Source organism: Meleagris gallopavo, chromosome 5 (genome assembly GCF_000146605.3).
Source record: "Meleagris gallopavo isolate NT-WF06-2002-E0010 breed Aviagen turkey brand Nicholas breeding stock chromosome 5, Turkey_5.1, whole genome shotgun sequence".
Classification (NCBI taxonomy): domain Eukaryota; kingdom Metazoa; phylum Chordata; class Aves; order Galliformes; family Phasianidae; genus Meleagris; species Meleagris gallopavo.
This window is the reverse complement of record NC_015015.2, coordinates 14,209,744-14,280,618: the sequence shown is the minus strand read 5'-3', so window position 1 is coordinate 14,280,618 and position 70,875 is coordinate 14,209,744. Positions and strand designations below refer to the sequence as shown.

At 39.6% G+C, this 70,875-nt stretch overlaps 3 protein-coding genes across 6 annotated transcripts in view; 1 reads left to right on the top strand and 2 right to left on the bottom strand.

Moving 5' to 3' along the window:
* Window positions 1-12,830: 12,830 nt before the first annotated feature.
* AP2A2 (adaptor related protein complex 2 subunit alpha 2) lies at window positions 12,831-43,034 on the top strand. Of its 4 annotated transcripts, none has more exons than XM_019615421.2 (23): window positions 12,831-12,909; window positions 13,026-13,094; window positions 21,314-21,456; window positions 22,251-22,444; window positions 24,288-24,417; window positions 25,357-25,458; window positions 26,921-27,029; window positions 27,526-27,673; window positions 28,092-28,260; window positions 29,169-29,306; window positions 30,210-30,392; window positions 30,713-30,810; window positions 30,983-31,214; window positions 32,195-32,368; window positions 33,572-33,735; window positions 35,489-35,566; window positions 36,519-36,601; window positions 37,349-37,438; window positions 38,223-38,346; window positions 39,121-39,237; window positions 39,428-39,497; window positions 40,117-40,251; window positions 41,044-43,034. In XM_019615421.2, the coding sequence occupies exons 1-23, from the start codon at window positions 12,846-12,848 to the stop codon at window positions 41,119-41,121; spliced, it is 2,892 nt and encodes a 963-aa protein (XP_019470966.1). In that variant the 5' UTR covers window positions 12,831-12,845; the 3' UTR covers window positions 41,122-43,034. The 4 variants fall into 4 exon arrangements, with proteins under 4 accessions (XP_019470966.1, XP_010709438.2, XP_010709440.2 ...); XM_010711136.3 differs by having other exon boundaries at window positions 27,523-27,673; XM_010711138.3 differs by lacking the exon at window positions 35,489-35,566.
* A 920-nt stretch (window positions 43,035-43,954) lies between these two features.
* LOC116216655 (mucin-5AC-like) lies at window positions 43,955-50,568 on the bottom strand. Its single transcript, XM_031553461.1, has 6 exons — window positions 49,913-50,568; window positions 48,917-49,339; window positions 48,072-48,494; window positions 46,960-47,565; window positions 46,033-46,135; window positions 43,955-45,478 (listed from the first exon to the last, which is right to left on the bottom strand). Exons 1-6 carry the CDS (start codon window positions 50,298-50,300, stop codon window positions 45,301-45,303), a joined length of 2,121 nt encoding a protein of 706 aa, XP_031409321.1. The 5' UTR covers window positions 50,301-50,568; the 3' UTR covers window positions 43,955-45,300.
* A 5,776-nt stretch (window positions 50,569-56,344) lies between these two features.
* The window catches only part of MUC6 (mucin 6, oligomeric mucus/gel-forming), a 79,250-nt gene continuing 64,719 nt past the window's right edge, over window positions 56,345-70,875 (bottom strand). Inside the window, 16 exon segments of the mRNA XM_031553375.1 lie at window positions 56,345-56,385; window positions 57,848-58,090; window positions 59,178-59,363; window positions 60,876-60,938; window positions 61,441-61,581; window positions 62,328-62,484; window positions 63,700-63,939; window positions 64,386-64,571; window positions 65,812-65,922; window positions 66,578-66,719; window positions 67,488-67,639; window positions 68,386-68,447; window positions 68,450-68,494; window positions 68,593-68,645; window positions 69,716-69,965; window positions 70,460-70,592. Of these exon segments, the coding sequence (XP_031409235.1) occupies window positions 56,345-56,385; window positions 57,848-58,090; window positions 59,178-59,363; window positions 60,876-60,938; window positions 61,441-61,581; window positions 62,328-62,484; window positions 63,700-63,939; window positions 64,386-64,571; window positions 65,812-65,922; window positions 66,578-66,719; window positions 67,488-67,639; window positions 68,386-68,447; window positions 68,450-68,494; window positions 68,593-68,645; window positions 69,716-69,965; window positions 70,460-70,592 (2,205 nt within the window).

Genomic DNA, 70,875 nt, shown 5'->3' with positions numbered 1-70,875 from the left:
CCCCGTTTGTCGGGGGAGAACGGGAGGGGGGGCCGATGCCCATCGTTGGAGCGAGGCCGGGGTGGGTGGGCTCGTGGCGGGCCGTGGGGGGCAGCGCGGGTCTGCCGGAGCTGCCAGCGGCTGCCGATGCTCGTTGCAGGAAAAGCGACAGGCATCTCCGAGGCCGCGCCGGGCCGGGCCTTCGCTGGCTGTGTTTACGCTTGGCTTAAGCCGCCTTTAAAATCCTGATTTGACGGGGAAGGCGGCTCTTGGGATCTGCTCAATGAATAAAAGGGATGAAAAAGTCTGCCTCCTAAGGGATGGGGATGCGATGTCCTTGCGTAGGGCTCTCTGTAGGGAGAGGAGGAGGAGGCTGCTGCTCTTGAAAGGGGCGTGTGAAAGCTGGGGGCTACCTGGCACCCTCCCCTGCCGTGGGAATGGCAGGTGAGAGCAGGTTAATATTAATCTGAGCTAGAGATCTAAGTGTGCAATGTGGCAAGAATTGCCTGGGGAAGGGCTAAGGTCGCTGTGGTTGGCGTGATGAAACGGCTATATGTTTTGTCCACCTGCGCGTCTCTGGGCTACTCGAGGCTATTCTAAAAGGATTGGCACCAGGTGGCCTCTTTAAAAGATGAAAGTGGATTTGGAGACTGCTGAGTGCAAGTTATGGTGCTCTGACTGGGCTTGTATTGGGGTAACCACAAACTGGATTGGAGAAGGCTCCAGCTTCAGAGGGCTTTGTGTTGATGACTTTGGAATTATTCCAGGAGTAACAGAAAAGGCTGCAGAGCAAATTCAACCAATCACATGTCTCCTCCTAAATGTGCAGTTTCATTCGACTGAATTCAGGTGATTTGGACTTACAGTCAGTCATGTAAACAGGAACCTTGTATGTAAAATTCAAGGGCCTGGATCTTCTTAACATCAGAGGTTTTGTCGACATTTTTTTCTGAACTGAGTTGCAAGTCCTTCGATATCTTCTATAAGCTGCCTTCTGCACATACAGAACATGTTCATCAGGTCAAAACGATCTTAGTGCTCTTGAGCTTTGGCTGGTTGACCCAGATGTTTCCTGAAGATCTACAAGTACACTAATATTGTATGCCAGCTGCATGCGTAACATAGTTTCGCCTTGTCATAGAGTTTATGACTGTCACCCTTGTAACTGTTGTTTTGGGATGACTTCTTTAATCTCTTTAGCTAGAAGTACTACGATTTTTATTCTTCAAGTATCTCTTATGTCTTGCAATTGCTTAACACTTTTCTCTTGTATTCCCTTCTTCTGAATTTCTCTGAAAATAAGACAACAGTCAAGCTCTGGGGTACCTACCCTATGTTTAAGGACTTGGAATAACAAGATTGGAGCTAGAAGGATAGAACAAATTAATTGCTGATTTCCCCACAGACTTTCCATTTTGTAGGAGCACAGGATGAATGGAACAACCATCTCTGTTCAGTTTGGATAATAAACCATGCTCACAGTGTATGCAAGAGTAGCAAAGACGTAACTAATTTGTGGAACAAATAAGGCGTTAACCCTCTATCTATTTAAACATACAAAGATAGTTCTGGATTGTTTCGTCTCTGTCCAGACAGCTATTTGTAGACTGTAATTAGCTTTGTGTCTTTCTCATTTTAATAATGAAGAAGGTAACACATCTTTTAAATCTAAATAGTTGTGAAAGAGCTGATAGATCCCACAAGTAGGTGATCTGTGGTAGCTGTTCAGTGGCACCTGAATCTTTACTGTTAAGGGTTGCCAGTTAACCATGGGCTGTTGTATCTAAGATTCCCAGATAAATTTAAGAGCGCTGTCTGAAAACTTTGTGCTTTGCAAGCACTGGTATTGGCTTGAGTTCCATCTTTCCCATTTCAGAGTAGATATTTGTCAAGAACAAAAAGAAACAGCTACTCAGTTAAACAAGATCTTCTGACATATGAATTAAGAAAATGTTCCTGTTCTGGGTAGGAGGGAAGCTAGATACCAAGTGCAGCTGATAGTTGTGAAAAATAGCTGCTGGCAGTGTCAATTTTGGTCTTAATTTTCATAGAGTCAAAGAATCACCTAGGTTGGAAAAGACCCACAGGATCACCCAGTCCATCCATCCACCAATCACCAATAATTCTCACTAAACCATGTCCCTCAACACAAAATCCAAATGTTCCTTGAACACTTCCAGGGTCGGTGACTCCATCACCTCCCTGGGCAGCCCATTCCACTGCCTGACCACTCTTCTAGAGAAGTGGTATTTCCTAACACCCAGCCTGAATCTCTTCTGGTCCAGCTTGAAGCCATTCCCTCCAGTCCTGTCACTAGATACACGAGAGAAGAGGCCGACCCCCGCTCACTACAACCTCCCTTCAGGTAGTTATAGAGAGCAATAAGGTCTCCCCTGAGCCTCCTCTTCTCCAGACTGAACAATCCCAGCTCTTTCAGCCACTCCTCATAAGACTTGTGTTCCAGACCCCTCACCAGCTTTGTTGCCCTTCTTTGAACAATTTTGGCTTTGTTTGACTCATTTATCTCTTTTGTAATACTGCCATATATGACTGAAGTTTTAATATGTCTACAGCCCCTTCAGATTACAATGTAAGACTTTTTCAGAAATACTTTACATGGATAGGGAATTTGCATCATATTTGTTAGAATATCGAAAATGTAGATATATGTGCTAACTGTGCTTAGGTGGATGCAGAGCCATGTTTCCAAGGTAACAACATATCTTTTAAGGAATAGTTACATAAATTTAGAGCTTTTCTCTTTAGAAATGCTTAATCATACATCAACTTTATTTTTGGGGCATTTGTACCTACAGTGTCTGCGGCTCTAAACAACAAATCATTCTCTTACAAGTATATTGAATTACTGATCTGGGAGTAATGCCTATCCATTTTTACAAGTCCATTACAGTGCTTCAAAAATGATCTTTGACAGCAATTTTTGGTTCTTACGACTGTAGCTGAGTGCAAGTGAATAACAGCTAATGTTGCCTGTCTGTATTTAACAGATAAAAGTTGTCACTCTGTCAGCTAAGTGTGTTTTTGGCACCTGAGTTATCTGCTTATCTGATAAATTCTTAATCTCTATGTTAAATGCTTGTATGACACATGTAACTTTGAATTAAAAATTACTTTTTTATGTGATTTTTTTAAAAAAGTCTGCTTAAACTAGGCTGGTTTCTCAAGTCTGTAGTGCTACTTTTTGTTTGTTTGAATATGTGTGTTGACTTTTTCAAAATGATACTAGTGTAAGATACATGAAGAAAAAACATTTCAAGTGATTTTTTAAAACCCAAGTTTGAGAAAATGATTTCTGCTAGCTCACCAGGGTGTGTGTTTGTTTTTTTTTTTCAGGGCACTTTCTTGTTTTAGGCTGTGTATTTGGCCTACAGAGATCCTGGTGGAGAAAACTGACCTTTTAAGAAAAGTGAAAATAACCTGACAACTTGCTGGTAGATATATGAGCCTTTTCTAGAAGCTTTATTCCGGTGGATTGCTTTGTAACATATAGGAAATAGTTACAGTAAAAAGGCTGTGCTTGTCTTATAGAGCCGCTGAAGAAGAGACAAGAAACTAAGACTGAAAGCTCAACTAAGCACTTAGCTAAGATAATGCAGGTAGTTAGCTCTTATTTAATGTGGTTTGCTGAGAAAATAGCAAGACATGGCTGTACTGTAAAATAGACTGTGATGGTTGTGGAGATCAGAAGCTCTGAATTGTGGTTTAGTGGAGTGCCATCCAGACTTAAAAGTTCCAGTTTGGAGAAGCTCTCATCGCTGCCATGATAAAGTGCCTAATGAGCTAAAGACCATACAAGATCTCCATGTAATGTGGATACAAGCATATGAAATGCTTATTTTTAGCTGAATTATGTTTATTTTTTTCTTGTGCATATACTAGAAAGTTGCTAAAGTCATCTTGCTGTGGAGGATGGTGTTTTATGAGCTCTCTTGGCTGTCTTTGCTAATGTAGCAGTTAGACTCATCATCCCAAGTCTGTTTTTCTTGTGAGAATGGCTCTGTGTTTGGTGATAAAGTTTTGTGTCATCTGTCACTCAAGCAGTTCAGTTGCAACAGCAGCATTATCTGCTGTTCACTCTTAAAACTAGAACTCACTTCTTTGTGTGGGTTTTTTCTTTTTTCTTTTTTTTTAAATTTTTCTGGGGATATTGGTGTAGAAATATATTTCATAGTATAATAGAAACTACTACTGGAAACCTCATGCTCCACTGTAGTATCAGGAAGCTGTCTTTTCTTGGGCTGATGAAATGCACCTGTGTAGAGATAAAAGCTTATTTTGCCACAGATCTGTAGAACAAAAGTTTTTTATTTCCCTTGCTGTTCTCAGTAACTATCTTACCTTTTCAGTGTCGCCTTGGAAGTTGAAACAGAGGGAAGAAGGATTCCTTTTGTTCTTCTATACCAAGATACTGTCCCTTTCCCTTTGGGCTGTATTTTTTTTCCTTAGTTAAAACTTACTTGATATGTTAAACAAGGTTCTATCTCTTCACATAGAAGTTATTTCATTAATTCTTGTTCTTACTGGATGGTAAGAGAGAGAAAAGAGAAAAGTAGATGAAGATGGTAATTAATAGATGAGAGCTAGGATCTTTCATATAACATCCAACTTCTCCATTAGAGTCACTGGAATAGTATACCATCTGCTGAACTTGAAATCCTTTGGATAAAGGCTGCCCATCAGGACTAGTAAGAGGAAGCTTAAGGCTGCTGCAGAGAATATTGCATTGGTCGCATCAGTTAATGAGCACATATAGCATTGTTTTGCTAAGGTTGGTGGAATAGTCCATTTTAGATGTGATGGTTAAACTGGGAGACTTTGAATAAGCCTCACACTGTTCTTCTGTTTGAATAAGCCTCACACTGTTCTTCTGTTTTTTTGAACGTGAGTTAAGGTGGAAAAGAGTCCACAGTGACTTGTATTACCTCAGTGCAAATACTGCCTTATCCTGCTGAAGGGAGTGTAACTATACTATATAAAAATGTTGTTTAAGAAAATGGTTACTTAAATACTAATCAGTCGAAGGAGGAGGAAGAGCTGCTTTCCATAACAGCCTTATGTTGTTCTGCTTTTGCATGTTGTCTTGGCTTGAAGCTTTCTTTTGATTGAAGTCAATGTTGTCTTGCCAACTAAGCTGCCAAATGAATGTTGCAGTTGTCATAAAGTCACTAAGATACAAGCTTCCAGTGGGCTTTCACTTGATATGGGGGAATATCTTAATGCTGGGTAAAAGCCTCAATGCTTGACCCTACTACAGAGTGGTTTTCTTAACTTGTGATGCCTATTTAGACCAAAAAAAAAAAAAAAAGCATCCATGTTGAACACTTAAGATGATTAAACTCATACTGAATTACAGCAACTGGAGCATCTGAATTGTAATGGGATTTGGAAGCTGCTGTTTGCTCTCTTGTATCCCCTTCCCTTTCCTTACAAGGACAAGGAGTTAATAGATTACTGGATTATAGTAAAGCCTGTGATTTCCTGCTGTTTCATGAGAAGTATGTTATAGTGACAAACCAGCAACATATTGGGGGGAAAAGTAAGTTGTGTGGGTATTGTCCACTTAAAGTGCAACATATTAGGAATATGCACTACTGTGTTCTTAAATGCAATCAGTGTGTCACTGATCTCTTTGACTGTAGCAATTTATATCTAATCACAACAGGATGTCCCAAAGCACAACAAAGTTTTCATCAGTCATTGTGCCACTCTAGACTTGTTTTCCTGGAGTTTGGAGAGAAAGAAGGGAGAAGAGACAGACACTTTTTCCTCTGATTGAATGTATCTTGTGGAAGGACAGCATCTATTCGCATTTTTCTTCGTATCAGGATTTTATCACTAAATCATTGAGCAAAAAGCTTCTTGTTCTGCAGCCTCAATCAATTTTAGAAAAAGAACTGAAGCCATACTAACATCTTGCAAAGGTACAGCATTTTTCAGTAGTGTCTGTGGATTAGATGCACAGTGGGGTTGGTCTGTAAGCAGCACAACCAGCATCCTACTTCAGGTATAGTCCAGTGGACCTGTAATTTGCAGCTCTGTCATAGAACTTTTGCTAGTTTAGCCCAATGGAGGAATTTATACAGGCTAGCTCACCTAAAGCCAGGCACAGAGCAGACAGACCCCTCCACTGGATTGCTGTGTAACCTACCTCCTTTCAGCTCTCTCATCTGTTGTGCTAAATAACCAGCTGTCGCAGTAATTAAAGAGGTGGAAGATGGATTTGGTGTTTTACTTCATGATTCTAATTAATTATCTGCATGGGAAATGGCTAATCTGTACTATAGAACTGTAACATGACTGTCCTGCTGGCAGGTAAAAGTAATAATGTAATATTCTGTATATAATGAAAGTAATAATGTGCTGTGTTGTGTATGCAAGTACTTAGAAGCTCTTTCACAAATGCAAGACTGTGTGCTGGTTAGTGTTATGTGATTTTCTTTTGTGTATTTGCAAGATTTTTGCTGTAGAGGTGCTAGTGTTTGTCTTTATTTTGATCCCCCTCTTTTAACCAGTATCTTCCTCTGTCCCCTGACAGAGTAGAGTTTTAGAATGCTATGCAGTCTTAGCATCATGCTGGTAACCATTTTTAGCAAGTGGATAATCTGATTGCTTTAAGCTGTCTGAAGTGTGCTTGGACGATGAATGTAGTGAACTTGCTCTCTGCTTGGTCATGTATTCTGCTCTCTTCTGGTGGCGTTATCACTTATGGTAAAGCAGATTGGACTTACCACTTGGACCCTAAATAAACCAAGCTTTCTTTCAGCTGTGTTGGCTCTCTAATTCTCCTGACCTGCAGCAATGCAAGGCAGTAGCCAAAATCTGTGTCCTGGGGGAGAGCAGTGCCAAGGAACAGTCTGGAGTTGCTGTCTTTCAGGAGGAATAGCCTTGAACCAAACTGATGATTAAACTACATCAACATATTTTGCTGTGGATTCTCTACCAACTCACCAGTCACCTTAGACGTTCCAAATGGAGAGGCTAATGAAAACCTAAGATAACAAATAAATTCTGAAGTTTGCAAATAATGACAAGTTTCTAACTCCGTTAAGCTAGCTGACAACTCTGACAGAACTTCAAAATTAAGAACTTGATTTGAGTAAGAACTCTCGTGTTCTTCCTGAACAGATGTTCCTGGCCACTAGAGTTTGGAGTGGAAGAAACTGCTGCTTTTAGCCTTGGTGGCATTTGTAGTACTGCTTTCCCAGACAGAATGAGACTTGTTGTGTCTTCAAATCCTGTTTGATGATTTAATGTGCACAGAGACATGTGCTGTTGGACAAATGGTAGCGCCACAAATAGAAGCTAGCCTTACTTCTTGCCTTTAAGAAGCAGGAGAGAATGCTGTTAGACTCTTTCTTATGCTAATAAAGTCTCCTACCCAGCATGCCTTATAGCTTTTCACACTAATAATGGCACATCTATAATCACAGGATAGTCAGATGGCCAGAGGGCAGTTAAGGCTACAAGGTAACACAATGTAACAGTTCTAACCTGTGCACTAATTCGAAATAAATGAATTAGTGGGTGAACTTAATTATGCTGGCTGCTGGCCATAAACAACTTAGAGCCAGGTGAGTTCTGGAAATATTTCAACTTTTTTGAGGTAAATCTTTTGCTGTAAATGTTGTCAGTACACTTGTCTTTTAATAAAATCTTGCCTGAAGAAGTCTACTGTGTTCCGTGTTTGCGTAGACTTGTATAGAATAAGTGCTTTTCTGCTCCTTTGGGAAATAAACGTGTGGACTTGGTCAGAAATATACTAAACTCTACATGATTGTTTATTTAAAAGCTAAGAGCTTGTTACAGTTCTGCCCAATTGGGTGGGATGCATTTTGTGCATCAGACTTGACTTAAGCATTTTATAGTTAGTGCAGCAACAAGTTAATCCTGCTGGAGCAGGTCACCATTTAAATGAGCCACAAGTAGCCCACTAATTCCAGCCTTGGAGTATTTGCTTAGTCCTGCTAAATTAGGATTGTTGTGTGTCTAGAATGTTCAGGTGAACAGAAACAACAATCCCTTTCCTGTAACTTTTCTGTTTTTTCATTCTTCTATAGATTTTAATGCAAAATCCCAAGCCTAGACGCATTGATATTACTAAAGCTTTGACTACTGCCTGGATTACCAAGAGTTTAAGGGTAGTAACCTATTCCCCGAAGAGCTGGATAACTTTTGATGTTCAGTAGTCTATCTTTGTCAAACAAGATAGTAATTAAAGATAAGAGTAGAACACAGAATAAATATACCTTGCCTAATGAAAGCAGTATGCAGTACAGTGGAGTCTGAAGCATGGCAGTCTGCCAGATGTGAAGTAACTGCTTGCAGAGTGCCTTGGACCATATTGTGGCCAGGTATCTACTTAGGTACTCATCTTGGAGAAGACTGACAGCAGTCATTCTCTGTGGCTGTAAGTATGTGTCTTCTGCACAACAACTGGCCAAAATGTACTAACTTAAAGTCACCTCTTTTAATCACTTGCTGTGGCTATTTAACCAGAGGCATACTAAGCTGGAAAAAGTCAGGAAGAATGAAAGTGAGATGGATGTGGCCTGGATGTAATCTTGTATCCTACCTGTCCTGCCCATCAGTATATAAATTATGTGATCTTTACGAAGTCCCTCTGAATGGAATGGCTTGGCTACAGCATGTCATATTGGAATACAACTCTGATAGTTTCTTGAAGCTGCTTAACAGACTGGAAATGAGACACATGGAATGACTGCCTTTGAAATGCCTATAGTTCTGCATAGTTCTCTTTCAGCTGTCACCAGCAGTGGGCTTATCTTCATTTTTGACCATCCTTGAGGATGCTTATGTATTTCTAGCTATGACAAAATCAAACGTAGAAATTCTTCAGTGAGCGTTACTATAGCTGAGTAATGAGGAAAACTTGTTGGTTAAACATGTTTTCTTTAGCTGTGGGAAGGGAGATCTGACTTCCTTTTTTGTGGGAAGGAAAATCTATCTAAAACTGATGCTTTGTCGTCTGGATTGTTTTTTGTTTTTTTTTCCTTCTACATGTAACAAAGAAAAACTATCTGCCACTGTGAGATTTTATTGTGTTTTGTCAACTTTTCATGTGAACAGTAAGTTAAGTTTGGATAAGATTACTGTGCAGTGTCACTGTTGAAGGCTTCAGGAAAAGATCTTTGCCTTGCCTTGGGAATGGGCAATAGTGAAATTCATTCATTGGCTTCGAAATTTAAGCCATTTTACTTGAACTTCAACAGAGCAGGAGGAATTTTGAGGGACAAAAGCATATCTTTTAGTTGTCTTGTTTATCTAACAGCATTGTTGACATTCATAACCCTGCAGGTGATGTTTGGGATAGCTGTTAAAGCGGTAGCTTTAAAAGAAAAAGCTGTTCTGTGTCTTCTTGCCACACTCCATAATGGCTCATTCCAGACAAGCCTGCAACAGCCAGTTAAATGAAACTCCTAGGATATTAAGTAATTTCTTTATTATTTCCAGATGCTTTATGGACGAAATGTGTATAATAAGGAGACGGTTTAGGACTTAATCATCCAACTTTGGTTTCCAATATGTGGAGTTAAGTTTTTATCACCAGTTGGTTGCTATGGTAGCTATGTTTTGTCAAGTTCTCGATGAGATTATGTAGTGCATTCAAAATAGAACAGCCTGCAGGAATTACTAAAAACAGGCTGGTTTTATGTTCGTGTACTGTGCAGATTTATGACTTACAGAGAATCTAAAAATTCAGAGTTTGCTGTTTCTGCTGGGTCTTCCAGGCAGCGCACTGTTCCAGCTCAGGGGGTGGGATTTTGTTTATTCTTTTGCTGAGGCTGCAATCCATTTCTGTCAAAGGATGCTGACTTCACAGATTCCTGAAGTATTTTAGCCTAGATTCCCCTAATGCTCTGTTACTTTCTTAGGATTGAAGAACTCAATTTATAGCTGTAATCAATAAGGCATGAGTATAATGGATAAAGAAAAAGAAAAAAGCTTTAATTTCACTTTGGGTTAAGAAAAGCTGAATGAGACGTACATACTTGTCGTGTTTCTTACCTCCCTCTCCGTTTCAAACTTCAGGGATTATTGCCACACTTCCTGAGGTTAGAGAAGCAGTTAATAATATTTGAGGGTAAATATTTCAGTGCACCTGGCTTTGCCTAACCGTAGCCTAAAGATGCAGAGCAAGGACTTAGCTTCCAAACTTAATGAAACATTCTACTCAAGCTAGTGATTCCCAGACTGAAGTGTGTTCTCTGACCAGTTTATCTAGATGATATACAGTGTCCAGCCTCACTGGTGACACTTTGAAATGATATGCCCCTTTCACTTGGCAGAGGAGAAGATAAATGAATAGCTCTAGAAATTAAAACTTTATCCTCTGATTTTTGTTTTACCAGAGCAGATGAATTGCTGGAAATAAGGAATGTGTTTTCAGGTCTGATGAAGAATACTGATTGAAGATAGTGTAGGAAACTTGGAAAGTTTTAGACTTTTAAAATTTACATGAACACTTGCATCCTTTCGGCATATATTTCAGAAGACCAACTTCTGTCTAGTATTGAATTCCAAAAGCTGACAAGACTCTTTGGTGTGAACACCAGCATATCTCCTGCATGTGAACAGGACAAATAATCTACTTAATTAAGACAAATAAAAAATATGTGGCAGAAGACACTTTAGGCTTTAGATTCTATCAGTTGTTATCTTTTTATACGGAGAATGGTGCTTGTGCTTTAAAACCTGCTTGTTACAGGTTGGCCAAGTTGAATTTGAAGAAGGCTGTGTGTGTGAAATGTTGGTGAAAATGGGTTAAACTTTGTGATCCAAGCAGATGCATTCTAAGGAGTGAAGGAAGTGAGCTGTGATCTCTAGCCTTGTCAGTCTGGAAATGAATTGGAGTTTCTAGGCCAAATGAAAATCAGGGCATATCTCCAGCTTTATCTGAAAAACAAGATGCATTTAGATAGCGAATACGATTTATGATGCAGAACAAGTACTGTGAATCCTTGAGCCCTGAAAAGCTTTACCATGTTAATAACAATAGGTGGACGAGTGTGTACAGGTAAGTGGTTTTTCAGGGTTGGGTGTGGGGGAAGATGGTTTTCTTTTAGTTGGGCGCCTTGGTAGGCAGTGCACACAACACCTCAGTGACTTGAGTCTATAAAACAATGTCAGAGAATGAAAACGTTCATTTTAAGTCCATCTGTAAGCATTTTTGTTAAAATGACAAGGCAAACTTATGTAGTTGCTTTGAGTTTGGGCCTAACTTGTTTCTCTTTGTGTGCTGGTCTTTCTGCATGTCTGTACTCCTGTGGCCATTATTGTCATATGAGCATATGAGCATGTTGGTATAAACCAGTTTTCTGCATGCTATGCAAAATGCAAAAGTTGTTTTTTGTTTAGAAGTGTGGAATCTTACTGGTTGTGTTGGTTTTTGTTGTTATTGGTTTTTGTTGTGCTTTTTTACTCTAAATGAAGAGGTAACAAACTGGAATAATTTATATTTGTCTGGGATTCCCTCTTTGCTATTATTAACCTGTTCTGAGTCACTTATTTCCTCAAATTACTTGATCAGTGTTCATCTGACCCACTGCCAGATCATCTTTGGAATTGTGAAGGAGTGAGAAACAGTTATTGGGTAGCAGAGGAAGCCTGGGCATGCAAATGTTGTACAGTGTTTAAATGCCATGAGTTATGCTTATGTGGAAGAAAGCGATGAGATTGGAGATACCACAGTGTGCTGGTCCTGCTCTTCAAGCCTTGTCACATACCTTCCCTACACTGACCAGGGTGGTGTGGGGAAAGGGATGTGTGGAACTGGGGCATCTGATCTCCAGCAGATAAGGTTGGATCACTTTCCTACAGAGACAGGAAGCTTTTATTCACGGCCTTGTGGCTGAATACCTGTGACAGATGGTAAAGGAAGCTGCCTTTTCCTGCTGCCACTTGAGATGTTTTGGGAATTGCTGAAAAGTCTGATTGCATGTGGCTCTGAATCTGCATCTCAACTAGATGGGCAGTTCTGCATTCCTAGAATGGGACTCATTTCCTTCTACCAAACTTCAGCCAATAGAATCCGATGCCTGAGCTGGATAATTCATTCTTCCGCGCTCACTCAGACAGGAGATAACTGACTCAGACTGTTGTAGAATCTCAATCACCAAAAACCGAAATGCTAACAAGCAATAAACACCTTTGGTTTGGACAGTGCAAGTGTTACTTGAATAAGATTGCACTGCTAAAATTGAAACTGCAGCTTATTTCTTGGTGTGTCTAAATTGGGTTAGGTTAGCTCCTGAAAACCTAACACATATCCTTAGGGTCAGGGGTTGATACAAAACATAAATTGTTGAGAATGTTAAGGTGTTAGTCATGTGAGAAAAGTGTGTTGCAAATACCGTTTTGTCAGGTGACATCCATGGTGCATATCAGAAGTCTGGTAAACCTAAGCTTATCCCTTCTGTGTGAGGGCTATCAGTCTTTGGAGTACTCATACTACTTTCTCTACTTTCCTTTTTCAGTGTCCATTAAGGTCATGAAGATTTTCTTTTTGAAGCTGTTTGAATGACTGTTCAATAGAGAAGTAGTGAATTGACTCCTCCTGGAGCTGAGGAGTACCACAGGTTGCTTGTTTAGATGACTGTGCTCAAGATTCTTCTTTCTCAAGAGCACTGTCAACCTAGTAATCAAGTTGCTCTTTTTTTTCCCTCCTCATTTTATTCTAAGAATGCAGGAACTGAAGTATTTATGGAGATCAATAATAAAAGCATCTCAGATTAACTACGTGAGACTTTCATGCTGTCTAAAGGCTGCAAGTAAAATGTTTTGAAACATGGTTGTGTCGTTAGCTTCTTGGATTCTCATATAAAGCAATGCTTAAGTTCTGTCTATGGCGCTCGCCTTCATCCGGTCCTAATGCTGCTTTGGAAAGGGAAAGTAAGAACTCCTCCTGATGTTTGTATGTTCATGCAAAGTGATGGGGTGGAAAGAAACTTGAGGTCAGTGCAGCTGTTTGAAACACTGTATTCTGATGTCTGTTCTTTTGATTTCAGGCAAAAGCAAAGAAGCGGAGATAAAGAGAATAAATAAAGAACTGGCAAACATCCGGTCAAAATTTAAAGGTAAGTGAACTGACTGTTCTGAACTGTACTGTTCACTTTTCTCGTTACATTTTTGTGTTTTTCTTTTATATGTTTGGATTTTTTTGAGTGTCAACTGCAGACATATGCAAAATTCTGGAGTGTGGGCTGTTAAAATAACTGCTGAAAGCATTCTCTTAAGTACAGTACTTCCTGACTGTCGTATGACTCAGCCATAACAGAAGAAAATGAGCCACTGTTCACAGACTTTCTAATGCTTTGCCACCCAGCCATGTGACTGCTCAGCCTGTTTTCTTGCAAAAGGCTGGGAGTTAGTTTGAAAAAAAACATGGGTGGGTGTAATTTTTTTCAGTGAAACAGAACATATTTAAGCATCCCTCCCACCCCCATCTGCTTAGGAAAGTAACGTATTAAACTCTTCTAGAAAAATTAAGATAAAAATGTGTAGTTGATGAGGCCATATTGACCACTCCCATAAATAACAGCATCAAAGATTATTCATATGAAACCAAGTTGTATGCAATGCTTAATTCTATCCTTGTTCTGTCTTGAGAGGTGGCAGTTAACCAGTGCTTCTTAACCAGTGCTGTGACTGTATGAAATGGTTAAGTTTGTACGTGGCTTCAAATCTTAAAGATTCGGAGGGATAGTTGAAATTCTTCTGAATGAAATTTCAGCAGAAATGGCTGTGGTAAATATTCTGTTTGAAGAGATATGGGGCTGTGTGTACCTAGATAAGGCATTGCCGCTGTGAGGTCGTATGTAGAATCATAGAATGGCCTGAGTTGAAAAGGCCACAATGATGATCTAGTTTCAACCCCCCTGCTATGTGCAGGGTCACCAACCACGAGACCAGGCTGCCCAGAATATGGCTTCAGAACTTGCTGGCTTTGGATTAAACCTTTTTACCTTCCTAGTCTATCCTGACCTAGCTTAGCATGTCTATTTCAAATAGTTATTGCATTAACTACATAAGGATCTGTTGATGTTCTTTTAAGTGGTGCATCTCTTAAGGGTGTATGGCAAATTGGTAGAAAGATAAAATAGCAATAAATTTCTGTGACTGAATTATTAAACGTGCGCTAACTTCTTGAGCTGTTTTTAGCTAAGTTGAGTCCCTTTATCTGCAAGACATGCTAACTGTCTAATATAAATCTTGCTTGGAGATTAAACCACTTGGTTAAAATGCTACAGTTATGCTTACTTTTAGTGGGTAATAAGGTCAGCCTTGTTGATCATACAGTTGGAAGTAACAAAACTAAATGTGCTTGCTGCTTAGAGTGAATGAACACAATGTCTGCTGGAATCACCAGAGAATGGACACAAGTTTTATTCTTGGATTGGATAATGGAAAACTAAGCTCAGGAACAGACTGTGCAAAACCTCGTATTTATGCCAAAAATCAGACCACCATCAGTGTCAGATGGGAGCTTTGCTGTGAAGGGAAGTGAAACATTATTTGATGGCACAGGAAGATGACTAAATGTAAACTTCCTTTTTTTCTGCCTTCCCTAGAAAAGTCACAAAAGTACCTCAGTTATCCTATGATGAAGATTGCTAAATTGGATGAATTGGCCTGAGGGAATGGCGTGGAGCTGCATCAGGCAGGGTCAGGTTGGGTGTTAGGGAAAGGTTCTTTTCTGAGAGGGTGGTTGGGTATGGAACAGGCTGCCTGGATCAGTGATCATAGCCCAAAGCTGCCAGAGTTCAAGAAGCATTTGGACAACACTCTTCAGACCTAGGGTTTAGATTTTGGATGGTCCTGTGTGGAGCCAGGAGCTGGATTCAGTGATCTTCATGTGTCCCTTCTAATTCAGGAGATTCTGTGATTCTGTGGTGCCTGCTTTGTGTCACGTAGAACAGAAGTCATCTGGTTAATGAATTCTGGGAAAAGAAAGATGAAGTTCCTGTCAGCCCAATTCTCCAGCTTTTCAAGCTCCCTCTGGATGGCAGCACAACCCTTTTGGTGCCACTCCTTCCAGCTTTGTACCGTCTGTAAACTTGCTGAGGGAGCGTTTTGTCCCATCACCCAGGCCACCAATGAAGATGTTAAATGGGACTGAACTTAGTATTGACCCTTGTGGCCACTGCTAGCTTCTGGCCTCCAATTAGACTTTGTGCCACTGATCATCACCCTTGTGATGAGTCTGTAAACATCAAAACACGTTTAAAAAAAATGAAAAAAGAAAGGCACCAAATCAATTATTGAGACTCCATCTCTTTCCTGCAATTGGATTATATTTGCTCTTTGATGTTCCAGTCTTCTTGAAACGTGAGGTTCTGTTCACCTCACAGCTAAATGTGCTGTCATTGATGCAATAAGGAATTACAGAACAATTTGTAATGGTTAAAGCAATTTAAGGAGTGGGTTGCAGGGATGCTGTCCGGTTTTTACTGTTCAGCTGTGGCCGAGTCCTGTTAAATAATCTCTTCAAGCCTCAGTTAGTATCTCACTTTCTGCTTGCTAGCCCAACTCCTTAACTTTATACCTGACTTGAAAAGCTCTCATCGTATGTTCTGCTCTGTTGTCAACATGGTGCAGGGCAGAAATGATCATAAAAACTTCCAGCTATGTAGAACCATGAATCAGGTGATGATTAAAGAGTATTGCCAGTAAAGCAATGTAATAACTTCAGTTGATCTACATTATTTGTAACATCCTTTAAGCAGAGCTTAGTAGTTCTGAATAATTATCAGTATGTATTCAAGGGAGTAACTTGAATGAAATATGACTTAGCCTTCCCATTAAATGATCTACGTGTATACATTACTTTGTGGACTTCAGATGTCGTTCAAATGGAAGACAGTAACTTGGTTCTCTGAAGGAAAACAAGACAAAAATGTCAAAATTTGGGTGGGTCTGAGTCTGGACAGCTTGTCACAGTGTAACTACGTGCAGCCTTGAGGGCCTGAGGAGGTGATAGCTGTGTATCTTTCTGCTGCAGAAGTTCTATGTGGGCTTTGCAACATAGTTTTCCTTTGCGGATATTCACATAAAAACAAACTGAACTTCATAATATATTTTTGTCTTAATTCAACCAAGGTCACTCAGTTTAACCCCATTCCTTTTTATATATCACTGACTTTTTTTTTTAATGTTTGTTAAATAAGACGAATGTGTAATGGAGTCCCTTAAGATGAGATCTCTCAATTATGGTGTACATGGGGGCCCTGTGATAATTAGATGGCTGAAGATGCAGCTGTTAGGCTGGCTGTGTCCCTGTGACTAGGGAAAGGCCTGGCTGTAAGAAGGAAGCTGGTAGTTGTCACAGGCATGCCCTTGCATGAGCCCAGCATAAGAGGCCACTGTCAGTCCTTTCCTCTAGACTTCTGTGTACTGCATGTTCTGTTGCAGTGTCTAGCCCCTCATTCTCATGTAGCTAGCAAGTTATTGTGAGAATATAAGTATTAATACTCCTTGTCTGTCAAAGAAGTAGCTATTAAGTCTGTTGCTCGTGTTGTTTGGGCTAAGCTGCTATTTAAAATACCCTCCTGCTTAATGGACTTGGATAAAGTTGTATGTGTCAGGGAAAGCTGTGCTTTTCTTGAGTCGATGCAATGTATGTCTTGGTGCTGGGCTTGGATCTGGCTTCTGTGCTACTTATTCTGGATTCCTTCTGAACCTCTGTACTTAAAGTGGCTCTGTCTCTTGTTTCAGCATGAGAAAGCTGAGTTGTTAAGGTCAGTGTGTCCTTGACAGTTGCTTCAAATGCTTCTGCATTAACTGAGATAAGACACGTGCAGTATCAAGAAACTGCACCAGTGTAATAAAGCAGAAGTTGTAGGAGTTGTGTGAAGCAGAGAAAAAATATTCTGTTTGTTTTGTATTCAGATTGTAAGCTGGACTTGTTCCCAGGCTTGAGCCAAACTAGAGGCCTGACTATTAGAGTATTAGTTTGTTTGTAAAGGAGATCTGCTTTCTTGAGTGAAAAATACCCAGTTTATTGATTTGTTGCTTAATTTTGATCTCTCAAAAATTTATGTAATAGCAAAACTGTCCAAATATTGATACAGTGTTTCTGCATATGAAGGAGTTGTGTTTTCTGCTTGATTCTGATCTGACATTGGAGCTTAGGTTTTTTTTTTGTTTCTGGTTGCTTAATGAGTTTTGTGTTAGAAGAGTAGCTGTTAGATTTAAGACAATCTGATGGTATAGTAAGTGTCTTCACTGACAAAATGAGTTGTTGGAAGTAAAACCAGAGTTCAATTATCAACTGAATTGTAAGGGTGCTCTAGTGGGAGTACAGTAGCTAAATACTACTCCCTCATGGATTTGTATGGGTTGTCATCACAAATGTTCAGCCTTCTATTCAGAGGGCTGAGACTGTATCACACTCACAGAAAGACAAATCCTGTCTTTACATTAAAGTTTAGGTACATTCATAAAAAGCTTTGGTTTTTGGCCTTTAGGCTATGAGCACATTGTATGCAGAAACAGGTCACTGTGTAAAGTTACATAGCTGAAGTAATGTAGAGAGAAAGCACATTAAAAGCAGGGGAACACTTAAGGATGTTATCCACTCTGTTTTATGTAAGCCACTATTGAAGTTCTGGAAGCTAACCTGTTTATAGACTTGGAAATTGCAGTCAACTGTGAGGATGCCTGAGGGACTTGACAGAGTTTCCCTGCTCTGTCCCCCAGTGAATATCCTACAGGGCTGAACTGCTTTGCAGACCTCTCATGCTGGTTGCAGGCTCTGTAGCTGCATAGCAGGATATAAAATTGGAAAGCAGATGCTGTGTTTGAACTCATGGTCCAAATCATGGACAGAAGGGCCCTGCCTCAGAGCCAGAAGGTCTTGTTATGTATTTGTGCCTTATTTCTGCCATTTCAGATGGCTGCCTGAAAGAAATCTAGCAAACTCAACTGTTCAGAAAAAGCAAGTAGTCTTTGAAATACCCCACTGTGCTCAAAACCTGCTGACGTGTTCTGGATCCTTCCTGTTTCTGCTGACTTGATTTGTAGTACTTACAAATAAATGTACATGGAAGCATTTAAAAATGGGCTGAGTTGAAAGAAACGATTGTGTATTGCAATAAAGATAACAGAACATGCAAAACTTCCTTCTGCTTTTGTTTTTAGGATGTTTGCTTGGATCTGGGAGGGGCTGTACTATTTTAGCACGTACTTAAGCAGAGATTTGTTAGTAGTGTTTAAAAGAGTCTTTGAACTCAGAAAATGCTACTTGTCTGGGAGAGAAACGTATAGTTAACATTTCAGTAAGAATCTGAAGCAAAGTTTTCTTCAAAACACTGTTAAATTTAGATAACTGTAGTGAGAGCTTTGCAGTACTTTTTATTTTAAATGCGCAGCTAATCAGAAGGTATTTAAAACAAGGTGAGGGGGTAAAAAAAAAAAAAGAGTGGAAATAACATGTTGTTATTGCTGGGGACTAAAAGCTTTAGAGGGGTGATCCAGTGGTGATTGCTTGGCTTAATTTGAAGGTTTCCTGTTAATCAGAATCTTTAATTTGCCTGTGCTGTTGAAAACAGACAGTAAGTATTTTTTTCTTAAGGAGAAGTGTTTCAGGAACTGTTACAGTGGTGTTCCTCCTTAGAAAGAAGCTGCTTTTGCCCTGGTAGTAGGATGGTAGAGTTGTGAGGCTGGGTTGCATGGCACAGTTTCCATCGAAGATGCTTCACATACCCTAAGATGCTGCAAGGTCATTGCTAATCTGAGCTCTAATGGCATTGTTCAAGTCATGACAAATAATTTGTTGTGAAAACCAATGCAAGTCTGAGTGTATGTACTTTTATCTCCTTTGCTCTGTGCTCCCTTTTTGATCTCACAAAGTCAACAGCACTCACTGGGGAAGATGGGAAGAATGAGGTTTGTACCTGTGACTTCTGTGCATTCCTGCTCTTATAGCTGGGCAGTCTTGCAGACTCAGGTTTCTTTCACATATGGTGAAGTAGATGTGAAGCTGCATTCTGACGCCTTTTGTTGCATCTAGATCTCTGAGAGAAGCATCGTGATACTGATGCTTTTAAATGCTGTAGCAAGTCCTCGGTTATGTAGATCTCAGCCACTAGAGGAGCACAGACTAACATGAGTTCAGGGTATTTAGTATCCCTTCCTTTGAACTGTAATAAGATCTGACAATTGGATGCAACGTCAACTGTTCTTTTAATCATTTGCCTGGAAACCTTTGGCTTGTCGCTGGTTGGCAGCTTTTCCCTGATTAGCACAAAAATAGTTTCATGGTAAGGCTGCTGCTTGTTCGTAAGAGATACACTGCTGTTAAAAAAGCAAACAACTCAAATTCTGTAAGATCAAATGGTGTCTAAAGACGACAATGTAAAGGATATCACTGTCTGTATTGCAGCTCTAATCATGTGCTTACATTTGTTTTCTTTTTTGAAATACAACTAAATACATGAAAGCTAGGAGTTTCTCTTAAGGAAAAAAAATATCAGCTTGAAGACTAGAGAGTCAAAACAGAAAGCAGCCCCCAAAACACGGTCATAGTTGCAGCCTGTATGCATAACCTTGTCTTGTTGTCTGCTTCAATGTACCAGCGTGGTTTTTCTTGATTCAGTAACACTGCGTGGCTTGAAAGACTGATGGTAGCATTCATTCCATCACAAACTGTAAGGCCAGTTTATAGCAGTGTTAGGTAAGTGTGAAATCTATGGGGGCTGGAGATGCTTGCTATAGGAATTCTATGCTGGCCCTGCACCAGTGGATGAGAAGGAAGAAGGGGGAACTTCCATACTAGTAAGACTTTTAAGACATTTTTGAATTATATGTTTAGCTGCTCATTACGTAAATCTCAAGTGATTTTTGTTATTTTTGTTTTAAGAGTGGAGCTTTTTTGGTAAGGGCAACAACTTGAGCAGATCTTTTTTTAAGCTTCTCGTTATGCAGTGCTATTCTGACTGAACTTGCCCTTCATGAAGGAATGCACATTGATCTGACAGGAGTTATTCTGGGCCCAGAATGCAGAGACTAAGAAGCTTATGTAGCCTTTTGGGCAGCAGCATCTATCAAAATTTTGCTAACCTGACTAAACTTCAGCACTGCAGCTTGTGTGGTTTAGTGTATGCTCCCTGACTTCCTGATTTAGGACAGGGAGAGAGAGATTTGCAAAAAGCACTTTTTAGAAGGTATCTTCTTTTGGAAAAGCAATAGACTGCCTGATCAGCTGTGAGCTTCTGTGCTGTTTCATGTAACTGAATATGGAATAAAATGCTTTAAAAGACCATGCTAACAAGCTTCTAGAATTCAGAGGTACTGCAATATCAGTCCAGATAGAATCATTCAGGTTGGAAAAGATGAATAAAATCATCTGGTCCAACCATCAAATAAAGATGAAACCTACTTAGGATGTATTTTGTTTCTAAAAATGAAGCACTTGAGAGTGCTTTCATTTTATAAACACATTTACTAAGAAGACATTCCAGTGGCACAGCAGGAGAATTCAGAGACTAGCTGACAGCATTATTTCATGGCTGTACTTTAAGATATGGGTGATGGCAAATGGAATTAACACTGGAGTCTTCAGAGTTGGTTTTTTCTTTTCCTTTATATGAATTTCAGATTTCATTAAATATTTAAGTCTTATATGTAAATTCTTTGATTCAGTGACTGCTCAATTTATTGAGTTTCTGCATTTTTCTTCCATTAGGAAGAGAAGCAAGCTACCTGTGTTCTGTGACTGTTCTGTAATTCTCTTTTCATTTCTTTTTAAAGTCCAAATGATGTTTTACTCGAATTTTCTGACATGTTGGTGATTGTTGGACAACTTTTTCATATTTTTAGCACAAAATGATATAAAGATCAGAGTTAAGTGTATCTTACACATTTATTCCCTGTAGAGTGAATAAAAGCTCAAATAATAATTTAAATTAATTACTTACCTTTCAACTGAAACTATAAAAATATTCAGTGATTTACATCTACCTTATACTTGCACGTGAGACAGTACATCTGAGATTATAAAACTCAGCAGCCTGGGAAGTTTTCATTTATTGTTAACTGAATGCCAAGGTTAATGGTGCAAAAACTGCCATCACCTGACTAATAACTGAATGCTCAAAGGTTTTCTATTTTACATGGTAATTCATATTAAATCAAATGTCAGTCTTTATTACTAGATACAATTATGTCTTGTTACTATATTCAAGTATGGTATTAAGTATAGTACTTAAATGATACTTGTGTGGAACTCCCTGGGGAGGAAGATAGGTGATATAGAAACAGTATAGGCTTAATTGCTTTTCATTTCCCAACTTTCCAGGTGACAAGGCTCTGGATGGTTACAGTAAGAAAAAATATGTCTGCAAGCTGCTTTTCATCTTTCTCCTGGGGCATGACATTGACTTTGGTCATATGGAGGCTGTAAACCTGCTCAGTTCCAATAGATACACAGAAAAACAAATTGTGAGTACTATAGAAGAGAGGGCATTCTGTCTAATATCCTGCCTTAGCTATTTAATCTATAAGTATTTTCCCCCTCCCTCAAATGAAAGCCTTGTTTGGGATTTAGCAGTGATTCTAAAATGAAAATACCTTTTTGCACCAAAGATCTTATATCTTGTACTAGTAAGTGACTCAGGGGGTGTTGCAGTAGTGTTTTAAGAATGTTCCACAAATTATAACACCTAAAATGTGTACTCTGTGCAACAGTGCTGTTTTTGTTTTGTTCACTGTCTTGAGTCTTGCATTTAGATAGAGACAGAGACTTCTGAGAAATGTTAGCTCCTGCTAACAAACTATAATACAAGCACGAGTTTCACTTTAAGTACTGTGTAGAGGTTAACCATTTATATTTGAAACAGAATAGGCAAGTAACTTAATTTCTATAATTTCTTCAAATTTTCTTAGATAATGCCATATTTATCAAGTATCTCTTAAGTACTAGTGCCTAAACAGTAAGCCAGATTCTTCTTTTGCTTCTCATTCAAATACTATCCCACTCACTCAGAATGATCTTTTGATTACATGCTGAAACAGATTGACCTGCAGACCTTGAGCTTTCTGATAAATAAGGGAGACATCAGACTACTTCATCTGCACTTCATCTTTCTAGCTTTCACTCCAGTGTCTAATTATGTTTCTGCCCACACATTTGATATTGGAGACACCGTGCGTCTCAAAGTATTGCTTGTGGCATTAGCAAAAAACAGACCGTGCCAGCTAAAATAAATTCTCCTTATCCTTTTTCTGAAACACAGGGCTATCTCTTCATCTCCGTGCTGGTGAACTCTAACAGTGAGCTGATTCGCCTAATAAACAACGCAATCAAGAACGACCTGGCCAGCCGCAACCCCACCTTCATGGGTCTGGCTTTGCACTGCATTGCCAACGTGGGTAGCCGCGAGATGGCGGAAGCGTTTGCTGGAGAAATTCCAAAAATCCTCGTAGCTGGGTAGGTATGACATGCCTCCTTCAGATGCAATACTGATAAACCTTTTTGGTAACTCGGTTTAACAGGAGCAGCTGAATCCATGCTTTGAGCTGCATAGCCCTGTGCTTGCACTGTAAATGGTCTCCCATAGCTGCAGACATTCTGGTAAAGCCAAAGGTGGAGTTGCTTGTAGAAGAGTACTGATACTACACGAGAAATTAAGGTTCTCAACATCTTGAATAGATTTTTATAACTTTGTGTACTGATTAAGGTTTTGTTCTTTATAAATGCGTGCTGATAAACACTGAAATTTCTGTTTTACTTCCCTTGCCTCTTGATGAAAAGAAGAGAAATAAATAAAAATAAGTAGGGGCTTAAACTACAAATTTGCTTATAAAAGCTTTTTTTAATAGTCCTGACTTCATAAGGAGTGTGCTAATATTCTGTAGAGCAAATGTTCTCGCCTCATCTGATGGCCTTGTGAATAGCTGTTCCTGTAACCAACAAGTAGTCATAGCCACTCTGAATTTCATTTCTTACTGCTAAGAAATCTCTGACCAGACCTGGTAAATTTCTAAACTGTAGTTAACTAAATCTATTAGAAAGCTTGAGATTGCTAGACTTCTTCTTTTTTATTTCTTTTGGAAACTTAAAATAATGTGCAAAGTCTAAGCTGTTGACAAGAAAGATGCAATAAGTGATGTCTAGTTGTGGCAAAATTCATGTGGAACACTTCTGAACTCTTGAGTTTGTTTTTATAATACCATATTTGAACGATATTAATGTTCTACAGAGCTAAAATTTAATATGGGCCAGAAAGAGAAGAATAAGCAGCCAGCACCTGCTGCTTACTATAGGCCTAGTTTAATTGACGAAATGGGAAGAATTCTATCCTGGAACTCCACCTTCCTCGGACTTGAAATTTCTTGTTATGCATGTGTAGAGAAAGTGCATTCATCAGTCATAAGCAGAGAAGAGCACTTTCAGTTGAGACTTGTTTGAACACTGAGCTTTTCATGCCCTAAGTCTTCAAGGCTTGAAGGATGTATGGGATGGTGTCATGGAAAATTGGTAACTTCTTAGATAATAAGGAGACTGAACTTCTGTTGGGGGTGTGGACATTTCTGAACATTTAACCAAGATTTCACAGTGTAAACTGCCTCTTAAAACTTTCATTGCTAATGCTCCATACTTATTTTTTAGCTCTTGTGACACATGCAATGTGCTTAAAAACAAAAAAACACCAATTCACTATTCCATGAGAGGAAGCTCACTGAACTAGAATAGTACAATGCACCTAAAATAGTCAGTTCCCCTGCCAGCATTGTGGATGCCAAGGTGAATAGACTTGTGGGTTGCACGTGTGGTGCCAGCCAGTCAATTTGCATGCTGCCTGTTGGTAATGAAGCTGTTGAGTGTTGAGTAGGTAATGATTCATCTCTGATATGAAGTACCTGTCAGGAGATCCAGCTTAGTTCACATGTGTAATGTAATGGACCTGAACTGTTTGAATCTGTTTGGAAGAAGCTTCTGTTCTTGACATTTAGTGAGATCTTGACTCAATGAGGAGTTCTGATGATGGATCTTCAGCTCTGATGAAAAGTTGTGAGATGTCTCTTTAAGTAACAGAATCATTATAGGAGGTACTAGATGTGTAATGGATGAGCACTTGATCAGTTAAACTTATAGGATGAATTTCAGAACAAATACTGTTACTCAGGAAGAACTGACTTAGCAAACTTCGGTTGAAAATATGCTCTCTCTCAGAGACTGCTGAGCCTGTATAAAGTTTAGCATACTTGTAGCCCATGGGTATTGCTGTGACTTTACTGTGGGTTTAAAATATTGTGTTTCTGTCTTGCAGAGATACCATGGATAGTGTGAAGCAGAGTGCTGCCTTATGCCTGCTGCGTTTGTATAGAACTTCTCCTGACCTTGTCCCCATGGGAGACTGGACATCCAGAGTGGTACATCTCCTCAATGACCAGCACTTGGTAAATCAGCTTAGTTATTCTTCTTTGGCCTACTCTGTGTATGAATTTATTTCTCTAGAGTTTTTCCACCAGATGGGTTGCTGTTTTAAGACAAGGGTAAAGAAATGGAAGAAAAAGTTCTTTCACAAATTGCTGTATGTTTTAATTTTTATTAAAACTGTACTTGCCTTAAATATTCTTGGCACGTAAAAGGAATGGTATGCATAAGTTCTTTGTTTGCTCTGACTGTAAATTGTGAGCCTTATGATCCTGAGTCTGATGTATAGATGTAATGCTAATTTTCTTAGGGTTAAACACACGCTAAAAATGCGAGGCCTGATGTAACAGTGCCTGGACTTCACTATCCTGTGCTATCCATGTTGTCATTCTTATCCTGCTGGTTCAAAAAGAAAAACCTGTTATTCTAGAGAGCAGACTATTTTTTTTCTGATTACTTTAGAAAAAAAGTCTATTTAGACCTTTGCTTTGATTGTAATGGGAACACTTTAGTCTTCAGCAATATAAAATGTTTGCATTACACAAAGGCCACTCTTCACATTCAGTTGCCAGAATGCTTTTCTGGATCATTTGTTGCATCTTGTTTTTTTTTACTCATGCTTCTTTTGTTTAAGAAGATAGTTTGCATCTAGGCTTTATTTTAGTGCAGCTCTCTGAATGTGTTTTATATGTACTATCCAAATGTGAGACAAAGCTCATACAAAAACAACATGAAATGCTCTGCAGGCATGATAATATCACATTAAAAATCCTAGTCAGTTTTAAAGACGTGTAATTTGTCTACATGTCTGTAAAATAAATGAGTTTTTAATATCAGTCTTTGTCATGGGGATTAACTCAGTTTTCTTTTGTATAAAAATTACTGCCAGTGAAAGGTAGTGTTAACAAGCAGCATCCTAAGTTGTTGTTAAGGTGAATGTGCGGTTTTGTTTTTCTTTCTAGGGTGTGGTTACTGCAGCTACAAGTCTGATCACAACTTTGGCACAGAAGAACCCAGAAGAGTTCAAAACTTCAGTCTCTTTGGCAGTGTCGAGATTAAGCAGAGTGAGTTCAATGATAACTCTGATAATAATTTACGGTTGCTTAATTTATTCTGCTTTCTAGGTCAGATTATCTTAATGTTGCTTATTTATTCATCTTTCTAGGTCAGATTTATTTAGCATACCATTAAAACCAAGGATTATTCAATTTTGGTTTGTACAGGTAGTTCAGACAACGTTTTAACATTTCTTGCTTAGCTGAACAGAAAGCTTTACTTCCCAAACTTTTTTTTGTATAATCCTTGCTATACTGCAAATGTATGTAGCAAAACATTCTCTCTCAGCTACATGTATTCTCAGGGATCCCCAGGATGTAGCTGAGTTTTTTAAATTATCTTTTTATGTTGCTGTAACACCAAGGAGTACTTGAAGAAAAGATTCTACAAATTTCTGCTCAGAACTCTCAAAAATTATAGCCTATGCTTCTAACTACACTTAAGCTTCTTACAGGACGGGTTGTCTTTCTGTTCCTGCTTTTGTGCTGTCACTAGGCTAATATTCATAAGTACTAGATATTCTGTAAATGGGATGTAGGGGATTAAGCAGGGACAAGGAGTTTAGGGAGAGGAGCAGAGACATTTCTGTATGGATGCGGTTTCCAGGTTAGCATCTTCGTGCTGGAAAACGTACGTTACTGTTTTGTTTCTCTGCAGTCTCTTAAAAAGCTTGCAAGGCATGTGAGAATATTACTTTACAGCTATGCATTGAGCTTCAACTTGTGTGTGCTCTTAGATGCAAAATAAATTACTTGCTGTTCAGAGAGACTTAATTTCTCTTCAAATCTGAAGAATCTGTCTAATACTTAAAAGCAAAGGAAGTGCACAGCTGTTCTGTATTGGAGCAGCAAGAGTTAGAATTTCCTCATACAAGGCTAATGCGAGAATTGTGTTAACCCTAGAATCAAAGGGGAAAAAGAAATCCACAAAGAAGGGTACTCCCTCTGAAATCTAATCTAATTCTTGTCACACACTCTATCTATAAAAACCCTTTCACTGAAAGCCATCCGTTCTTTGCTGTGCAGTATGAATAGTAATGAAGGTAATAGTTCAGTTTGCAGTAGCATCTTCTATTTGATTTCTGAGTTCACCTACCAGGGATCAGTCAATTACAACACTGGAATCAGCCAGTAGGAAGCCTAGATATATGAAAAGCTGACCCAAGAAAAGTCAAACTTCTAGCTAAACGTCTTGGCCCTATGAGATGATCATCTTCATTCTTAAGCAAGTATGCTTTCAGGAAGGAACTCAATGGAATACTTTATTAGCAAAGCTGAATTTCTTGTATTAGAGATCATGATGTTGTACTTGGTAATATGACTGTTTGCACAGAGTTAAGCTACTTAATTAATCATTTTTGATGACATAATTTTGTAAGCCTCTGTCAAAAGTGACCTATGGTGTTCTTTAGCTGCTTATCATGATTGCAAATCACTTAAGTAGCTGAAGTGATGTCTGCTTGTTTTACAGATTGTAACTTCTGCATCAACAGATCTTCAGGACTATACGTACTATTTTGTCCCTGCTCCTTGGTTATCTGTGAAACTTCTGAGGCTCTTACAGTGCTATCCACCTCCAGGTAATGCACAAATCGCAACAGTAGCCATAGCTTATGCAGTTTGTTACATTCAAAGAGCTACTGCTCTGTAGTATGGCCACTGAGTTGGAGTGCAAGCGCTGTGCCTTAAGACAAAGATGCTGAAGCCTGTACTTCTGAGTTGTTCAGATTGCTGTAAGCTGCGTGTTTTATTGAACTATGTTGTGTTTAGTTGTGAAGCGTTAAACCAGTATGCAGCACACAATAGCCATTTTAAACATACTTTAATGCTATCAAGGATATTAAAGCCTTGAAATATATGACAGCGCCAATGATGTTTGGCTTTTACTCTTGCTCAGTAGATATTGCTTGGAATTTTTGATGTCTGTACACTGCAGTTGAAGGGGGAGTGGGTGAACTGTTAAATGTGTCAGAATACTTCAGTTTAATCCCTTGATTTAGCAAGGTGGAAGGCCTTAGGTAGAGGTAGGGTGTTGAGCAAAATGAAGTTGTCCAACGGCTTGTTCTTCTCTAGAAGACCCTGCGGTACGTGGTCGTCTCACAGAATGCCTAGAAACTATTCTTAACAAAGCACAGGAGCCACCAAAATCAAAGAAAGTACAACACTCAAATGCGAAGAATGCTGTGCTCTTTGAGGCGATAAGTTTAATTATACATCACGACAGGTGAGCTGTGAAAACAGTTTTATTGCAGTATGACTTTTCTAAAAGAAAAAATCATGGCTTTTGAACACTGAACAAATTCTTATTAGATGGGGAAAAGCAGAATAAGAAGTCGCTTGGTAGGTTGGAGCGCAATCACTGCAATTGATTTGGAAGTTAATGAACTGTGCCACTGACAGAATAGTTTATTATGGCTTTTCTTGCTTTTTTAGGGACGAGCGTTTTGTGTTGAGATCACTGCTTTAATCCATTAGATATGATTTGTTCTCAGTATCTGAATTTTCATTTCACCAGCAGGACATTCTAGCAGACACCTTCTGAGGCACTTTAAGAAATTTGCACTGCAGAAATAGTATTCTGTATTTGATGTTCTCGAATCTGTTGCTTTTAACCCTTTCACTTTCTCTCCTGTTCTGTGCAGTGAGCCAAATCTACTAGTCCGTGCCTGTAACCAGCTAGGTCAGTTCTTGCAGCACCGAGAAACTAATTTGCGTTACCTAGCACTGGAAAGCATGTGCACGCTTGCCAGCTCTGAATTCTCACATGAGGCTGTGAAAACACACATAGAAACTGTTATCAATGCACTAAAGGTAAATATTAAGTGTACGGTCGGTTTTCAGTCTCTTCTCCCACCCTTCGTGTCCCTTTCTTCACTGCTTTTTCCCCGTCTCACCCCCAAAGCCCCTTATCCCTGGTTAGGCTAGTAGTACTTGGGAATCAAAGGAGATATTTTCCTTGGTCATGCTGTGCTGGCAATAACAAGGTCAGCTTTAGTTTATTTCTTCAACTTACTAGTGAATCTGATACTAGTGATGATCTGTAGCTGTGGCCCCTGTAACAGTATCCTCCTCAATCTGTAGAGTGAAGCTGGAACTTGAAATTCAAAATGGAGAATGCTGAGGAAGACTTTGTCCTGTTACTGTCTTGCTTGTATCACACACTTTACCTTCACTGTAGTAGCTGATGGAGAGCAGTGAAGTAGATCAGTTTCCAGTGGAGCATGGGCTGTTTTCCAAAGGTCAAGAAACCAGAAAGATGAATTTTCAGGTCATGTTTATATGAGAAAGCAGATGTCAAGAGGAAGCCTAATTTGCATGTACCTTTACTTTCACAGTTCAGTGTTTACATGTAATGTTTTCTTGCAAGCTCATACTGTAGGATATTAATACATTTGTCTAACCTTAAAATACAGGTCTGTTTTAGCTGAGCTTCTATTGATTTGAGGCAGGCTTGACATTAAAACTGCAAGACGTTGACTGCCCATTGGCCTGGTGACAATTTGGCAATTTCAGCCAGTTATTAGTTCATCTGTGGTCACTGGTATTAATTATCTAGTGCAGAAAAGATTGCAAACTCATTCACAGAAGAAGTCAATTGTGCATATGAAAAACTTTGAAAATTTGACCATGAGTTATAATGTCTCATCTCTTCATTAAGTTGCATCTTTTCCCAACAACGGTGAAATTATTTTGACCTTTTGCTGTGTGTCCTTTTGCAGACTGAAAGAGATGTGAGCGTACGGCAAAGAGCTGTGGATCTCCTGTATGCAATGTGTGACCGAAGCAATGCCCAACAGATTGTGGCTGAAATGCTGAATTACTTGGAGACTGCTGACTATTCCATTAGAGAAGAAATTGTGAGATATTTTCAGTTCCTCAATTTTGCTTGTCTGACTTTGGTATTGTTTATTGATTGGGGTGCTATTTGTGGTAGAAATTCTTTGGCTATGGTTTTAGAAACCAACTGGAGGGCTGTTAGTCTAATAGCAAAGAATGTTCTTCGTTTCACTTAAACTAATGGAGGTGGGGAGAGAAAAGCACTTGAAAATAAGGAATTTTAATTTCAGGGCATTGCATGTAGAAGGTGAAGTGTTGGTGTTTGAGCAGATACAGTCCCTAGATATGAGAGTTTTGTCCTTCTCAAGCCAACTGATGAGTAGCTTAAAAAACTACTGTGATGTCTACTTACTTGTGCGTAGAACTTCATACTGTGTATGCTGTAAGGACACTGTTTCAGTCTAAAGATTCCCCAAAACGGTGGCTTATGATCAGCTAAAAGGTGGTGTGATATCTAATTCCTTCCTCCTGGTGGGGAAAAATTGCAAAAGGTGTTATACCCAGTTAGTAGCATTTATGAAATGATAGCCAAAATCTATGCTTGTGGTAATTATTTTGTTTAGATAAGCAGTAAATTTTCTTGAAATGATCCTTTTTAAACCTTTTTTCAATAACTTTTGAGTTTTTCATCAGTGCTGTCTCTATGATGGTTTAATTGGTGATTTTATAGCAAAATATTCAAACATACAGCCACAGATGCAACACATTCAAATGCATTGCTAGGAAAGTATTTACTTAACCTGGCAGCCATGTGTTCTAGCACAAAATCTGTGTTCATCTTTTGCCATGGGAGCATGTGGGCTGAAACTGAAACTGGGGCTTCTGTGCTAATGTGTGATATCACTGAAAGTATATAAAGTAAATCCTGGCATAGAGGTTATAGCAGAAGCTAGTCAACCTTCTTGATTGTTTTGTGTGTTCAGGTTCTGAAAGTTGCAATTCTAGCAGAGAAGTATGCAGTGGATTATACCTGGTATGTGGACACAATCTTGAATCTGATTCGTATTGCCGGTGACTACGTCAGTGAAGAAGTGTGGTACCGAGTTATTCAGATTGTTATCAACAGGGATGATGTTCAAGGGTATGCAGCAAAGACTGTTTTTGAGGTGAGAATAATTGGATGGATTAATAAGGAAATTATGTTACCTGGAAATTTTCTGAAATGTAGTAAAAATAGAAGCCTTTTACACTGTTTTTTTTCCCCTGAGTTTTCTGGATGCTGGAATCCGAACTGAGTAGTAACTTGGTGATCTTTCTGGAAGTATGCAACCATTACCTGCTCATATATAGAATATAGAATATATCTAGGAAACTAAACAAGGGAAAGACAGGGAAAAAATGGAAAAAAAAAAAAATGGGAAAAGGGATAAAAATGTATGTGTTTTTAATACAATACAGATCAGTGACTAATGCTGTGTTCCTACAGGCCCTTCAAGCTCCAGCATGCCATGAGAATCTTGTAAAAGTAGGTGGCTACATCTTGGGAGAGTTCGGTAATCTGATAGCAGGTGATCCAAGATCAAGGTAAAACACCTTTTAATTTCATTGAAGTACTTAAAAAATAATAATAATAGTAATGATCTATTTAATATTCCTAAAAGTCAGTTAACAAATGATTCAGCTTTTGATAGTAATGCCATTGTGGTTATCACGTCAACAGAATCTGAACTAATTATTTTTCTTCCCCTCTTTCAAGTCCCCTCATCCAGTTCAACTTGCTACATTCCAAGTTTCATCTGTGTAGTGTTCCTACCCGAGCTCTGCTTCTGTCCACCTACATCAAGTTTGTGAACCTGTTCCCAGAAATCAAAACTACAATTCAAGATGTATTGCGCAGTGACAGTCAGCTAAAGAATGCTGATGTTGAGCTGCAGCAGAGAGCTGTTGAGTATTTGAGGCTCAGTACTATTGCCAGTACTGATATATTGGTAGGTACAGAACCCTTTTTATTATGCAGAACTCTTTAGCCATTTCTTCTCTCAATAAGTAAACTTGACTAAACCTTAGTTGATTGCTCAGAAATCTTAATGTGGAATTAAAGATCTGTAAAATGGATGCTGGTTCTTCTTAGTGTACATAATTCAGCTGCGGCCTTCTTTAAAACTAATATCAAAGATGTTAATCCTTTGGTAAGGAAAATGACTGCTTGTATCTTAATGAAAATATTCTGGGTTTTTGGAGGTTTGGTAAGCAGTTCAAAGATATATTTATTGGATCAAGTCCTCAAACTCTCAAACTGATTTCTTCCACTTCCATTTCTCCACACAACAATCTGGTTGTCTGCATGTCTTTTAGCTTTGCAATTATTGAGAAATTAATGTCATCTCTGAGTGTGAGTGAAGAAAAGCAGCATATCCTAAAGAACACCTGACAAAGGCAATGCATGAATTGAAATCAAATAGAAAAGGAGGTCCTCACTTAATCCTTACAGATTTTTTCGATGCTGTTGTTAAACAGTTTCAAACTATTTGGGAAGATCTGTGAAATCTACTTGTTTGCTGGTGGGCACAAAACTTTTGTCTCTAGCATGGTGCTCTCAGCCTAGACAGCTAATAGGCATCTAGGTCTAACTAAATCCTTGGGTAATCTGTGGGTTCAGGTCTTGGTGTAGGTCTGCTATAGTCTCCTCCCTTCCTCTTCATTTATTTATTTTTAAATGTACTTTATCAAACAGGTAATACACTCCTTTTCTTCTAAGCAACAGCTTTGGGAGGAATTTTAAATAATTTTTTTTAAAGGAAGTCTTATCTACCACTGTATACAGACTTACATACGTAGTCATTTTCTGTGTAGGTAATTGTTTCTTCTTTTGCCTGAATGTGTCTTCAAAGACTGGGAAGTTGATTTGGCTTATTCTGTAAATATAATTAGTATACTTTTTTTTCTTTTTTCTTTCCTCTGTGATAAGGCTACAGTGCTAGAGGAAATGCCTCCCTTTCCAGAGAGGGAATCTTCTATTTTGGCTAAACTCAAGAAGAAGAAAGGTCCAGGCACAGTTACTGACCTGGAAGAGATCAAAAAGGAGAGGAGCTCTGATATGAATGGAAGTGCTGAACCTGCATCTGTCAATGCCAGTGCTGTTGTGAGTTTAAAATCTGTTCTTACTTCACTAACTCAGAGGGTGTGCAGGTGAGGAAAGACTGGTTTCCTTGGCTTTCTAGGGCTAAAGGCTTCTTGTCTGAAATTTGAGACTATGAATATTTGCTATACAGTTATCCCTCCTTTGTTGGTATTTTCATAAATACTGCAGTACTCTTAGAAATAAAAATTTCCTTGGTGATGAAGCTGATGAAGGTGTTTGAAATTGAAGTTACTCCTTTTAAAGTGTCAGCTGTTCCTCTACATTGTCTAACATGCCTATTTCTGTATCTTGTTTTGGGTTACTGTTGTTTTTACTAGTAGTGGACCATACTTGCCTGGGATGTCCTTAAATCAGCAATTGCTGTTTATTTGATGGTACTGTTTCTGTTCAGTTATGGTACATGAGTCTTCATTTTTTTTCTGTGCCGAACCACCTCATTGTAATGTCATTTAAGGTTGGTCAAAGGAATGATTCCCATGACATAATTCTTGTTGCTGTTCTAGTTTACAGGTTATGCTTGTAAATACAGTGAAATGCAGTAGCATTTTAGCATGCTCCCTGCCTTACAACTTACTCCTTTAACTCTTAAAGTATATAAGAGTATACATTCCAGATGAGTTATGTTTCAATGAACAGATATATTTTTCATGCAGAAGAGATGCCAAACATTCTTTGTGTGCCAAATTGGCTGATGTATCTGGTATTTAAAATTGTATTCTGCCTTATGAACTTCACTTTGAATTGCAGCAATGTAAGAAATTCTGCTAAGTTACCAGTTAGGATGTCAGCTTAGCTTGGATGCCTGAAGATGAACTTGGGGTTCATCTCATTGTTTTGAGGAGATATTACTGATTGATTTCTGAAAAAATTTAGCCAGGGATTTTTCTTTTTTCCTGCATCAAAGTCAGTCCTTGGAGTACAAGAAAATTTTGAGTTGGCTTGTATTTGAATTAGGTCTGTAATTTTGTTGTCTCATGACTTGCATCCTCAGCTTATCTGGCATAATGTAGGTGCTAAAATCTAACGCATGAACACTTTATTTAACAATCAGTCTCTGCTTTGCTCTTGCACATGACTTGTGCACGTATGAAGCCTTTATTTTATTAACGGTGCATGATTCTGTCTCCTGGTCACTGGATTTGTTCTATTTGAGCAAATTTATATATTTTAAGATCTGATCTCTACGTATCTTGTCTTCCCTAGTCTACTCCTTCTCCATCTGCGGATCTGCTGGGTCTGGGTGCAGCCCCTCTCACCAATTCAGCTCCCCCACCTTCCTCTAGTGGTAGCCTGCTGGTGGATGTATTTTCAGATTCAGCTTCTGCTGTTGCACCTCTTGCTCCTGGTTCAGATGACAACTTTGCAAGGTAATTAAGTCATCCTCTAAGGCATCTGGTAAAGCATTTGTCTACTAAAGCAGGATTAGACAAAAGAATACAAACAATAAATAACTTCTGGTTTTGTTCCAGTTTATTGGATGCATTCCTGGTAGTAGTTGTGCATCAAGAGAGGTATTCTTGAACTCTGTGCTGGATATGCTATCTTTATCGAATACCTCTGCTCATGGGAAACTGAGTCTGTAGTAATCATCCTGAGAACGTTAGCCACACAGTCTTGTCTTTAGCTTTCATGCTGATTTTTGCTTCTTTGTTAAACTAAGGGCTTCCTGTGTATCTTAACGATATATCTTGAATTTGGGCGATATCTGGCCTGATGTGTATCAGTTTAGGTATGTCATGTTTCCATAAAGTATCCTTGCATCTGCATACTTATGGCAAACTGATACTGAAACCATGAGTTGGTTTATATCTGGAGATACTGGTTCTCAGAATTTCAAGATATACTTAAATTCTTGTGCCACTGTCTGACAAACAGGTGTAAAAAAAGAAAAACAAGCTGTTATTTGTTGAGGGGATTTCATACAAGTGTCTTCCTAACTACACTGCCAACTGTAGTTGTAGTCTGTGTCAGGCAGAATGTATTATTAAGTCCTTTAGTATTAGTAGACACTGTGCCTATGCTCAAATGTTATTTGGCTAAAACACTGGAAACAGATATTGTGAGATCACAGTATACCTTAAAAATCTATCCTTCTTTGCCCAGAGAACAGGTTACTGTTGTCATGGACCAAATTTTGAACAATGTGATGCAAATTTGCAATGTATCTTAATATGAAATCTATAATTATTGAAACTAATCTGCCTGTAGCATTGAGAATTTATCAGAATTTTTACTAGACAATATACTCTTGCAGGTTTTCAGTGAATAAGACTTGATCCTGTATTTCCCTTGGAAGGCAATAAGTGATGTTTAGTAATGCTACACAGTATCTGAAGAAGCAACACAAACTTGTTAGGGCTTTTTCTAAAATGTTGTTTTATTTTTTTTTAACATGAGTAGTAGCTTCATAAACAGAAATTTCCTGAAAAGTTTTATTTTTCTGTTGAAGAAAGCCTAGCATTGCCCAGCCCCTTGATCTGTCTGTCTGTAGGTGATGAAACACTTCTCTCGTGCTATTGAGAAGTTGCCTTTTGTAGTTTCTTGCCACATATTAATGCTGTTGTCACTTTTGCTTCTAATCTGTTACTTGAATAAGCCATTCTCTGTGTGCCCTTATATTCTTGCCTACATTTTAAATACTTGCGAGCATTGTAACTGATGTAATTATGATGCAGCTGTAGTTAGATATACCACTAATGTTGATGAAGTCTCTGCTTCAAAGCACACACGCACAGTAGCCAATATGCATCTACATTTGCAGTTTTGAACTAAATCTTTTTTACAGTCACAATTAACCATGCAAAAGGATTTTGTTAAGAGGTATAAACTTGAGCTCCTGAGCACCTTCAGCCATCTCCTGTCTTCAGGAGGAATTGCTGGTTCCTACCAGTCAGGGAGGGGTGGGCTGGGGGAGAGAAGAGGGAGGGGGGAATCATTTAATGCCTAAAACCTTTCTAGGTGTAATGAGCTAGGGCAGCTAATTAATTTTTCATGCATTAAACTCAGCAGTGCCATTTTTGAGGAAGGAGGTAAAAGAAGTAACTAAGCACTAAGCTGTCTTTACTAACTCCTGCTGTCTCTGTCGCTACCACCTTTCTTCCTTTGTGCTGCCTGAACTAGCCCTGACCTGGCTTCATCTGAGGTAGTTTCTGAGGAACCAGCTGATACTGTGCATGATGCTGATGAGCTTTTTCACAAGTAAGCAATACTAAAACCTTGCAAGGCTGGGCAACTTCAAGAATATAGTTACAAAGCAAAACTATAGTATACATTGAGTTGATACCAGCAAAAGTAGACAAGCATACTGTCGAAGTTGTGACTAGAAAACGTCTGTAGATGCTGTGTATATTACAACGTGCTTGTGAGTAAATATACAGCTTAGAGCTGGCTTTTATGAGTCAGTACTATCAGTACTATCACCTGCTGCTCTAAAATAAGACAATGCCAGTTGTGTATTGAGCTTTGCAACTATTCACAAAGAAAAAAAGGAAAAAAAGGGTAAACTGTTAAAAGTACTCATATTTGGAAGTATGTTTTAAGTGCCTTGTATGACAAAGGCTAATGTTTGCTGACCACCTCTTCTACTTTAAATGAGGGGTGACAGGCAGAAGGACTGAAAACGCTGCAGAATGTGCTTCTCTCAAAATGACTGAAAAAAAAAAATACAACTCCCAAGTCAACATATACATGATACAGAACTGATTAAAAACAAGGAAACTCTTTTTTTCTTTCAGGTTGAAACAGTCAAAGCTACCAACTTTTGAATTCTGCACCAGCCTAATGAATTTCAGAAGTTGTCAAGAATATGAATAAGAAAAATCCTAGCCTGTTGCCTGGTCCTTTATAGTTTGTGTGTATGTGTGTGTGAGCGTGTGTGTGTGTGTGTAGCATATTGTGGCTTTCTTTGTAGTTTCTCAGGCATCTTATCGAGTAGAAATTTCAGTTATTTTAGTGTTCTTCAAGTGATGATTTTGGTTGCAAAATGCATTTGTCTTTTTTAACTGCAGTTTTCTGCAAAGTCCTCTCTTGCAGACTGATGCTCTCTAGGTTAACAGCAATCTTCATCCTCTGTTTAAACCCTGAATTTTGTGGTTCTAAAATTGTTTAATGTTGTCTTAATTTAAAACGTATTTACTCTCTCTTCCTTTAGGTTTGTGTGTAAAAATAATGGAGTCCTCTTTGAAAATCAGTTGCTACAAATTGGATTGAAGTCCGAATTTCGACAGAACCTGGGTAAGTTTTCAGGCAGAGTGGCTGCCTGAAATAATCAAGCCCAAAGCCAGCACGATGTTGGGGTTAGGACTTAGTGTTAGAGAAGGAATATCATTTCAGGCCTAACCTGTCCAGAAACCCTTGCTGTTTGTGTGTCCCTAACATCTGAGTGGGTCATTGTTTTCTTAAACTTCTCAGTTGTTTTGGTAGCCAAGATGAAGTGGGAGCCTGAGTACTGAGTTCCAGTTCTTGCTGCCTGTTTGCAAGGCTGATACAGACAGAGTTCAAAGGGACCGTTCTCCTGATTTTTGTTTTTTTAAATTCTACTTATTATTTGTTTTATGGTAGAGCTTACTGTGGTAGTGTTTTGCACGCTGTTTTTCAGACATATGTCTATCATAATACATTAATGTACAGGATCCTGAAGACATCTAGTAAAGACTAAGGAATAGAGCACTGACCTGACTTCTTCCCATCTCTATCACTTTTAATACCATAACAACTTTTAAACATAGAAAATAGCATTATCCAGTAACTAGAAGACTTTCACTGTTTATTTGATTATTTAAGTGCTTGTGTGATAGCTACTGTTGTTTTATTCTGTGAATATCTTTGCAATATAAACCATACAGAGTATGCTGCATTTTAAAATTTTGATTTAAAGAATGGTAAAAAGTCAGTGGATGAGATACTTGAAGCACAAATAGTCCAGTATGATTTTGTGTGATACACCTCAAGCTGCTAATGCCTCTATTCTTTTGTTCCTAGGACGTATGTTCATTTTCTATGGTAATAAGACATCAACACAGTTCTTGAATTTTACTCCAACAGTAATCTGCTCAGATGACCTTCAACCAAATATCCTTAAAGGCAGCCCTGGTTGCCCATTCTTCAGGTTTTGTATTTTATGCTGCATGTAAGGGTAATAAAGCTGCTGGATCAAGGCTTCTTGTCCTTGAATATGAAGGAATAGGAACTTGTTGATGCCTTTCTGAGGTTTTTATCAAAATCTTGAGCAGAGATGGAAGACTCTCTTTCTGAAACTCTGGTTACAGAGATGTTTTTCTGTGGAAATAAGGGGATATTATTCTGAGTGTATTATTCTCTGTAAGCATGTAATGTAACTCTAGCTTTCTCTGCTGTCATGAAGTTGCTGAGGTATAAATGTGGTGTCCTGCATTATTAGATGACTTTTGATGAACTGTAAGTAGAAGAGTGCATGTGCTCAAAGATGACAGTACTTGAAACTAAGCTTTTAATTTACAGTTTCTCCTTAATGCTTTGCATTGCTAATTGAAGGTTTCTGGGAGTGTATGTGAATAAATTTGTTTGACTAAGTATTACTGCAGTATTCACATCAAAATAACGTAGTGGCTTATATTGCAGAGAGTCTGCCTTCAAACCCTTTTGGGGCATCTTTCTTAAGGAATTTTCCTGTAACTCTGGAAATCATGGGAGTTATTGCTTCTAGATGTGTCAATATGAAAAGAATATTTTTAGCTTTACAAGAATCAGACTTTGAATTTTCGGAAGCATAGAACCAGTGGACACAATGTGAATTCTTCCTGTAGCTTACCCATAACTTTTTAATAAATAGCAAATATTGTCAGTTTGTTGCTCAATTTCCTTAGCTACTTTTCATGCCTGAATCTTCAGACAAAACCTGTTGACCCCACAGTGGATGGAGGTGCACAGGTTCAGCAGGTTGTGAACATTGAATGTGTATCAGACTTCATGGAAGCTCCCATTCTGAACATTCAATTCAGGTAAAACCACAGTAAAATTGATTTAAGAAAAGAAAGCATGTTTCAGTTGCCACGGCTCTCGAACTGATGTGTAGAATATAGGATGCACAAAGTCCAAAGCTATCTTGGGCAGATAATTTACCTGAACATTTGATACAACAAAACTTGAAGCTACCAGAGGAGGGAAGGAACACATTTGGAACAGTCTGATTAAAAAAAACAACCACAAACCATTGATAAAATGTCTCAAATGCTTCTGTTTCTGCTATGCATATAAGCCAGCTGTCATCTTTTCTCATGAAATCTTGACAGGGAATATATGTTGAAACTTCTCCCTTCTGGAAACTAAGAACATTTGTGCAAAAAAAAAACTTGGATAAAAAATGCATGTAGCCAAAACCAGAATCTTGTTATGTCAACTCAACATCAGCCTTTGGGAAAGATTCGTGTTTACAGTCCTGGTTTTTCTGGCCTGTGTTCTGTTATTCAAGTCTTAACTGTTTTTTACTAGTGTGTATCTGGAAGGGTAGCAAACTATGTTGAAATAGATTCTTACTAGAAATTCTGCCAACTCACTTTCATGTGTCATCTAACAGAGCAAATAAATCCATACATCACTGGATGTTACATCCAGTTACATCTGTAACTTATAAATAACATCATCTGCAGTTGATGGATTTTAATGATCAGACAATTGCATCTTACAGTTCCTCCTCGGTTGTTTGGTTAATTTAGGATGAGAAACTGCAGGCACTTTATATTACACACATCATGTTCTGTCTACTCTGTATGCAGGTACGGTGGAACATTCCAGAATCTTTCAGTAAAATTACCCATCACACTGAATAAATTTTTCCAGCCAACAGAAATGTCTTCTCAAGACTTTTTCCAGCGTTGGAAGCAACTGAGCAAGTAAGACCTTCTCTATATTTATGCTTGGGGCTTTTGTGGTAGACCAAGGAAAGTAAAAGGCTATATTGTGAATGTGGCTCATACATACTTAGTCTTGTGAGCTATAGGCTCCTCCAATAAAATGAGTTGCTGCTCAACAATTCTGTACGTACTACATGTTAAGAAATATTCATCTTGCCTTGTCTTGCAGTCCTAAACAAGAAGTACAGAACATCTTTAAAGCAAAACACCCAATGGATGCAGAGATCACAAAAGCAAAGGTTGGTGGTAGTGTAGTATCTTGTAGTGGTATAAGGAAACATTGTTCATTTTAGCTTATGTGGCAATTAGATTATCCTGTCCACGTGTATCTGACCCTTGGCAGGGCTGGGCTGAGTGAGCTGTTTCTCAGTTTGGAATGAATTAAGTGTAGTCTTCAGCAGCAGCTGGAAACCTGAAGCTATGTATGAAAGCATAAATTTAATGCTTAAAATTGAATTGGAAAAAACTTCAGGACTTAATTTACTAGGGTCACTAGTTGGAGAATAAAAGAGCATAGCACTGTGGCTTTTTATAGAGCTATCTATCTGTCTTAGGCAGAGCACTCTAGTGACAGCAGAAATGGCTTTATCAAAAAGAGGAGAGGCTTAACTTGAATCTTACTAGTTTCTCAGTAATTTTCCTCAAGGACTCTTTTCAGGTGCAGCTCGACAACAAGCATAACTCCATCACTTGAAAGATTTCTGTTGTACTAACAGAACTGAATAACTCTTATCTTTTCACTTGAAACAAATTAGTCCCTTGCTTGCTTTGCTAATGAATGATGGCTGTGCTCAGGTAAACTTTGGTATTTTTGTCTTTACTGTTACCACATATAAATCTTCTGTATCTCTTTCATAGATAATTGGCTTTGGATCGGCCCTACTTGAGGAGGTGGATCCCAATCCTGCTAACTTTGTTGGTGCTGGTATCATACATACAAAGACTACTCAGATTGGATGCTTGCTGCGCCTTGAACCCAACCTCCAGGCACAGGTATCTTTTTGTATCTACAGCATAAATACAAATTCTTGTCTGCGCTAAATTGAAAAGGCAAGTCTATATCTGAAATTCCTCCAGGTATTTATAGAAAATATCTCTTGTAATTGCTAATTGTGGTTGTGAGCTTTAAGAAGAAATGAAATTGCAGCAGCTAGTCCTGACATAGCTTGGTAAGCTGCTGCTTCATAGGAATTCTCTTCTATGTGTGTATCACTGTATTATTCCAGACTGTCTGTGGATTAATTTCCCTGGAAGGCTGGAAATGTTCAATGTTATTCTTTTATGCACCTTGGACAAGGCTAAGTACAACTTCCTTTGTCATTTAAGAAGAATGAAATAATGATGTGGCTAAAAAAAAAAAAAACATTAGACACAAATGAGCACAAAACTGTTCAGAGGAAAAATATCTGTAAAAGCATTTTGCTAGAGGTTTTATCAAATTTAAGTGAGGACTAAAAATAAATTTTGGGCATCCTGTTATCCAAACAAATGATAGTAGAGTCTTTAGACTTCCCCACAACACTTACTCCTTTAAAAGGAAAAACCAAATCTGGGACATCAATTTGTCATTAAAGCTTAGAAACATTAGAACAATGGCAACTTTCCCAACAAGGGTTTGAAAGAGCTAAATTGCTAGGTGGCTGCCTGCTTCTGAATGTTTTAACATGAGATCTTATGAAATCTATCAAAACAAGTAAATAGTAACTGGTTAACTTTCACTAGTTGGCAGTATATTAATTTAAAACCAAACTGTTTATAAATATATATATTTGTGTTCTTTTTCAGATGTATAGACTCACACTACGAACAAGTAAAGAAGCTGTATCTCAGAGATTATGTGAATTGCTGTCAGAACAGTTTTAATACTAACCATGGCAGTTTTTTGTTTTTCCATTTATATCATTGTCATCATACTGCAAATAAATGTCTTGTACATCACTGTCTGAGTACTGCAATGTTAACCAATACCAGCTCCCTGCCTTAATAGGACTTGCCCCTTGTTTGAAATTGTGAGTGTGAAATGTACAGTACAGGGAAGTGACTTTTTACATTAGAATGGCTTTTAGTATGTTACACAAAGTGTGGGAGGGCTGTCTTTGTGTTTCTTTTATTGCAGAGGTCCCACTTTTAAACTTGTTAAAGGGAAATTGACTTTGATGTAGTAACCTCGGGTTTCAACTGGAAATGGCTAGTAACATTCTGCCTTAGTGCCTTTAACAGGTACTCCCTCTGCTCTGAGCTGAAGAAAAAATGTGTTGATGCTCAGTAGGGTCAATTCAGACGTTAATATATCATCAGTGTAAAGTTAAACATTGCTTCAAGTGTTGTACTGGATGGGAAGGGCAGATTCCAAGGTGTGTTTGAACCTGATTTACCTGAATGCTTATGTTGACTGTCACCAATTTTTGTTCTATTTGAGAAATGCCACAGATCCAGAGTCATAAAATATTAATCTTCTAAATCTTTACATCTTAGCTGTTTTTTTGATCTTTGGAAAGTGGATTGAGCACAAAAGCTATTCTTAATCCTTCTACTTATCTCAAATAATGAGGTGAACTTCTCTGGTAGGTAGTGAATGAGTACGTGTTTGTTTAGTCAAACTTAAATATTCTGTTTCTTTTCTTTTGTTGCCCTTTAGATTTAGCAAGTAGCAGTCCTGATGACATAGCTGATTGCAGAGAGTATGGGTTCACATTAGTGTGGTATTGTATAAAAGGAGAAGAAGGAAAAAGCAGGCACTTGAAGGCTGAGGCATGCACTTTGTAGACAAATATTTAATTTTAAACTATTTTCCCCCTGATGTACAGTGCTAAAACTTGAGAGGCTGAATAACTGGTATTTGTACAGTTTCCAGTCTGTTATTGGTGGTAAAAATATCCAACACAGTGTGGAAGACTTGTGTTGAGATTGGGAGTAGAAAGGCTGAGCGTGTTCAGCTTATACAGGGGCTTTTGCAACCAAAACCATTATAGCTTGTTCCACATGAGCAAGCTCTCTGCACAACAAAGTGGGCTTAAGTTTGGCTCGCATTGTTCAAGTCTGGAAATGCACCGAAGGCTGTTAAAACAAAGCAGGTGAGGTAGGGGTTAGGAACTGCAGGCAGTTGTCAGTGAGCGGTACTACAGGTCAGGATGACCCAAGAGATCAGCTGCTGCTGGTGTGAGGAGTGAACCTCAGATCAACATTCTCTTGCTTGAAGGAAGCTTAGGACTGTTGTCTCACAACTCTTACAGCCAAATAAACGCTTTGGGTAACAGGGATGGTGATGAAAATGAGAACACTGCTTTGCACACAGAAGGGGAAAGGATTCTACTTGGGTGACTATGGTTTGCTTTCTATCAGTGCTTAAGAGTTAAAAGATGGAACTAGGCGATGAGAGTTTGGTTTGGTTGAAGGCTTATGATCGCACTTGAGTACCAGAGAACTGAGGAGCAAAGGTTGGAGTGTGGTGTCTGTGATTATGTGTTTTGTGGGGTTTTTTTTCCAGAAGTGGTTGGTAAATATGGACTTTATTGGATGTAAAGTTGTCTATAGACCTTGTCTTTCTGGAAAAGTTCTCTTGAACAGTTGACCCTTTCATGGCCCCTCGAGCATCCAATCAAGGCTCTCTGATCACAGATATTATCTTTTGAAAAATCTGCATAAGCATTTCCTGCAGTCAAGTTGGTAGTTGGCAAAGTACTACCGAACTACCTTGTATTTTGTCCTTTGGAGGCTGTGTGATCTTTATTAATCCTGTTGTCTTAACCATGTTGTTGGCTACTGCGTTAAAAATCCGTTGTGCTGAACTAAGGGAGTCTTAGCAGAGACAGGGAGGAGCTTCATTCATTTTTTTCCCCAATTCCTATTGTACATCTGTTTCTCTGGATATGTTCTGTGCCCTTGTCAAAGGACATCTCAAGACACGCTGTACTATACTAGTTCACTTAGCTTTGGTTCCAGCTGTGCTAAAAATGTGCATTAAAAATATGGGTAGGAGGGGGGAAAGGGAAAGCGTCTTTTCAGTGGTGACTGTATTAAGCTTATGATTGTTCACGTTTTGTATTAGATGTCAGCTCAGTGAAGCCATGAGCAGAACAGTGAACAAATTAAGGGTAAATACTTGATTTTTTTTATTTTGGTTTTTTTTCGTGAATGATGGTTAACTTACCAAAGTGATGTATCCTTTCAAGCAGACAAAGTAATTTCTGCAGTAAACAGTGTTATTGTTTTCAAGTACAGTATTTTCAGGCATTGATGTGTGAAAATAACTGAATAGCAAAACAGGTAGCATTTGTTCATTCTTGACCTACACTCCAGTATGTAACATTTATGGTGATTGTCTTATTTGTATAAAACAAAGTTCTGTCAAATTAAGTGGAGAATTTTCATATAGAAGACTATATATTAGACTATATTCATCAGAAGAACATATTAAGATTAAATAAATGATTAGAACGGTAATCAGACTGTCCTTTTTTGTCTGGGGGAGTGGGAATGTAAAGGATAATTGCCCAGAATGGTTGTTTTATTCCGAATATAATGTTTTGGAAGAGCAACTGATGTGGGATGGTAAATTCTTTCCTACAAACTTCTGGTGGATTGTTTTGGTTCAGTCTTACCTGGCCTGTGGATCTGAGTTTGGATTTTCTGGTAGTTTTAGTTTTTTTTTTTTTTTTTTGGTTTGTTGTTGTTGTGTGTGTGTGTGTGTGTGTGTGTGTGTGTGTGTGTGTGTGTTTTGTTTTTGTTTTGTTTTGGTTGTGTTATAAACACTCTACAGTGAAAACTTGATGTAGAATCTTCCTTCCTAAGCATTCGTATATTTGACAGTGGCTGAGCATATGAACACTTAAGAGTACATGTAACAGTAAATTGATGTAGCCCATCACAATACTTTAACATAATTTGAAATAACTGTTTTCTGGATTTCAGCTGTTTCAGAACAATGGCTCTTTCCTTGTTTCTCTGCATTGCAAGCATAAATAGCAACTTAGATGGTGACTCATATATTGCTTTCCATGGCTACAAAAGCACACATCTGTTATTACACCCAGGCAGGATTTGGAAGAAGTTACTTGGCTGTAAAAGAAGAAAGTACCTGAGCTGTTAAATACTTCACTCAAACTTTCTGTTTGTTTGTATTTTGCTTCAGGCTCTTAGTGGTTGTCTAAAACTCACTTAAAATTCTATACAACTCTTTCTCAATGGAATTGCAAATAGTAGTAAAAAAAAAAAAATTATCTCTACTAGCAGCAAGTGGAAATTGCTTGGGTGAACTACCTTCTTCCCATTAGATTTATTGTTTGGTAACTATTTTGATGCTTCAAAATGTAGCAGACAATTACCCTGCAAATTTCTTCTTTGTCCAAAAGCCACTGCTTATCTGCGTTAATGAATTTTGAGAAATGCCCCACATGAAGGATGCACAGAGGTACCTCCTCCCACGGAGGTTTGGGCTTATGTAGCACCTTGCAGTCTGACAGCAGCTGCCTCCAGAAGATGAGCACAAGCACTGCACCTGCTTTCAGAGGAAGGGCAGTGGCTTGCTTTGGTTGTCTCTTTTCCTCGTTTGTGCAGTAATGGGCTAATCCACAGGTCCTAGTTCAAGTGTAGTCAACCTAACAGCCTATCTGTAGGCAAAATAATTGGTCAAACAATGAGGAATGATTTAACAAATCCAATTCCTTCTACTTTATTTGAAAGTCAAAATTCTGTTATTGCACAGTGCACAGGCCAGTGTTTAGCCTCTAGTCAAGTATTGCCCTGAACAAGGCTAGATGGACTCTGACAGTCTTTGCTCCTAAACCATGCCCACTCTCTCCCCACCCCTTCCCCTCAAGATTAGGAATAATTCATCATTCAGTTAATTTAATTGATGCTCCAGGTAGCTGTTCAGGAAGCTCCCTGCAAGGCTAACCTGTATAATCAGTACAGAATTCCCAGCAATGAGCAGTTGCCATGGAAGTATTAGGTTGTAACTAATTGTTAATGTTTAACAAAATTAAAATAAGAATTTAAAAACAAAAAAACAACACCTGTATCTGAAGCTATCAGAAGGTCTGGCTATTGTATGCAGCTGTCAAAGTTGCAAACGCAGCCCCCAAACACAGTAATGTCCTTAGTGAGCCTTTTGCCAGGGTTATCTGGATCTTCGCATGGTAGCTGAAATTCCTCCTTATGGAGCTGCAATGGCCTACAACAGCTGCATGCTGCACTGAGCACCATGTTCTCAACATTCAACCTGTTTGGAAGAGAAGGAGGATCAGGTAGGACTTGCAAACAGCCTTTTAGGTTTTGTTCAGGAATGGATTTTGGAATAGTCTTGTGCAAGGAATGCAGAAGCAGCTCATCCACCTGGTGCTTTGTCATTGATTAGCACTGCAAAATGCATAGTAGATGAAAAAGAAAATCTTTCTGGGCTTGCATGGAAAAGATATTTAGGTAAGAATAGCTGTGAATGGAAGAAAAGTTGGTAGTCTGACTGTTATCTTAAATAATAATAATAAAAAAAAACAACCCAAACCTTGCAGTATTGCCAGCCTTTGTTTAGAAGTTTAAGTGAGAAGATATTCCCTGTGTGCACTCCAGTTCTCTACGCACTGTTGTTCTGTACAGGTGCTCTTTCCACTTAGCTGGCTCGTACCCCAGCACTATATTGCTGGGTACAGATCACACACATTTTTTTCTCACTGAATTGTAAAGGGAGTGATAGCTGACAAATATCACTACTCACAGGTGCTAAAGAAGAAACGGCCTTAGTGTACGTATATTATAGAAGCTCTCCAGTATCCTTACTTTGTTGAAGATGGACACAGTCCTTCACATCGGCTCAAAGTGATGTTTGCAGAACAGCCTTTGTAAGTTATGTTTTCTTCATATTCCACTTTTTTACAAAACTCTGTCAAACACAGAAAAAGGACAACAAACATTTATATTAATGATGGAGCCTAAAAATTAAAGTTAAGTCTAAAAAACCTCTATTCCTGATACTGATGAAACCACAAAGACATAAATGAAACAATGAGCAGGCTAATTTGCAGGGAGTTATTTCTGGTTCACATAATGGATGCAATGGACTTGAAAAATTCCTGATTTGGTCCTTTCTGAGATTTTGTTTCTTTACAGACATATCAGTTAAACTTTTGAAACTCCCTGCTTGAAGAAAGTTTGTAGATGAAACGAGCATTGGTGAAGGCAAGGCTCAGTTGATACTGAGGCAATCACACACACTAATGTACTCTCCTCTACCTGCACATCATAAACTAAGAGGAAAATGGACAGTGAAAGTGATATAAGATAGTAGAAAAGGAACAGTCACAGTAAAGAAGGCAGTATGAGATCGTTGAAGTATACTTTCCAGATAGGTTCTCCTTTGTGTGTGGAGCTAACCCAAAAGAGATTGCAGGAATTGGCTGAAATTGAGAAGTTCTTTGTTTCCTGGGTCCTCAAACAGCGGTTAAGGCATAAAAACATTTATAACTGCCTCTCCTCTCCCCCCATCACGTAAACATCAGTGCACTGCAGGAAGCCTGCTGTTGTGAGAACAAAGACTTCAAGGCAACTTTTCTATATTAATGCAGAAAGCTCAAAACAAAAAATACTGTCAATGTACACAATTGGATTAGCAAAGAATACATAATATCTCAGGAAAATTCACACACGAAACAAAAAATGTACTGAACTGTAAAATACCATACAGCAAATGACAAGGAAGTACTTTACCTTGTGGTGCTGTTGATGGCCTAACAGGAGACAAGGAAGTTGAAAGACCAGAAGTGACAGAAAGAACTGATGTGGTGCGTGTGGTGGTTAATGTCGTCGTCTGAATGGACGTCTGTTCAATGGATGGGATCTCTGTGGAAGCAGTAGTAGTGATACTGGGAGCAAACTTAATTGTGGTAGGTAATAGACTTGGGATCACAGCTGGAGAGGATTTGGCAGAGGCAGCAGTAGGAAATGCTACTGAAAATGTTTCACCAGGCGGAGTAAAAGAAAATGTGGTGTTGTGTGTGGAGGACGAATATGTAGCACTCTCAGAAGAGAGAAATGTGGAAGGAGAGAGGGTTGTAAGTGTAGGCTCTGGTATGGACATTAGGGGCGAAGTAGAGAAGATTGTGGATGGGGCAGCAGATGGCAGCTTGGTGCTGAGAGGACTGCTAGGGGCAGGGAATGTCGTCGTCAATGGGACTTCTGGGCTGCTGGTGGGGCTGGCCTCGCTGGAGATGGAGGTCTTGGAGATGCTGGTGGTAGCAGGTGTGGTAGTGGTCTTCTCTGTAATGATATATGGCACCACATGCAGTACAGTTGTCTTTCGGTGGGTGGAGGTTGCTGGAAAGAAAGCATAGGTTGGTTGAAGGAAAACGTGGGAAGGGAAATGATGTCTGTTCCCATACAGAAGCTCCAGGTTACGCATGTGGGGTGGTAGGATCTTGCCACGCTCTTAACTCTTGCTGGTCAAAAGGCAGGAATTGGCCGCTGGCTCCATTCCCAGTTCTTACTTTTCCCTCCCTAGAAACCTCAGAACTATGCCTCAGGCTGCCTCTCTCTGGAAAAGGAAATTCTGCATGACACTGGCACAGGGCACTGTCTGCCCGCTCTAACACAGGCAGGATGTTCTCTCATACGTAATGGACTCCAAGGAAGAAAAGAAGTTCCTCCCCAAACAGAACTGCAGCACAGACCCAGCAACTCACCACAGATCCTAGGAGTGACAGTACTAAAATCAGTGGGAAAAGGAGGGGGACAACAAAATGGGCTGTGCTGAATGGTAGGAATGAAGGGTGACAACTGGGAAGGTCAAACACTACAGCTTGATGGGCAGGAGGAATACATACCGGGAAGAGATGTGCTCAGTACTGTTGAGGATACAGTTGAGAAGGGAGAAGATGCTGATGATGGCAGTAGGCTGGTTTTGGCTGTGGAGAGTGTGGAGGATGCAGGTGTAGGCGACTCTGTTGCAGCACTGGTTATTAGAGAAGACAGCTTGGGCCACAGGGTTGTAGGTGTGGACTTTGGTGTGGAAGTTGGGAGCAATGTGGAGAAGAGTGTGGATGGAGCAGCAGATGGTAAGCTAGTGCTGAGAGTGATACTGGGAGCAGGGGATGTTGTTGTCAGTGGGACTTCTGGGCTGCTGGTGGGGCTGGCCTCACTGGATATGGAGGTCTTAAAGGTACTGGTGGCAGACACAGTTGGAGTAGTCTTCTCTGTGGTGACTGGCAGCACAATGTGTGGCACAGTTGTCATTTTGTGAGTGGATGCTGTATAAAAAAAGCACAACACAATTGAGAGTGGCAGGGCAAGAAAAAAATGACAAAGATGAGCTGTTCTCATGGAGAAACCTTTGGGCATGTATTAGGCCAATAAGATACAGAGCATGCCTCAGTGCTGTGCGGCATGCCTCAGAAACAGCTAAAGCACTGCTGTACTACCAGCACTGATGATCACAAAGCAGAGCATCAGGCTAGCTGCTCCTACGAAGGAAAGAAGTTCCACCCCAACTCAAACCAGGGCATAGTCCCAGAACCTCAACATACGTCCCAGGAATGACAGTGACAAAAGCAGAAGGTAAGGAGGGATAACAACATGGAGGGTGAACGCTGCATGGTTTGTGCTGCGAGGTAGGAAACAGAGAACTGGGAAGAGCAGGCAGAGCAGTAGGAAGGACTAAGTGCAGACTTACAGGGTTGCAATGTGCTCAGTGCTGTCGAAGACACAGTTGAAAAGGGAAAAGATGCAGATGATGGCAGCAGGCTGGTTTTGGCTGTGGAGAGTGTTGAGAAGACAGGTGAAGGTGTCTCTGTTGGAGCACGGGTTGTCGGGGAAGAAGGCTTGGGCTGTAGGGTTGTAGGCGTGGGCTTTGGTGTGGAGGTTGGGAGTGAGGTAGAGTGTGTGGACGGAGCAGCAGATGGCAGCTTAGTGCTGAGAGTGCTGCTGAGTGCAGGAGATGTTGTTGTCAGTGGGAATCCTGAGCTGCTGGTGGGGCTGGCCTCACTGGAGATGGAGGTCTTGGACGTGCTGGTGGAAGGCATAGTGGGGGTGGTCATCTCCGTGGTGATATATGGCACCATGTGCACCACAGTTGTCGTTTTGTGGGTGGAGGTTGCTGGAAAGAAAGCATAGGTGAGCTGAAGGTTAAAAAGTAACAAGTAAAGGGAAAGGAGGCTGGCTGTTCCCATGCAGAAGCCCTGCGCTAGGGATATGGGGCTATAAGGTAGGACTGTGCCACACAGGCTAGCTGGGCAAGAGCCAGGAATGTGGCAATTGTTCCTGTCCTTTCCTTTCCGATCCTGTTCCTCCCCCCGCAGGAAGATGGGTTAAGAACAGTGCATCAGGGCTACCCTTCAACACCGCAGCTATTCCTCCTCTCCCTGGAAGAGGAAACTCTCTGTATGTGTCATGTCCATTCAAGACACTGGCACAGGGCACTGTCTGCCCACTCCAAAACAGACAGGGTGTTCTCTCATATGTAACGGACTCCAAGGAAGAAAAGAAGTTCCTCCCCAAACAGAATCGCAGCATAGTCCCAGCACCTCACCACAGATCCCAGGAGTGACAATGTTAAAACCAGTAGGCAAAGGAGGGTATCAACAAAATGGTTTGTCCTGAGTGGTGGGAATGGAGAGTCAAAACTGGGAAGAGCAAACATACCAGCTTGAAGAGCAGGAGAAATACATACCAGGAAGCAATGTGCTTAGTGCTGTCGAGGATATAGTTGAGAAGGGGGAAGAAACAGATGATGGCAGCAGGCTGGTTTTGGCTGTGGAAAGTGTGGAGAATGCAGTTGTAGGTGACTCTGCTGGAACACTGGTTGTCAGGGAAGAGGGCTTGGGTCTCAGTGTTGTAGGTGTGGGCTTTGGAGTGGAGGTTAAGGGCGAGGTGAATAAGAGTGTAGACGGAGCAGGAGTTGGCAGCCTGGTGCTAAGGGTGCTGCTAGGAGCAGGGGATGTTGTCAGTGGGATTTTGGGGGTGCTAGTGGGGCTGGCTTCGCTGGAGATGGAGATCTTGGAGGTACTGACAGAAGACATGGTAGGAGTAGTCTTCTCTGTGGTGATATATGGCACCATGTGCAGCACAGTTGTCACTTTGTGGGTGGTTGCTAGAAAGAAAGCAGAGGAATCAGTTGAAGAGTAACCAGGGAAGGAAAAGGAGGATCACTGATCCCAGGCAGAAATTCCAGATCAGACAAATAGGCAGTAAGGGTAGGCCTGTGCTGCCCTGACTCTTGCTGGTCGAGAGGCAGGAATTTGCCAGTGGCTCTTGCCCTTTCTCTCTCCATATCTTGCTCCTTCCCAGATGAATAGGAGAAAGCTGTTCCAAGTAGAAGCCCTCCCTCCAGCACCTCAGCACTCTCTGCTTTTCCCCAGAAATAGAGCCTTTCTGCACATCCCTTTATCCAGCCGAGACACTGGTAGATCATCCTGTCTGTTTCATGATGCAGAGGGCAGGCTCCAAGTGAGACCTGTGCCCCAGCACGATAACTCCAATACCTGGAAGGGAGAAGATGCTGAGAGGGCCAAAGAGAATTGCAGTTCACGTTGACCCTGGATGACTTCTAGGACCCTGTTCAGCCACTGGTTCAGTTCCCCTCATGAGAAAGGGGGGGGAGAGAACTGGAATGGGAAAAGAAGGGAAAGACTCAAAAGTCAAAACACTTGAAATTCCACAAGAAAGTGGAATAACTGAATAGAGAAAGGTACAATAGAAACTAATGTCCAAGTGATGCATAGAAATTGCTCACTACATCCTACCAAGCACATGAAGATCATACTAGCCTTTGAGGAATGGCTCTTTTGAAAAATATCAACCCTGAACTTATTGCAGACTATGAATTTGTGTGCCATGGAATATCTCATTGGACAGCTGGCATCAGCTGTGAAAGCTGTGTAACTCTCACCATCTTGCCCACTCCTAGACCAGAGAGATGCTAGAGAGAGAAACAGTCCTGTTTATGATGTGCCAGCATACTTCATAAAGATATAAAGCATTACTGCGATATCAGTGCTGTTTGATCAAAAAGCTAAAGCAAAGCACCAGTTGGGTTCCAAGGAAGAAAAGCTCAATCCAAGGAGCATGGGAAGAATCAAGACAGTCCACGAGACTTCAACACATGTTTCATAAGTCACAATATAAAAAGCAGCAGGTAAGAAGGGTGACAATCAAAGAGGTTGACAATCAAAGAGGGTGACAACTGCATGGTTTGTGCTGTGAGGTAGGAATGTAGGGTGGGAAGAGCAGGCAGAGCAGTGGAATGGGCAGGAGAGAGACTTACTGGGATATGATGTGCTCACTGCTGTTGAGGACACAGTAGAGAACGAAGATGGAGGCAGTGACAGCAGGCTGGTTTTGGCTGTGGAGTGTGTGGAGGATGCAGGTGTAGGCGACTCTGCTGGAGCACTGGTTGTTATGGAGGAAGGCTCAGGCCTCAGGGTTGCAGGCCTGATCTTCGGTGTGGAGGAGAGTGTGGACGGAGCAGCAGATGGCAGCCTTGTGCTGAGAGTGGTATTGGGGGCAGGGGGTGTTGTTGTCAGTGGGACTTCTGGGCCGCTGGTGGGGCTGGCCTCGATGGAGACAGAGGTTGTGGAGGTGCTGGTGGCAGACACAGTGGGAGTAGTCTTCTCTGTGGTGACTGGCAGCACAATGTGTGGCACAGTTGTTATTTTCTGGGTGGAGGCTGCAGGAAGAAAGCACAAGTCAGTTGAAGGGTAACAATGGAAGGGAAACAATGCTGGCTGTTCCTGGTGGAGGAACTAAGCCAGGCACGTGAATGAGAAAGCAGAACCATGCTGCACTGACTCTCACTGGGCAAGTAGCAGGAAAGGGTCAGTGGCTTCTGCCCTTTCCTTCCCCATCTTTCTCCTGTCCAGAAAGTTGCAGCAAAGACAGCACCCCAGGAGTGCCCCCTAGCATTTCACTACCCTCTGTATCTCACTGGAAGAGGATCCTCTCTGCATGTGCCTGTCTCAACCAAGACACAGGAAGAGGGCACTGCCTATATGCATTAAGCTGGGTATGGCACAATCCAAGGGAGAAGTCAGTGCCCAATTTTGAATTCCCCAAAATCCCTGATGACAGAATGCTGAGGCCTTTAGAGAAGGGCAGCATGTGGTGACTTCACCCTAATTAGCTAAACATTCAGTCACCCATCTAATCCACTATATCATGAAGCACAGCAAACAACCCCCTATAAACCGTACAAAAATGTCACCACCAATGGGCAAAGGAGAGTGACAACAAATTGGTGTACACAGTAGATCAGAACTGAAGGGCAAAACCTGGGAAGAGCAGGCAGAGGAATGAGAAGGGCAGGAGGGAGACTTACTGGGATGCGATGTTTTCAGTGCTGTGGAGGACACAGTTGAGGAAGTGGATGATGCTAATGACAGCACTGGACTGGTTTTGACTGTGGAGAGTGTGGAGGAAGCAGGAGTGGAAAACTCCGTTTGAGCACTAGTCAGTGGGGAAGAGGACTTGGGCCTTAGTGTTGTAGGTGTGGACTTGATTATGGAGGTTGGAGGAGAGGAGGTGACTGTGAATGGGGCAGAAGATGGCAGCCTGGTGCTGGGAGCGCTGCTGGTGGCAGGGAATGTCGTTATCAGTGGTACTTCTGGGCTGCTGGTGGAACTGGCCTCGCTGGAGATGGAGGTCTTGAAGGTGCTGGTGGTAACAGGTGTGGCAGTGGTCCTCTCCGTGGTGATATATGGCACCATGTGCAGCACAGTTGTTGTTTCATGGGTGAAAGCTACAGGAAAGAAAGCATTGTTTGGTTCAAGGATTACAAGGGAAAGGAAAGGAAGTAGACTGTTCCCATAGAGAAGCTCTGGGCTATGCAGAAGGGCAGTGAAGTAGGATCTTGCTACACTGACACTTGCTGGGCAAGAGGCAGGAAGTGGCCACTGGCTCCTGCCCTTCCCCCCCTTCTTCCCTCTTCCCCAGCAAGATGAGATAAGAAAAATGCCTCAAGGCTGCCCTCCAGCACTTGAGCTAACTCCTTCTCTTCCTGGAAGAGGAAGCTCTCTGACACAGGGCACTGTTTGCTGCACCAACACAGGCAGGGTGTTCTCTCATACGTAATGGACTCCAAGGAAGAAAAGAAGTTCCTCCCCAAACAGAACTGCAGCACAGACCCAGCAACTCACCACAGATCCTAGGAGTGACAGTGCTAAAATCAGTGGGAAAAGGAAGGGGACAACAAAATGGGCTGTGCTGAATGGTAGGAATGAAGGGTGACAACTGGGAAGGACAAACACTACAGCTTGATGGGCAGGAGGAATACATACCGGGAAGAGATGTGCTCAGTACTGTTGAGGATACAGATGAGAAGGGAGAAGATGCTGATGATGGCAGTAGGCTGGTTTTGGCTGTGGAGAGTGTGGAGGATGCAGGTGTAGGCGACTCTGTTGCAGCACTGGTTATTAGAGAAGACAGCTTGGGCCATAGGGTTGTAGTTGTGGTCTTTGGCATGGAGGTTGAAGGTGAGGTGAAGAGTGTGGATGGAGCAGCAGATGGTAAGCTAGTGCTGAGAGTGATACTGGGAGCAGGGGATGTCGTTGTCAGTGGGACTTCTGGGCTGCTGGTGGGGCTGGCCTCACTGGATATGGAGGTCTTAAAGATGCTGGTGGCAGACACAGTGGGAGTAGTCTTCTCTGTGATGATTGATGGTATAATGTATGGCACAGTTGTCATTTTGTGAGTGGATGCTGCACAAAGAAAGCACAGTTCAACTGAGAGTGGCAGGGCAAGAAAAAAATGGCAAAGGAGATGGACTGTTCCTATAGAAAAACCTTAAGGCACGTATGTGGGCAGTGAAATAAGTCCATGCCACAACAGCTCTCACTGAGCAAGAGTCAAGGAAGGGCCAGTGGCTTTTGCCCTTTTCTTCCCCATGCTCCTCCTATCCAGAAAGTTGCAGCTAGGACAGCACCTCAGGAGTGCCCCCTAGCATTTCACTACCCTCTGTATCTCACTAGAAGAGGAGCCTCTCTGCATGTGCCTGTCTCAACCAAGACACAGGCAGAGGCTCTGCCTATATGCATCAAGCTGGGTATGGCACAATCCAAGGGAGAAGTCAGTGCCCTGAATTCCCCAAAATCCCTGATGACAGAATGCTGAGAGGGCCTTATAGAAGGGCAGTGTGTGGTGACTTCACCCTTGTTAGCAGCTAAGCCTTTACTCAGCTGCGCTGCTCACTCCATCCAAACAAGCACGACACCACAAATACCGTAAGCAGAAATGTCACCACCAGTGTGCAAAGGAGAGTGACAACAAATTGATGTACACAGTAGATCAGAAATGAAGGGCAAAAACTGGGAAGAGTAGGCAGAAGAATGAGAAGAGCAGGAGGGAGACTTACTGGGTTGTGATGTTCTCAGTGCTGTGGAAGATACAGTTGAGAAGGGGGAAGAAACAGGTGATGGCAGCAGGCTGGTTTTGGCTGTGAAGGGTATGGAGAACGCAGCTGTAGGTGACTCTATTAGAGCAGTGGTTGTCAGAGAAGAGGGCTTGGGTCTCAGTGTTGTAGGTGTGGGTTTTGTCATGGAAGTCGGAGTAGAGGCGGAGATGAGAGTAGATGGAGCAGGAGATGGCAGCCTGGTGCTGAGAGTGAGGGTGACACCCTGAGGTGTATACTGTACATCAGGAATGAAAAGGAAGTACTGGGAAGGCAGTGAGAAGGAGTAGAATTGGGAAGGACTAGGGGGAGACTTACTGAGATGTGATGTGCTTAGTACTGTCGAGGACACAGTTGCGTAAGGGGAAGATGCTGATGATGACAGCAGACTGGTTTTGGCTGTGGAAGGTGTGGAGGATGCAGGTACCAGCAACTCTGTTGAAGCACTGGTTGTTGGGGAAGAAGGCTTGGGTCTTAGCGTTGTAGGAATTGGCATGGAGATTGGAGGTGAGGTGGAGAAGAGTGTAGATGGGGCAGGAGTTGGTAGCCTGGTGCTGAGGGTGCTGCTGAGGGCAGGAGATGTTGTTGTCAGTGGGATTTCCGGGCTGCTAGTGGGGCTGGCTTCACTGGAGACAGAAGTCTTGGAGGTGCTGGTGAAAGATGTGACAGGGGTAGTCTTCTCTGTGGTGAGAGGCGGCACAGTTGTCTTGGAGGCTGCCATTGGAAATCAGAAGTTGATTGGTCTAATTACTATACATGCTAAAGGCAAGCTAGATGACTGTTTCTTATGTTAAAATCTATGCACAAGGGTATGGATAAGAACTACAATATTGGGACCCAGTAACAGCTTTTGCTTTAAATCAGAATGAATGAATAGGTTATGGTGCACAGAATTTCTCATCCCACCAACCTTCCCCCCATTGTGGCAGGTTATTATTCATTTTGAAGGACAGCCTTCATCTGTTTGTTTCTGGTCATCTTGGAATTTTTGAGAATGGAAGAGGTATCCCTGCTTACACTACCAGTAAGCTAGTTGAATATGGATCATGTCTGTTTCGCAGTGTGTTGGAAAGAGTTCCTGGAACAGCTGAGGCTACTGATGGAACAGGCATTAATGACTCTTATCTCTATCCTGACCACAGCACTCACTTGTTACTACTTTACTAGTTGTAGTCTTAGCTCTGGTTGGCTCCCTTTTTACAAAGAAAACAATGAGAGAAAATGATTGTTGAGTCTTGGGAAGAATCCTATGCAAAGCATGTTGTGGTATCTTCTGAAAGGAGACTGGCCTGGTCAATACCATGAAGACCTGGGCATGTGGAGCCCTATAGGTCTATGTGGGGGAAATGTACCCTGGAGTTTGAGCATCTTCTTGCCCACCCCTCCACTGGTGATATTTTTGCACCCAGGATCAGCACCTGGTTTCTTTATCTGCGCAGAACAAAGGCAGCATCTGTTGGCCCAAGTTTGCCATGGCTGTGTCAGGGCCTGGGCATCCTTTGTATGGAAAACATACTTGTATTCTCATTCTCACCAAAAACTATCCTAGAATTGTAATCTTCCACTCTCACTGCCTTTTATTCCCCCCACTCTTTAGAGGGTCTGTGTGTAAACTGGTCTCCACCTGCTAGTTGTTGGGCAGAAACTCAAACAAGACTGTAGGGTGATAAAGCTCTGTGCCCCAGAGTCAAATGCCTGAAGCAGCAAGGGAGAAGGATGTAGTTAGGGGCAATGTGACTGCTGTGACTGCCTGAGTTTGGGTCCTATGGCAAGAGGAATAGGAATAGAAAATGAATATCAAAAGAAACTTGTGGAACATGACACTCAGAAGAGAAGGGTGGGAGCTTGAAGGAGCATGAATAGGGGCAAAAGGGAGCCTTACCTGGATGTGATGGTCTCAGCCGTGTTGAGGATGGAGATGAGGGGGAAGAAACAGATACAGCTGAGGTGGCAGGTAAAGAGGTGGGGCTCAGAGATATCCTTGTCAGCGGAACTTCTGGACTGCTGGCAGTGCTGGCCTCTGTGGAGACAGAGGTCTTAGAGGTCTGGACAGTCTTAGAGATGCTGGACAGTGTCACTGGGATGGTCTTCTGTGTGATGAGATGTGGTACAGTGTGTGGCATGGTTGGTCTTTTGTGGGTTACAGCTACTGGGGGGAAGGCACAAGTCAATTGAAGGTGGCAGGACAAGAAAGGAAGGTGGAGGGAATGCAAAGATCCTAGGCAGAATATATGGGCTGGGGACGGAGCACAAAAGGCAGGCCTGGATCTCACTCAGTCTTCTGAGCAGAAGGGAAGAACAGAGCAGGGGCTTCTGCCTTCACCTTCCCCTTTCTGCTTCTTCACAAAAATATGGGGTAAGAACTGGGCCAATTCGGCACCCTCTGCCTCTTCCTGGACCTTCCAAGGGAAGAAGAAGAACCTTTGTGCATCTCCCTTAATGGCACTCTAAGCTGGGTGTGGGCATCCCAAGAAAAAGCTAGGTAAGTGAAACAGAGTCACAGGCCAATCACAGCTTTCAGATCATTCTTAGTCACCTACTGAGACTTGGTGGTGCAGAGTGGTTGCTTGATTTCCCTCACTCTCTCCAATGTAAGGAAAAATGGATATTCAGCAATGCTCATTGTCTCAGTGTTTGGGAAGGTACCTAAAAAAAGTGGATTGTGATGCTTTCTCAGATTAAGCCAATATTTTTGGCAGAAGGAGACCTGAGTGTCACCCAACAGTACGGGTAAGAGATGTTTGGACTGGGAGATAGTGTGCAGGTGTCTTCTCACTACAACTGACTTCTCCCGGCATGCTGTCCCAGCCTCTGGTCTCAGTTGCTAATCTAGGTATACAGCAATAGAAGAAGCTGTCATAGTTGACATGTGGCATACTTGACATCCCAAAATGCCATTTCCTTTGTGATAGACAGGATTTATATTTTTTGGAGAAGTTGTCTAAGGAGAACGCACATCTGTATTTGTGGGTCTTTGAAAACTCACTTCAAAGCACAGAGAGATTTTGCCTTAATCTACTTCCTTGGAGGAAGTGAATAGGTAGGGAAAGGCCTCTGAGAGAAATGTTAGTTTTAAGATCTTATTCAGATGTCCAATGCTCGCTGCATTGGCAGTACACTGAAGTTTTCATTTTTATTACAATTCATCAGTCATCATTTTCTTTTCTTAGTAATTTGCACTTTTAAGACATCTAGTAAGAATGAATGTTTTTTTTTTACACTTACCTATTGTTGATACTTCAGGCTCGCTGAAAGTTGCAATCTGAGATGTAGTATAAGGTATTGAGATGGCTGTCATTTCTTCTTTCACAGTAGTCTCTAAGAGTGGTGTAGTGAACCTTATTTTTTCTGTTTCTGTTGAAACAATGGTTACTGAGGCAGTAGGTGTAGATTTTGGTTCAGTGAAGATGGTTCCTTTCGCTGAGGTAGTTATGGAAGGTGTCATAGTAAAAATTGATGTCGTACGTTCTTTTGGAGTAAAGGGTAAGGAATATCATGTGAGTAATCAATTTATGTAATAATTAAAATAGACAAAACATGAAGAAGCTACCCATGTTCACAAGACATAGTTTTTGCACTGGATCTTTTTAATGTTTTGCATGTCATTGTTTGTATTTATGTTCTCATAATCTAAATGACATCTTTTCCTACCTGTATTTGTTTTCTCTTACCTCATATTTTTCTTTGTTCTCATTTTGTACATCTTTTTCTATTATTTCCTATGATTTCCTATAATCATTCTTCATATAATATTTCTAAAAGTTAGCTTTGTTGTCACTTATTGGCAAAAGCCTCTATAGGCTTTGCCCAAATAACAATGTCACTGGCTAACCTTATATTCTGAATTAGCCTTCTACAATCCATATTACAAAACTAAATAACATCATACTGTAGGACCTTCCTTGTACCAGTTCTTGTCCTGCAAATTGGGACCTCTTTTTACCTGTTTTCTTCTGATATCCTGGGTCCAAGACGGCTTTTTAGTTGGAGTGCATGTTGGTGGAAAGCTGCATGCCAATTTGAGTATCCACAAATCATATAATCAGAAAGTAATTTATACTGGAGAAGCCATCCTGCTGAGAGCAGGATCGTTAAATAGTAGTCATTGCACTGATACCTCTGTGATTTTGCCTTGAAGCCTGCTTATGTTATTATTTGGATTTTTGAGACTGGCTGCTATTTGAAGATGACTGTGTTACTGAACCAGCTGTGTAATGGATTCTGAAACTGAACTAATAAATCCAATTGCAGCTGAGCTGGCTCACTGCTCACTCCTAATGTTCTTCTCAGATGAGTCACACAAGTTATATGAGTTGCATTTCTAACCTGTCATCTATATCCTTTCTCTTCCTCTTTCCACACATTTTCCATCCATACTTCCGAACATTTTTGGTTTAAACTGCTTTCTGGAAGCCTACTTTACCTACCTTCTAATCTGCAGTCTCTTGCTTGGATGCTGAGACAGCTTGCAATGCCTTCCTGGTAGAATGATAGCTCAACTCTATATAGAATGTGTTTGATGTAATTTGTTTTAGACAGTAATACAATAACTTACCAGTTGTTGATTTCATTGTGACAAGAGGTGATGATGATGAAGTTCTTGGAACTGTGATTTTTGAGGTTACAGTTAGATTTGTGGTTTCAGTTGGTACAGTAGATGCAGAAGTACTAGGTGATGTTGACTGGGTAGCTGTGGGTAATGTGACTGCAGTAGAGATTCTTGTTGCTTTAGGCTGCATTGCTGTTTCTAAGAGGAAAAAAAAATCAAATCAGAGGATAAGAAATAATTCTTCATAATCTATTAAAATATTCCTATATAAATTTGAAAATTATTTTTAGAATGAAAAACTACTACCAGTAGTAACAACTGAAAATAATTCCTACATTGATTTCAAATATTTAAGAAAGTTCATTAATCTATTCCTTTATTGTTATTTGCAGCGAATATGCTGAATAGGAATTCTTGCAGAAGCTTTATTCATAAAACCACCTCTTTACCTTTTTCCCAGTAACTCTCATTTTCATTAATGAAAGTAATGTAATTTCTAACAAAGATCAGTAAATACAGGTTCCTTTCCTGGATCAGGCTACTGGAGCTTGATGTACTTCGTCATGCAATTCCAAGACCACCTTCCTAAACTGTTAAGTGTTATAAAGCCAATCACCATTTAAATTGTAGTGAAAATTTTGTGTGATTTTGTGTATCAGGGAGAAGACAGAAATCCATACTAACTAACAAAGAAATTTCATTACTAATATCTGGAAGTGCCTCAGTGTACACAAATATTTCTGGGATTTTTTTTGTGATAATTATGATACTGACTTTTTGTTATTGCATCTTACACATTCAAAACTGGTGATGCTATTATATCAAGCAAAAAAAGGATACTTCTTATCTCAGAAGCGCGTATCAGGACATACACCAGTGTGTAAGTACTTGTTCAAATCAACTGCTCAAACTAACCTGTTGAAGGTGAAGAAGTTTCTGGTGTAGCACTAATTCTTTTATCTCCTGTGACATAAAAAGTAGAACAGGTTAAATTTTTAGCTGGAAGCATATTAAGAATATTCCAAATAAGGCAAATTTCAGATTGGAAGAAAAATTAAGTATTTTCAAAGGATATGCTAATTAGTGTGATAATCCTGAAAATGATTGTTTCTACATATTTCAGTGATAAGCTCCACATGAAACTACTTAAAAAATAATGAAGAACTTAATACAACTCATAATACAAATAAACATGGACATGTTTCTGCTGTCCTTCTTATAACTTTTATACTAAAGGGCAATTCACTTTCCAGGGATAATGGAAATGTTTTTTTATGTGTAAATAAGATCACTAGCTGAGATTCTGGTTTCACAAGTGAGAATTCTGTTAAATGAAATAAACAACTGCAATTGAGGGTTTTTTTTTGTTTGTTAATTTTACATCTTCATGGAAATCCAAATAGTGCAGCTGGAGGCCATCCACAACATTATTTACTATGAAAGGTTTTCAGAGTAGGACACCGTACAGTAATAAATCTTAAGTTAAATAATTTTAAAAACCCACAGAACTTAAAGAGAATTGCTAAGTAAAGTCTACCAGTTTTACATACTAATAGTACAACAATAAGATTATCTTGAAGAAAAGTTATACAGGGATGAATACTAATTACCTGAGAAGTAACTAGGGAAAATTTCTTCTTTGTCAACACTCAAAGATTTTAGTTACTGTAAAGAAAAAGAATGAGCATACAGGGCTCTACTTACCACATGGCATGCATTTTTCTTTCTCATAGTCAAAATATTCATCATGAGAGCAGTTGTAACAGCCTGAAGAAAAGGAAAGATAAATTCATTTTACATTTCTCAGAATACAGCATTTAGCCTATACTACCTATAATCTAAAATCTTAAATTTCTATTATTATGAAATTGTATTGATTGTAACTTCATACATTCAGGTAAGCATCTCCAATGTAATCCTCAGAAGGAACTGCATATGTAGTAAGTTTTGGGGAGTTCTCCAATTATATTTGTTTGCCTAATAGAAATAATACCATTCTCTTCAGACCTTTTCTTACCCAAGGAGAGGTAGTTTTAATTCAGCACAGGTCAGAGGATTTGTATTCGTGATAACCTGAGTTCAATATAAAGCCAGGTGTAGTACAGGTACTGAACAAATTTAAAGCATTAGAGGTAAGGTAAAGAAAGCAAAACTGCTTTAAAGGTAACATCTGTGAAAACACTACTAACTGTGATACAGAAAAAAAAAAAACCACCATGGAAAATAATTATGTTATTGCTTTGTGGTTTGAAATAGTATAGCTTATTACCTTCAATGTTCATATATTTGTAGTATTGATTTGGACAATTACAAGGTCTGTAATGCCAGGTGCAGTTGACACTGGAGCCATAGGAATAAGCATCCCCACTTCCTGTTTTTCTGTGATAATTGTAATACTCACAATAGACAGCTAGAAAGGGCGAAACCAGGAGAAAGGTCAGAATTTTTCAAAGAGAGAACGTTGTTTTCAAAGACTAAAGGGAAGACAAAATTTATCAGCAGCTTGAATAAAAAAAAATTGTCACTGGAATTTTCAGTATCTCGTGCAAATTGAAATTTGCTTTAGTGATATAAGTCAGTTTCTTTTTTTGTGAGTTAACTGTGCAGGATTTTCCATAATTTTAATGCATAATACAGTGAATACTGAAAAGAAACTATCAAAGATGACAACTTCAGCATTGATTTATAACACCCTCATTCTCTTTTCCTCTGTGTATGGTGTCTTGGACACACTGATATTTTCCTATTTCACAGTGTTCTAGCCAACACAGCTGTCTTTATTCCCTTGACATTCACACAGAAGATGAATTCATTGCAGCCAAAAACAACAGTTTTTTACAATTTCATATTTTTTCTGCTTACAAACTGACTGTTCATCATACACTGAGAGCAGAAAAAATAAAATGCCTTCTGTGGTTACTTCATTTTCTTTCTCATCGTTCCATGGTACAAACAGACATAATATTTTGTTTGTTTAGCACAAAGGAAAAGTACAGAGTTCAAAACTCAGGTGACTGAAGTCACCTATTTGTCCACAAAGAGAATGAAACACAGGAGGTGCATATATAAGCAATTTCTTGTGTTGCTATATTACTATGCTCACATTAACAGTAATTGTCTCTTAAACTGCCTTTAGGAAATCTTAAAGAAACTTACGGCAAAACTCAGGAGTCCTCCAATCAATGCAGATACCCTTATCTAAACATGCCATTGCATATACTGCAATGGCATCACACATGCATTCACAATCACCTCCAATGTCACAACCACATGAGTCTCGGACACAGGCCTCATAATAGGGCATACGATTCACCTGTATTGGAAAAGGAAGTAATGAATGTTCTGAATTCTTTAATGCCTATTTTTTCAGAAGATGTTTTTTATAGGTCCCTGTTGGTACATGAGAAAGTCAAGAGAATCCGTTCCATTGAAGTAAGAGTAACTAGTATTTCCACGGAACACTTGTCAACACAGTCCCACTTCAAAAAACTCTTTTTAACAAGAATGTAGATATTTTCCAACTAATAATAGAAGCTGATGAGGTTTTTCCAGATATGTATGTCTAAATTCATACTGAACATACGTTTAATCAGTTAAAAAAGAAATCAACACATACACACACACAAAAACAAACAAACAAAAAAAAACAAAAAAAAACAAAAAAACCCCACATCCATTCAGGCAGAAGTGCCTAAAGTTCACCAGCACTACAACTTCCACGGCTATGCATGACCACTACAGTATCAGCTGTTTTTATCACTTGTGGTCAATTCCTGAAAATGCAGATTTTCCTTCAGAAAGCCTGGTTCTGATAAATCTCATAATATACAAGTTACAATACGTGGCTGATGAGGATTGATACATGACTTAAGAAAATAGCCTCAAGGAACTTGAGTTGTTTAGTCTAGAGAAAAGGAGGCTGAGGAGTGACCTCATTACTCTTTACAACTACCTAGGAGAAAATTGCAGTGAGGAGAGTGTCAATTTCCTTCTACAAGTGAGAAGTGATAGGATGTGAGGAAATGGTCTCAGGTTGAGTCAGGTGAGGATTAGCTTGGATATCAGGAAGAATTTCTTCATGGAGAGGGTAGTCAAACATTGGAACAAGCTGCCCAGAGAAGTAGTGAATTTGCCATCCCTGGAGGTATTAAAGAGACATGTGGACATGGCATTAAAGAAGATGGTTTAGTGATGGGACTTGAGGCTATGTTGAGGGTTGGACTTGATGATCTTGAAGATCTTTTCCAGCCTCAACAGAGTGGCTAATTTCTGATACTGAATTCTTTCTTCTTTCTCACTCCAGTACTTAATTAATGAGTTACTGTTCATGTGTGGATTTTGTCCACAAAAGGACTGGTAAAGTGTAAATTAGAAAGAATGAAGATTAACATAATGAGAGCCAGGAGATGTTTTATGTGTGTTTTATTAGAATATTTTATGGAAGAGAAAATCAAGTGCTGGAGTGTGAGTGTTTTGTGAGAATGCAGATTATACCTATAAATAAAGAGAAGACCTAACTAATTCTTACCTTATTGTGACAGGCAGAAAAGACTTGACTATTGATGATGGAACATGTCTTTTCTGCCCAAGCTTTACGATAAGGGTTCTTGCTACAGGGGTCCACTACAAAGTATACATCCCCACAGAGAGGATTCTCTTTCCAAGAATTCACAAATTCCAGTTCATTTGATGCCACATACTTGCTTCGGGTTTCAAAATCATCTTTCATATTGCCATTATAGTTTCCACACAAACCACAGATAGTTTCCTGGATAAAATGAAAGCACTGTCATTTGATTACAACTACTTGTATTCCCTTTCAATTATTGGCATTTTTTCCTGCTTTAGTAGTGACTGTGATCTACAGATACTCTCTCATATGCTCTTTGCAAATTGTGCAGGAGGTCCTGTTCATCAGGGATGTGTTTCTCCTCTCAAATGTAAGTTGTCATAATTTAGAGATCAAATTCAACCAAAACACGCAGTTGCTGCATAAAATACAAAATCTTAGCTCAAAAAATTCCTGTAATGCCAAAGGATAATCACATAAAAATCAGACTTTAATGAAAATATCTGCTGTTTTGGAGATAATGATAAATAGAAAATGAATTGCTACTAACCTTTGCCATCATACAGAGTGAAGACAACTGTCATTAAGCTAGCAGGTCAATGTGAATTGAAGTATTGTTTGCTGAAGAAGATATTCTGCAATACCTGTGTTTCCCTGGAGATCTTGATGAAGAAGTTCATGTGCTTATTCCATACAAGGGTCATGTTATATTTTCCCGGGATAATGATATCAAACATCAGGTGGAGGGCATTCTTTTTCACATTATACCTCACTTGAAGATTTTTCCCAGAAATAGAGAAGGTTTCATCTCGCAGTATAATAGTCAAGTTCTGGAAGAAAAGTTGTGCACATGTTGTAAATGATCAAGTTTCAGTATTTAATTTTTTTTACTTTCCATGAATCATTGTTGCAGATCAGATACTATACTGCTATAGAAAATCTTGTCATTTTTTACAGTAGCCAGAAATTTTGGAATAACTTACTGTCAGCAGCAATGAAGATCTTAAAAGGTAAGTGAGTTTCCTTGGGTTGTCATCCTATCTTAAAATGATTGGCTTTTATTTCCTTTGGAATTTTTTTATTTATATGCAAATCTTCATAGGAAATATTAAAAAATATATTGTTTCAGTCTCATTGTCTGGTATACTAGAACTCTGATCACATTTTATGCCTATATTACAGCCAGCCAGCCATCTGCATCCAGCAGAGCAGAGGAGGTCTATCTTCATGTATTCTTAGAAATAACAGAAAAGTTGCAGAGAAAGTCAGTGTATCACTTGGGCTCTTCTACTTTCTCCTACTCTCACGTGTACTTTAAAACATAACTCCCATCACACCATAGTGTTTCAATGTCTAGAGAATCAATAGAAAGGTTTGTATGGAATATGCACTTAGGAAACTAGATTCTAAGTGCAGCACTGATGAGCTAACACTGCCACTATACAGTAATATGGCAAATGCGTACTGTTTGCAGTGACTGTTCATTGGGGTAAAACCTCAGCTGTCCATAAGCTTCTCTCTGATTACAATGAAAGTCTCCAAGATGAGAAGATAATATTGTGCATTAGTGTTCAAGTATAGCTGAGAACTGCAAAAGTTAACTAATTTTGGGAGCTGTCAGACAGCAGTGAAAATAGGGATAACTGCTCACTGCTGCAATTTCACAGATATATGTCATGTAGTAGGATAGTAGAGACCTGGAAATGTTTTGAATTGGCAAGTACTATCCAGACTAAGAGACTTTTGGTGTAGTTTTGTAGATCATCCACGATAAGAATTCCTCAGTTTTACTTTGCTTCTTTCTTGAGTTTTGGAGAAGAAATAACTGTCTTTTGACAGGGTGTGTAAAGTTAAAAATTTAATGACTTCTATAAAGGCAAAAGGCTGAAGGACTAAAATACCGACATGAGAACTGATAAAAAATATGCCTACTAAAGTTTCCTACTAAAACTGAAGCTCTAGGCTAAGCACATAATTTCACGTGCAAGACACATCTGAAGTATCCAGAAGTAAAACAAGTATGGCCTTAAATGGCTATTCTGTGGAGTAACAGTAAAATGAATATCTTACCCCAAGGTAAATGCTGATGGATCTAGAGCATGTAACCCCTGATTTCCCACAAATAACATTCTCAGTAACAATTTTAAAAGAGGAAAGAGGTCTATTAACATTGCAGCCATCCTAAAAAAAAATAAAAACACACACAAAAAGATTTAATAGACTTTGTCTGAAGTCTGTCAACTTACAAGCACAAAAAAGTATAGAAAGCTCAAATGCATCATGACTGTGATTCTGACTTTCAGTACAGCAGGCCATCTTTATTTACTCTCATATGAGAGATAGTCCATCTGTGAGTCTTAAAATCCACTGCTTGCTATTAATAGATACTTCCCAGAATATTTTATGGTTTAGATAGCTGAACCATTCTATTCCTTGTAGAACCCACATATTTAAAGTCAGAATTGAAAAAGTTACTTCTGAATCACAGTTACTTCATTGTTTTGGGAAATAATAGTGATTACCTCTGATTCAGTAGACAAACTGACATCACTGAAAGACACAGTTGACTGGTACTGAAGATGTACGCATCAATGACTTTAAATGTTATTTAATCTAAAATTGGTTGCATGCACATTAAAAATTTCATTTTGGGAACTAAAAACTTTTTATTTTAAAATTGTAATATGTAGAAAATAAGCACACTTCTTGTGCTCATTAAGATTCAAAGTGCTTTAATGGATATAGATGCATCCCAGGATATTTTCATCAGCCTTTTAAAACAAGGTATTTCTTGATACTAAGATACAGCCAAAAGCATCAGTAAGATGCAGATTACCATAGCTAATATGTATTCACAGTTGCCATCAAACACAAAACGCTGTCCATCAAAAGTGGTGATATGGCCTTCTCCATAAAGATTACATGTTGAGGAACATCTTGATTTCTGAACACATTTCCATTTGCCTTTTCTGCAAGTGCTGAGAGTGAAAAGAGAAACCATAATTAGATTCCAAAGAAATACCATCTTATTTCTTTTTACATGCATACAGTTTTATAGATATGACATTCATTTAATAGTCTGGTGCACACTGTGACCAAGTAACATTTAATATAAGAATCATAAATAAAAATTATGGATTACTGAGAAAATTAATTCATTATGAAGAAAATATGTTAAGTCTCTTGCTTTCTTTTCCATTGAAGAAAGAATATAAGCTTGTTTATTTCAGTTGCTGATGAGAACAGATGTCAGTTATGTATGCTTTGGGTGCTGGTGTTTTTAATACTACATTAAAAAACAGAAATTGAACAAAGTGCTCTGAGAATGCAGTTTAAGAGATGCAAGTAATCTTTCTGGGAAGCTGTTTTTATCTACAGAAAGGAAGGAAGACTGCCCTCGTCTTTATTTAGGTGGAGTGATAATTCTTGACTTTATGCAGTTTACAGTTAAAGTCCCTACGGATGCCCTTATTCCCTGGATACAGAGGTGGCATAAATATCCCTGAAGCCCACATAGCTGACTAGTAGATCGTGACTTTTTCGTTTGTATTTATTTATTGTCAGACTCATTTATACAAACATACTGGCAAGTTTTAGCTTCTCTTTACCACCTCTATGCTTTGTCACCGTATTCCTTCTGTTTAGCTTTCAGCTTTTGCCACTTCCTGTCAATTAAACACTTTTGTTATATACCTGACAAATTAGTGAAACTGAGGTTCAGCAGTGGAAAATGGTTTGACTCTTACCAGATTTCACATTCAGTTTGGATCTGTTCACCTTTTCTATATGAAAGGCCTCCATATTCACAAGGACACTCTTCAGCTGGAACACACCTGCCATCAAGATTTTCATATAGCCCATCAGCACAGACACAGCCTGATTCACATTTAGTAGGAATCTGGTAAAGATCAACAGATTACAGAATGAAAAGGGATGTAAGATGCATTTTATTTTGTGTGTGACTCACATTAAGGGTGAATCTATAGTCAGTTCTATTTTTTATTTTATTTCAATGTTATGATTTTCCTTATGCTAATATACTCATCAATTTAACTACTTTCACTGAAGTTACAAGATTATACCTATTGTGTGAGATACTAAACATACTCGAAGACTCTGAGAAATGTCTATCATTGCTAACAATCTTTCAGACAAACAGATCTAAGCTTCTTTACTATCAAGGTACCCTATGACATTACAGCTCTTTCAGTCAGTCTGTTTCCTTATTATAAAAGGAAAAGAAAACTCTACAGAGATAGATCCACCTAACTTAGATCTTCGGCACTCCACAATCATCAACTGCAGATACTTTGGAAAGAATGGAACAGAAAACATATACTACATGTTCTATGGGTTTCTAGTGACATGCAACTTATGGAGTACTTGAGCCAGAGGTGATAATCATATATTTTAGAATCTTTAATAGATTTTTATTTTTTAATTCATTTAATTCAATTCCTTTGTTTGCTTTTTGAATGTGTGTACTTTTTTATTGTCCACACTGTGGAAAAAAGACTGGTGATAGATCATATCATGTTAGAAGAAATATCTCCTCTCATTTCACTAGAAGAAACTGAATTCTTCCCAAGATTCTCAAGTTTTTCCTCTCCTAGAGGATTAGTATCACAGGGCTGTGAAACTTACACATTCAATTCCTGTAGCCAGCATCTGACAAGTAGGGGCACATGCAGCTCCATACTTGTTTCCAAGCTGTCAGAACATGATATATATTTCTTAGGTGCTTTGCAGCTTTCTATGAGAAAGGAACAAAAACAAACATACGAGATTTTGAAGTAACAATTTTATAGTGGAAAAGAATGTATTTCAAAGTAAGCCATATCAGACTCATACCTGCAGGATTTTGAAGTTTGCCAGTGCAACTTAGCCTCCCATTAACACAGTAGCTGGAGAAAAAAAAGGGGAAAAAAAAACGGAATTTTGATGCAATTCTCTCCTAAGAAATAAATTTAGGTTTTCAACAAAATTACTTCTTGTTTTTCATCACCAGAAGTGCTTCATTTGTTTCACTTGCTTCAAAATGGAATGTGAATCAACTTGCCTCTCTTTAGTATTGGTAGTATACAGAAACATTTGTTTTGAAAGTTGGGCAATCTTGGTGTTTGTGTACAACTGTCAGATAAGGTTAGCAAAATTTACTACTACCCTCAACTAGGAATAATAAGATTTTGCCTATTATTTTCTAATTTTGTCCTTAAAGTTTCCAAGCATAAAGTTAGTCAGATGTTTTCTGTTTAGGAATTTTTGTACTTTAGGAAGTGGCAAAAAGATCTTAAACATTTGTTGGCTATTAAAAGTAATGGAGACTGTACTGGTCTCAGTTGGGAGGCAGTTAATTTTCTTCATAGCAGTTATAGTGAAATATTTTGGATTTGTGATCAAGATAGCACTGATAAACAAATGTTTTGGCTATTGTTGAATAATCTCAAAGCCGCCTTTTCTTCTCATGCCGCCCCACCAGCAAGGAGGCTGGAGATGCACAAGAAGTTGGAAGGAGCCACAGCTGGGGCATCTGACCCCAAAAGATCATTCCATACCACATGACACTGTGCTCAGCAACAAATCTGGGAGAAAGAAGAAAAATGGTAGTCATTTGGTGTTACAGTACAGAACTTATCTTCTCAAGTAATCAGAAAAAGCCCTGCTTTCCTGGAAATGGCTAAATATGTCTACTGAGAAGCAGTAAATGAATTCCTTATTTTGCTTTGTGCTCACCACTTTGCTTATCAAGTAAGTTTATTTTTACATGTTAAAAACAAAGAAAGTTATTAAACTGTCTTTATATTGACCCATGAATTTTCTTGCTTTTGCCCTTCTGTCTTCCTCATCCTGCTGAGGAAGAGTGAGTGAATGGCTGTGTGGTGCTCAGCTTCCTACTGTGGTTAGCCCACAACAGAGACACTTGAAGACACTTCTTCATTTCATATTTGTTCATCTTTAAATCCGATACACTTACCAGGTTATCCCACCAGTCATTGTTGACTGATCAGGTAAGATGTACTTCCTATCTTCTAAATAGCAGGGACAATAGGATTTACGAACGCATTCATTCTTGTGGTTCAGATACATCCCTTTAGGACAATGGCAGCCTTCAATTGGGATGTCAGTTGGGTGACATTCCAGGGTTGGGTTGGAGAGTGACAAGCATGTCCTTTCACATGCCTGAGTGTTGTAGCTGAATGTTTGATTGCCAGTACAAGTAATGGCTGTAAAACAAGAGGAGAGTGTATGTTGAACTTCATTTCCTTGTCTTTTTCCCTGTGAAAGATAACTGGGCTCACAGTAATATGCTGCATATATTCTGTCAATAACTTCAATACTTAAGGCTAGCTATTGCTTTTTTTTTTTTTTTCCTGAGGATGTGGAGCTGTAGTAAACAATATTTCAATCTTAATATGGCTGCTTGCAAGTTTTTGAAGGTTATATATCATCTTATTGCCTCTTTGTATATCTTACAATGAAATAATACTGGGGGAAACTAAGCAGAAATATTTTTACGCAATTCTGAAAGCCATCAGTTCATGTAAATGTGGCTTTTATATCTGCCAGTTGGTCTTCTCAAGTAATAAGTAGTTATTTTCTAATGGCTAATGTAGGTATTGTCAAAATATTGTCTCAGTCTTGCTCAGTTTTTGTCACACGTGAAGCAAATCTGAGCATTTTCTAGTAGATCTGTAGCAGAAATGCTTGAATTACTTACTGCAATTGTCCATACTGTTTCTCCAGTTCTCAAGGATTAAACCCATTGCACTGCATGTTCGTGCATATGATCCCAGAGCAGAGCAAATGTAAGGAAAGGTCTCTTCATAATTACAGGCTTGGTAGACGCATCTCTGAAACCCAACACAAGGGAACTATTCTGTTACTGGGAGCAGGCATTTGGAAGTACTAAATGTGCTGAACAGTACTGAGGCAAGTGAAACGAAATACATAGTTCTGCATAACTAAAACAGGTGAAAATGATCGGATTAATTTCCTGATAGATATGAGTAAAAGGTACTTAGTACTGAAAAGATTTAGTTTATTCAATGCTTCCCATTTTTAATTTTCAAAATGTTTCGTGGAGATGGGCAAATATAAGAAATTCAATTATGTAGCAGGGAAAGCTAATATTTT

Coding starts and splice junctions, on each gene's coding strand:
- AP2A2 (XM_010711136.3), top strand. CDS start 12,846: ATGCTTAAGTTCTGTCTATGGCGCTCGCCTTCATCCGGTCCTAATGCT. Junction 12,910..13,025: donor TGCTGCTTTGGAAAGGGAAA/GTAAGAACTCCT, acceptor TTTTGATTTCAG/GCAAAAGCAAAGAAGCGGAG. Junction 39,238..39,427: donor CGTTGGAAGCAACTGAGCAA/GTAAGACCTTCT, acceptor CTTGTCTTGCAG/TCCTAAACAAGAAGTACAGA.
- LOC116216655 (XM_031553461.1), bottom strand. CDS start 50,300: ATGGTGCCATATATCACCACAGAGAAGACTACTCCTACCATGTCTTCT. Junction 49,340..49,912: donor ACTAAGCACATTGCTTCCTG/GTATGTATTTCT, acceptor CTTTCTTTCCAG/CAACCTCCACCCACAAAACG. Junction 47,566..48,071: donor ACTGAGCACATCTCTTCCCG/GTATGTATTCCT, acceptor CTTTCTTTCCAG/CAACCTCCACCCACCGAAAG.